General features: G+C 38.6%; 4 protein-coding genes across 5 annotated transcripts; 3 read left to right on the forward strand and 1 right to left on the reverse strand.

Moving 5' to 3' along the window:
• The first annotated feature begins 1,641 nt into the window (after window positions 1-1,641).
• LOC122037250 (pectinesterase-like) lies at window positions 1,642-14,066 on the forward strand. Its single transcript, XM_042596690.1, has 5 exons — window positions 1,642-1,804; window positions 1,861-1,998; window positions 10,261-10,527; window positions 12,666-13,112; window positions 13,375-14,066. Exons 1-5 carry the CDS (start codon window positions 1,642-1,644, stop codon window positions 14,064-14,066), a joined length of 1,707 nt encoding a protein of 568 aa, XP_042452624.1.
• Window positions 14,067-32,133: 18,067 nt separating this feature from the next.
• Window positions 32,134-39,190, forward strand: LOC122037263 (potassium transporter 8-like). The gene is made up of 9 exons (XM_042596705.1): window positions 32,134-33,000; window positions 33,145-33,649; window positions 33,751-33,804; window positions 34,850-35,110; window positions 35,180-35,232; window positions 36,671-36,794; window positions 36,882-37,136; window positions 37,756-38,162; window positions 38,285-39,190. Exons 1-9 carry the CDS (start codon window positions 32,962-32,964, stop codon window positions 38,909-38,911), a joined length of 2,325 nt encoding a protein of 774 aa, XP_042452639.1. The 5' UTR covers window positions 32,134-32,961; the 3' UTR covers window positions 38,912-39,190.
• Window positions 39,191-39,385: 195 nt separating this feature from the next.
• LOC122037274 (ubiquitin-conjugating enzyme E2 5-like) lies at window positions 39,386-43,749 on the reverse strand. 2 transcript variants are annotated; one of them, XM_042596720.1, is made up of 7 exons: window positions 43,617-43,749; window positions 41,925-41,984; window positions 41,000-41,079; window positions 40,347-40,461; window positions 40,029-40,084; window positions 39,651-39,779; window positions 39,386-39,555 (listed from the first exon to the last, which is right to left on the reverse strand). In XM_042596720.1, the coding sequence occupies exons 2-7, from the start codon at window positions 41,966-41,968 to the stop codon at window positions 39,428-39,430; spliced, it is 552 nt and encodes a 183-aa protein (XP_042452654.1). In that variant the 5' UTR covers window positions 41,969-41,984; window positions 43,617-43,749; the 3' UTR covers window positions 39,386-39,427. The 2 variants fall into 2 exon arrangements, with proteins under 2 accessions (XP_042452654.1, XP_042452656.1); XM_042596722.1 differs by having other exon boundaries at window positions 39,388-39,555; window positions 40,029-40,081.
• An 11,876-nt stretch (window positions 43,750-55,625) lies between these two features.
• On the forward strand, window positions 55,626-56,028 carry LOC122037279 (transcription factor bHLH146-like). The gene has a single exon (XM_042596733.1). It carries the CDS (start codon window positions 55,643-55,645, stop codon window positions 55,871-55,873), a length of 231 nt encoding a protein of 76 aa, XP_042452667.1. The 5' UTR covers window positions 55,626-55,642; the 3' UTR covers window positions 55,874-56,028.
• The last annotated feature ends 16,061 nt before the right edge of the window (window positions 56,029-72,089 follow it).

Consider the following 72,089-nt stretch of genomic DNA (forward strand, 5'->3'; position numbering starts at 1 on the left):
ATTGCCTGGAGCACCATACTAGCTATATATATCTCGGATCACCATGAAGCAAAGTCATTTTAATGCTTACAAAAGTTCTCTTTTAGTCTTTCATACTCTTTCTCCCTTAATATGATAAATAGGAGGTAGCCTTGTTAATAGGGCCCAGTGATTAGCCGCATAACAAACGTGGTAAGTCAAAGTCAAGAGACTGGCATCACTAGCACCTTCCAGTCATCCACCCGAGACACTGCATTCTTTTTTTTCCTCTCTCTCGATCGGCTCTACCAGTCGGACAAAATAGTAATAATAGTAAGGCAAACCCCCTTTCCGTCTTTGACCGAATTGCTCCCCTCTCTCCTGATCGGCTCTGCCTATCGGACAAAGTAGTAATAACAGTAAGGCGGGGCCCCTTTCCGACTCTGACCTGATTGCTCCGCTCTCTCTCGATCAGCTCTGCCGATCAAACAGAGTAGTAATAACAGTCAGGCTGACCCCCTTTCCGGCTCTAACTGGATTGCTCCCCTCTCTCCCGATCGGCTCTATCGATCGAACAAAATAGTAATAACATTAAGGCGGACCCCAATTCCGACTCTGACTTGATTGCTTCCCTCTCCCCTGATCGGCTCTGCCGATCAAACAAACTAGTAATAACAGTAAGGCATACCCCCTTTCCAAATTTGACAGGATTGTTCCCCTCTCTTTCGATCGGCTCTGTCGATCAGACAAATTAGTAATAACTTTTAGGTGAGCCCCCATTTCTGGCTCAAATCGGATTTGCTTCCCTCTCTCCCAATCAGCTTTGCTGATCAGACTATTTCGATCAGACCAAGTAGCGAGATTGTCCAACATGGTTTAGCTAGAATTAGTCACATGCATCTGATCCATAAATGATACCTTATGGCTATAGGAAGGCATGGGCCCCTTGTTAAAGGGGTTCATCTTCAAGTTCATTTTGCAAGGCAAGCTCGCCCAATAGGTTTTCTAAAGCGTAACGACCCTAGAACCCACTTTCCGCCATTAATATAGCACGTGGACTTGTCAAAGGAGGTATCTGTACACAAATACGTAGCTAGCATACGCAATACACTTGCACCATACCTAAGTGATTCATGTGACAGAATTGACAAATTGCAGGATAATGCCACATTCATGTGGAGATTACCAGAAGTATTATATAAAGGTGGTCATTCTCCGTTGGCAAAAGTACACACGCGCATATTCACCCACACAGTTTCTTCCACTTTACTACTTGTAATTCTTACACCATCATCACCTTCTGACTTGATCGTTGGAGTGTCCGCGTCATGGACTCCCTCCTGGCTCACATGTTGACGATTTCTTTCTCCCCATCACTGTTTATCATTTTGCAGGGAGTCGCTCGGATTCTATAGCAAGGTGTTCTTCAAGGTTCTCTGAGTCAGTCAACGTCCTCTCCTCGGCCTTCCATCATCTCCAGCTTCTAGATGAGATCAAATTTGACACCATTTGTGGGAAACTCTTAGATTGATCTGGAACGTGGAGATGGACGAAGCCGAAAAGATAACAGTTACCCTGTCCCAGGAACAACTCAACCTACTCATGACGACAAGAACACAAGCACTTATGCAAAAGCAATAAGAAACAAACTTGGTCTCTTCAAAGGCACCCATTGTACTAGCTATGACATCTAAAGAGCCACCTCTTGTTGAGCAAAGATCCAGGTCCAAGCCACCAATGGAATTCCCTCGGGTGTTCATACGAGGATCCCCTGAGGATTTCCTAGGAGCCGAGCAGCCCCAGGAATCTTCTACCAGTGATTCACCATCTCACAATCCAAAGCATGGTAAAGCCCCTACTACAAGTGCTTCGCACGATCAACTAGTTGCACCCTTCTCACAGGAAATTCTAGAAGACAAGCTGCCCAAGCGGTTTCTCCCTTGTCGATCGATGAGTATAAAGGTTCTATTGATCCTATGGAGCATCTCCACAAGTTCGAGAATGTCGCCCTGCTGCATCAATATACCGACGATGTTAAGTGTGAGTGTTCTTAACAATCCTCTTTAGCTCGGCACAAAGATGGTTAGACCAGCTCGATCACCACCTTCAAGGACTTTAAGAAGGCTTTCCTCCAACACGTTGCTAGTAGCCAAAGGTATCACAAGACTAACTTGATTTTATTTGCCCTCAAGCAGGGACTAAAAGAGTCTTTGAAAGCCTATATAAAAAGATTTGACTAAGTGCCCATGGATGTCCCCTCTGCCATATCTGAAATCTTGGTGAGAACCTTCTTAAAAGGATTGCTAGATAGAGATTTTTTCGCTCACTAGCAAGAAAACCTCCAAAAGACTTCAATAGCTAGTTGGGTTGGGCGGACAAATATATCAACGTAGAAGAAGCTCAGGCCGCTCGTAAGAAGGAAGAACCAAGCCCAGTCCCTATTTTACAATCCGACAAGAAGGTTCGGCCAGATCCCCTAATAAGCAACGAACATTGAGCTGCTCTTGTGCCACTGGTTCAAAAGCCACCGGCTCAATAAGGAATAGTTGTGCAACATGTGGAGGTAGCTCGTACCTCCTTTGCCGAGCCATGTCAGTGGATTTTGACTTTTTTCACTTACCACTAGACCAATCTATATAACACAAAGGACTTTTTGCTGCTGCCTCACACTGCAAACTCCAGCCATAACACAACAGAAAGAAAATAGCAAAGTCCTTTTTTGTTGTTCCCTCTCCGAGCAACAGCAGCTGTTGTGTCTTCCTTCGGCGGCAAACAGAGAAGTCTTCCTTCGCTGCTCTTCTCCTCTAGCAACATCCGCCTTCGAAGGGCCATTTTACTGATGATCCTCCTCAAGATGACTCAAAGCAGACATGGCTTAGAGAAGATGTTCACTTGTTCCTTCAGATTAGGAATTGTATTGATGTTGAGGTAATAGGTTTGATCAATCATTGTGAATTTGTTAAATAACTAATGGATTATGTGAAATTTATGTATTCTGAGAAAGGGAATCTCTCTTGCATGTATGAGGTTTGTAAAGCATTTTATCATGTGGAAAAATAAGATCAACCTCTCATCAATTATTTTATGGAATTCAAGATGATATATGAGAAGCTTAATATGCTTTTGCCTTTTAACCCTGATGTGAAGGTTCAATGGCGCCAACGAGAGCAAATTGCTTTTATGAGCTTCCTTGCTAGTCTATCTCCTGACTTTGAGTCTACTAAGTCACAAGTTCTCTCTAGTCCTAAGGTCTCTTCTTTACAAGATATATCTAGTCGTGTTCTTTTTACATAAAATACTACATCCGTTTCACTTAGTGGTGCTTTTGTGTGTCTCAATACTAAATATGAACCTAGAAGACCAACTAGTCATAGTGGAAACAACGTGGAAGGCCAACTAGTCATAGTGGAAACAAAGGAGGTTGCTCACAGGATTTTGAAATTCGAACACCAAATTCGAGTAGTATTATATGCAACTACTATCATAAGCCAAGACATATGTAGTTTGAATGTACCTAAAGACCGACATTAATCAATAGTTCACAATCCGATAGGGATACAGGACGTCAGTAGATGAAGCAACTAAAGTACTGCTCGACCCAGAAAGATGGAATACGTGAGGTAATAAGAAAAAGACCCAGATCAACTCAAAGATAATGAACACAATCGATTGTGGACTAACAAAGGAGAACTGAATCGTGTCAGCCCGTACGAGAATGCGAAGGAGCTGTGGGACAAGCTGGTCGAATTACATGAGGGCACGAGCGATTCAAAGGTAACCAAGAGGGACTTACTTTTAAATAATTTATTCAATATTAAAATGAAGAATGGAGAAATAGCTAATCAGCGACACACAAGAATCAAGGATATTCTCAACGGGCTCCACCTAATCGGTCACCAACTAGAGAATAGAAATGTAATCAGGTATGCCGTGAACTCGTTTCCTCGAAGAGTACTGTGGACATCTATAGTAGATGCCTATCAAGTTATGAGGAACTTAAATAAATTAAAATTAGATGAGCTATTTTGTGAACTTGAAATCCATGAACAAACTAACTCAAAGCAAGTCGAGAAAGGTAATGCACTTTTTCCAGGTTCCTCAAAAGAAGTCAAGAACAAGAACAAACTGGAGCCAGAATCTGAATCTGACTCAGAAGGCGACGAAGAAGAACAACAAGTGAACATTGTCAGAAAAATATTTACTAGAAGGAAGAACAACTTCACAAAGGACTTATAAAAGGTAATTAAATCAAACGACGTGAAGGCATAGATCACATGCTACGAGTGTAACAGGAAAGGACACCACAACCACAAGTGCCCAAAAATAAAAGAGGGCAATCCCAAGACAGCTAGAAGAAGGAAGGCACTCAAAGCGATTTGAGACGAGTCATCGTCCAAAGAATCAGACAATGATGAATCGAAGCATGGCAACTACCTCGCACTGATAGCATCCACCGGACCGAAATCAGAAAGTGAGGCGGATCAAAATGATGAGTCCGATTATGAATCAAGGCACGAGACCACACTCGTTTTCGAAGGTCCGAACGAGGCATCATCCATCTTAACTGCTAAATTCTTTAAAATAATTGCATGTCTTAGTAAAAAATTAATTAGATCTAAAAAATAAACTGAGACACTTCTCGAGGAAAATCAGCACCTCAAGGAATAAATTGATACTACTCAAATTGAAAATGAAAATCCAATAAAGCTATAAAACTTAAGGAGGAAAATACAATGTTAAAAGGTGAAATTGATAAACTTAAAAGATTGTTAGCAAACTTTACCACAAGATCAAAGAATTTAGATTTAATCCTTAAATCACAAAAAGTTGTATACAATAAGTCCAGGCTCGGATATAAGTCCAGCTCTACAAATAAAACTTTCATCTCATTAATAAGTCAAAGTTCAAAATAAACCAAAGCTTGGATACCGAAAGCTTTTCTAACCCAACAAGTATAACTAAATCAATTTATGTGCCTAAAAATAAAATTCATTACCTAAAACCAAATACATCTAAACCTACTAATTCAAACCGAAACCTAAAATTTAAAATGAAATCAAATAAATCAAACTCAAATAAAATAAACTAAATTTAAATCAAATAACTACAAATTCAACTTAAACACAAGTTATAATCCAGTTTATTACAACTATAAAACCAATCGACATAAACCTAAAACCTAAACTCAAAGTTCAATAATTTAGAGTGAGACTCTAAATTAGCTGGCACCTCTAAAATAATAATTTACCCGGCTGGGTAATTAGGACAAGATTAGAAAGAGACAAAAATTTAACTTAATGAATAGTACTAGAGAGGTTTTGGATAATAGTAGATTAGAAAAACTCTATCTATGCATGTCTAGGAAAATATTACTTTGATCTCGTACATTTGGCGTAGTGGAACTAACTAAAGGTACCCCTAACTAATCCTAACTAGTTAGACCAAAGTTTTATGTAAAGTTCAATGGGTAGGACTATTTGAAAATTTTTGAAGGCGTGGTTACTCTAATGATATCCAGGTGACTTACCACAGCTTATAAGTTTATCCAAAGAATGTCTGGTTATTGAACCCAAAGTTAAACTGGAATCTAACACAAGTTAAACTAAACCTTGAAATTCAACTTAACTCATCTCACAAAATCATAAGATCTTTTTGTCTGAAAACTTAGACTGAGTGAGATGAATAAGATTATTTTAAATTATAATTAATTCTAATTAATCAATCTAAATTTTAATAATTAAGTCCTTTAAAATTTATTAATTTAATTATAAGCATATTGTTTTTACCTGAAAACTAAGACCTTAGGTTAAGGAGAAGATATTTATTCAGATAATTTTAAAATTTTAGGAAACTTATTTACTTATGTTTTCTAAAAAAATTTCTCATTTATATAGTGTTGCAAAATTGTTTTAGCCTTAGTCTAGACCGAACCCAAAGAAAGCATGATCCTATAAATCTAGAGAACGAGTATCAACACACTAGGTATACCTTGATTGTGTATACAAAAGCATAGAATGTCATGAAATGCATAGGTCCTTTGCTTGGACTTCAGATGCTTGTATCAGTACATTAAAATAATTTTGGTTGAAAAATACAAGAGTACATTAATCAAGTTAAGTTGTCCTTTTTTTAGTAAATTTTTAACTAGACATTAATACTTAACTTGACTAACTAGATCAACACTGTGATTTCTGATAGTTTGTTAGTAACTAAATATTAGACATTTAAGGACCAATTTTAGATAAGTATTTTTAAACTAATTTTTTCTATTTTTCAACTTATTTAAATTTTTACTAATGAAAATTTAATTTTTTTAAACAGCCTAATTAAAATATTATAACTCAATTGAATTTTTAATAACTTAACTAATCCTTTAACAACTTAATTAAATAACTTAATTCTTTAAGTAAATCCTCAACAACTTGATTAAATTTTTAATAACTTAATTCAATTCTTAATACCTTAATTAAACTTATAATAACATAATTAAATTTTTAATTTTTGACAACTTAATTAAATTTTTAATTTTTAACAACTTAATTAAATTTTGATTTTAACAACCTAATTAAATTTTTAACTTGATTTTAACAATTTAATTAATTTTTTAATTTAATTGAACTTTCAACAACTTAATTAATTTTTTTCATAAATTTTTTATTCAACTTAATTAAAATTTTTTAACTTATTTTTTTTTTTCAAAGCCTTAATTTTTTTTGAACCCCCGGGTACCTTCACAGCGTCCAGGCGCCCTGCTCATAGTTTTTGTTAGGGGGCCTTGGTATAGGGGTCCGGGTGCCCGAACCTTGTCTGGGAGCCCCGCTCCGTCACAAGGACCAAGCGCCCAGACATAGTCTGAGCGGCCAGACCACGCCTATATAAGGGGGCCAGCGACACCCCTTTTCCTTGCCTCACTACATTTTGCAAAGAGTCTTCATTGAACTCTTCAAAGCAAAAGTGGAAAAATAAAATTTTGTACCCACAAAAATATTAAACTTTTATTCCTCCGATTTTTGAGCTGCATTGTTGAGGATCAACCGAGGTCATCATTTTATTATAAATATTCAGGATGCGTTAGTAATATTTGAAACTTAAATTTTATTTTTTTATTTATCTAAATTAGAATTTTATAAACCATTGTCAGTGAAATTATAAGTATGTGTTTTTCCCACCTCAAAACTCGCGTCATAAATTCATTCACAATGGTTTATAACCGTTGTCAATAAAATTATAACCGTTGTGTTAATCCTGCCTAAAAACTCCGTCGGAAATTGGGAGCGTCAAAACATGATAGCAAAAGTTTTTAGCCCCAATGCCCCTGTTCAGGAAAAGTAAAGCTTCCATCCTCCTCCGTCATGGCTAGATTCCTCCCCTTCTGTCTCGTTGTTGTGGCCAAAGGATGTCCACATATCTCCATAATGGCATGATATTGTCCACTTTAGGCCTATGCCCTCATGGCTTTGCTCTTGGGCTCTCCCCAAAAGGCCTCATGCCAATGAATAAATCCTACATCCTTTTAAACTCATGATGTTTACCAAATCTTTCTAATGAGAGACTTTGATTGAACCCCAACAATCCTCCCCTCAAACGAAGGACCACAATTACTCTCATGGTCTGGGCCTCCCCGCGAGCATCCAGTCACCTTGACCTGCTCCGGGCTTTCCCGTGAGTATCCGCATTCGGTCACCCTGACTTGCACTGGGCCTCCCCGCAAGCATCCACATCCAGTCAACCTGACCTGCTTTGGGCCTCTCCGTAAGCATCTGATCACCCCTGACCTACTTCAGGCCTCCCCACGAGCATCCGGTCACTCATGACTAGCTCCGGGCCTACCCTCAACTTCGTTCAAGGTTACCCCACATGGCATCTGGTCTGGACCATGACTCTGATACCATTTGTTGCGCAAAGAGGGGGCAATACCTCCCAACCTCTAACGTACGGAAGAAGTGGAAGAGAGAAAGAGATTGCATGGAGCAACAAGACAAAGATGCATAAAAGGAGAGCAAACACGAGGAAGGAGAATAAGAAGAGGAGGAAGAAGAAGAATTACCATGGTTTGGCGGCATGCCTACTCCATAAAAATGGCCGAAGCTTTATTAGAATTCTCTCTACACAAGAGAATCACATTACATGATTCTTATGATTATTGTTGAGCAATAGATTTACAATGATCTTTATAAATAATGCATAAATATCAGACTCGGTAAAGTCATAACAGAATTTTGTTATGAAAAATTGTAACAGAATTTTGTTATGAAAAATTGTAATAGAATTTTATTATATAAAATTGTAACAAAATTTTATTACGGAAAATCTTAATAGATTTTTCTTCCATAGCATTCATCGCTTTGGAGTTCATCCAAATATGAGCCACTCGTCAATAATCTCCACATTGGCGAATATTTACCCATTCGAAAAACACGAGTATCTGAATAAAGCTCCATCTGGATTCTTGGGTCTGAGCTTCCTTCCTCTAACATCTAGGATATGGATTAAGTTCAATCAATGCCTGAACTTCTCTGTGGTCACTAGCTTTGTTAGCATGTCTATAGTATTGTCTACAGTGTGAACCTTCTCAAGTCAAATTTCCCTGGAAGCAATCAACTCTCTGATCTTGTGAAACCTCACATCAATGTGCTTGGTTCTCACATGATAAACATGTTTCTTTGACAAATAGATATCACTCTTACTATGGCATAACAACTTGACTCCACTTTGCTGAACATCCAGTTCTTTGACCAACCCTGCAAGCCATAAAGTTTCCTTTGCTACTTCAGCTGCTGCCATGTACTCCGACTCCGTAGTAGACAATGCAACAATAGCTTGTATTAGAGATTTACAACAAATAGGTCCTCCTGCCACAATGAACACGTATCATGTAGTAGAGCTCCTGTTATCTAAATCTCTGATATAGTCCACATCTACATACCTAACAACTGAAGGATCTTCCAGTTATCTACTGAACATGATGCCATAATCAGTTGTATTTCTCAAGTATCTTAAAATCCACTTACACCCTGTAGCTTTCTCTCTTTCAGGAAGTTCTACTGCATCCCATGTTTGGTTCTTATGCAATGACTCCATCTTCACTATAAGAAATTTTGGATTTAACCACACCTAATAGACAACCGTTTTTCTAGAAACTGTTGTCTTTTTGTCATTTAACAACGGTTTTATTGAAAACCGTTGTTGTTCATCATAAATTTTTTAAAATGACAACGATTTTTAAAAAAATGTTGTCTAATGTATGTCAAAGACAACGATTTTTAAAAAATTATTGTCTAATGTATATCAAAGACAACGGTTTTAAAAAACTGTTGTCTTTTAGCGTTGCTTACATGATAATATACAACAGTTTTATTAAATTGTTGTCTATTGAATGTTGTTGAATCCCAAAAAAATAATAGTTTTTTTAACTTCACGAAAAAAAACTCATGAACAAAGAGTTTTTTTGTTCGCGTGAGGCTAGGTCACTGATAATGAGCATTTTTATTAGTTATTTTGGCTCTTAGACTTAGTATTTTTACCTTCTCATAAGCTTAATTTGGTGTTTATATTATATTTTGTGAGTAGGAATTCATTTTGGACTTAATTATAAATTTTCCATAAATTGTGGAATTTAATTGCATATTTTGATGTGGTTTTGTAGGAAATTCAAAGAGCCATGGATTAGGGTTGAACCGGATCAAATTTGGCTTGATTTGGAGGTCAAATGAGGAAAATCAAGTTAAATTAATGTGGACCGTTGATCAAGATTCAGTGAAATCCTGCCCCTTCATTCAGATCTAAGTGATCCAGCCTTTCATCATGATTTAAAGCGATCTAGACCGTTGATCTATAGCTTAAGGCATCCAAGGGTTCATTCAAGAAGTGGAGTTCCAATTCAAATCCAATCTAAAAGTCCACTCTTCAAACCCAATTTCAAAAGTCCAATTTCATCCTCTTAATGGATCCGGATCCCATTAACCCGAAATCTCAACTTCTCAACCCAATATCCAAAATCCAAAATCCAAAAGCCCACTTTTAATCCTAGGTTATTGGATTCGGATTCCTCCCCTTAACCCAAAACCCGAACCCATTAAGAAAACCCACCTTCCCTTTTCTTCCTCACGCACGGAACAGAACCCTGGAATCCCTCTTCTCGCACGATTCTCTTCCTCGCGCCAAGCTAGGGCAGAGGCGACAACTCCCCACACCGCGCCTCCTTCTTCTTTCTTCTCTCAAGCCGGCGGCTTCTCCTTTGCTTTCACTGCCGCCGGCCGACCAGCCAATACAGTCCACTCTTTTCTTCTTCTCATATTCCAGCGGCGAGCGGCAGCAACAACTCAGCAGGGGGCAGCAACCTTTGGCGACAGATCCGACCAACTCCACCTTGCCGGAGGGGTTCTCCGGCAAGAACCTTCACCTCCGGACGTTCTTCCTTCACTCCTGCCTTCTGGGGTTCAGGCGGCAGCAAGAAGAAGGCAGCAAACAGATTCATCTCCATTTCCGATCAGGTTCCAGCAGAGGGGTTCTCGCTGGAGGATTCGTTCATCATCCCCATTTGTGTCGAAGAGTGCAGCGACCAGCAGAGTGAGCTACTGTCCACCGGTTTTACTGATAAAAATTGGATGATTATATTTACTGATAATGAGGATGATACAACGACTATAACATGTTGTCTTTTGACTTAAAACATGATAGTGAAAAGCTGTTGTAAAAGGCTCCAAAAATCCGTTGTATATTGATGTGTTGAGAAAGATAGGGTTCTTAAAGATAACGGTTATAACTCATTGTCTTTTAACTTAAAATACAATGATGAAAAACCATTGTAAAAAGCCTCAAAAATTTGTTGTAAATAGAAGCGTTGAGAAAGATAGGGCTCTCAAAAGACAACGATTAAAAATCATTGTCTTTTTCTTAAAACGACAATGACTTTTTAACCGTTGTCTTTTAAGGGCCCTATCTTTCTCAACGCGTCGATTTACAATGGATTTTTTTTGAGGTCTTTTAACATAGTTTTTCACCGTTGGCTTTCAGAAGTTTTGTTGTAGTGTCAACCGGGTTAATTTGGATCATGTATATTTGATGTCTTGTGTCTGAGTGTGCAGGGACTTAGGAACACAAGAAGTCGAGCGGAATATGTAACGGACGAGAAGGATGACATGGAAGCGAGTCAACCGGCTTGATGCATCCGAGGGATGAGAAGCTAAAGAAGAGTAGACCGGTGGAGCAAGAAGAATGAGCGTTGCGATCTGAGAGACGAGATGCCGAGGAGAAGCCTACTTGAGGAAATGGCCGGAGTTGGGTTCAGGTAAGCTCAACTCTGGATGGTTGGAGAATCACCCCAGCAACCTGAGCAATAGCCGAACAAGTCAACTCTGTATTGACTTGTTCAGGTGCCTAGACCAAGTTTGGGTGCCCGAACCAGGTTGGTACCGAATAGGCACCTCTTCGTGAATGTTGCAGCGGGGATAGAGTTTGGGTCCACACCAACAACAGTCTAGGCACCCGCTGTTCCAAGCGCTCCGGTACCAATAAAGACATCTCATCGCATCGTTGAAGAGCCATTGTGAGCAAATAAAGTGCACCGCGATCCACACATGAACCACGCATCATAATCTATCTCATGACAACTTAAGGTACAAGCAAAACTACTAACAACAAGTGAACCAAGCTACCACGACCTGTTTCATAGGTATAGTCAGGATATGTAATTAGCTATCTAGTAGCTATCTAGTTATTGATTGTAGACGAACAACTCTACCATGACCTGTCTCGTGGGCAGTCAAGGTACACAAATAAACTACTAACTGCAAGCGAACCACACTACCATGATTTGTCTCATGGCAGTCGAGGTACATAAATAATGCAACAGGAACCAAGTAAAGTAGTAAACAATCACACCCAAGTGACCGGAGCAACAGTCGAACACGTAACATATATATATATATATATATATGTGTGTGTGTGTGTGTATGTATGTTGATGTACTTGTTTGAACTCCATGGACCGACCTCAAATTAAACGATCCATATATATAATGAGTCATCAATAGCATAACATATATAGGCCATGCAAGCTCAACCCCTATTAATAATTAACTAGATAAATTCATAATCAATCCTACCAAGTCAAATCAATCGGGCATGACCAAAGCCTAGTTAGGCCAAGTTGCTCATGCCAAGTCCGATAAGATGAGTGAGTCAAGCCTGATCAATTAAAATCTACAGAATAATAATCTTAATTAAGTCCGTACTGTTATTAGCACGATTTGTTCTGTATGATATAAGCACAAATAAATTCAACAAAATATATATATGTATGATACAAGGAATGAGATCATGTAAATATGACAATTAAATCAAATAAAATATCAATAATTTTTTTTATTGATTTGCACTTATCCAATCTAATAATTATATATTGATGATGCACAAACGAATTAACCTACCTTGTATAAATGAAGAGCATGTTATTAATGAAATTGACCGATAAGCACAAATAAATTATACAAGGAATGAGATCGTCTAAATATAAATATAAATATATATGACAATTAAATCAAATAAAATATCTATAAATTTGGTATATATAGATTTACACTGATCCAATTTCATAATATATAAACGAATTAAGAGCATGCATGCAGCCGTACGTTTAATATAATTAATTATTAATTCTTCTTCAAGTTTCTGCGAATTCTGCATCCATGGCGAATTTTTTGTTAGCTTTCCTCCTCCTCCTCCTGCTGCTACGGCTAGAACACTGCTACGGCGAGCCGATGGCGTCATATGAGCAGTCGTCGATGCTGATTTCCACCGGCGGGCAGCATAAACGGCACCGCCGTTTGGGGTTACTGTTCCCGGAGTGGGTGGCGGCGGCCGACCGGAAGCTGCTGGCGGATTCGGACGTGAATCCGGATCTCGTGGTGGCGCAGGATGGCTCCGGCGACTACAGATCCATTGTAGAAGCCGTGGCGGCTGTGCCCAAGGAGAGGGGAGGAAGCACGACGAGGTTTGTGATATACGTGAAGGCCGGCGTCTACAAAGAGTACGTGGAGATTCCTAGCTCGATGGAGAATTTAATGATGACCGGCGACGGGATAGATGCTACCGTGGTGACCGGGAACAGGAGCGTTAAAGATGGCTACCGGACCTTCCAAACGCCCACCTTCGGTTAGTTATGAATATATAAATAATCAATTGATTTAATTTACAATTAATTAATTAATATGCTGAGAATATATATTCTCATATTAATTAATATGTTTGTAGTTTTTTTACCAGCGAACTAGTTGAATTAATTGCAAAATTAAACAGTCGTACAAGAAATAGATGTTCACTTTGCTAGCTTCTAATTAATCCATCTATTTAATTAATATTTCTTCAAATTGGTCAGAATCCGTTTAATGTTTGTAATTCAATGTACATTGATCAGGCGTATCGGGCAACGGATTCATCGCCCGCGACATGACGTTCCAAAACACGGCCGGGCCGAAAAAGGAACAGGCGGTGGCGCTCCTATCCCAGTCCAACCTCTCCGTCTTCTACAGATGCAGCTTCAAGGGTTACCAGGACACCCTCTACGTCCACTCCCAAACACAGTTCTACCGAAACTGCGACGTCTACGGAACCATCGACTTCATCTTCGGCAACGCCACTGTTGTCTTCCAGAACTGCAACCTCTGCGTTAGGCGGCCAATGAGCGGCCAGAAGAACACAGTGACGGCTCAGGGCAGGAACAGCTCGGACGAGACCACCGGCATATCGATCCACAACTCCGTCGTGGCTGCAGCGTCTGACCTCGCGCCGGTGCAGGGGTTATTCAAGACGTACCTCGGCCGGCCGTGGGGGAACTATTCGAGGACGGTGGTGATGAAGACGGAGCTGGGGGACTTGATCGACCCAGCGGGGTGGTTGGAGTGGGACGACCGCCCCGCGCCGGACACATTGTACTATGGGGAGTTCATGAACACTGGCGCCGGCGCCGACACGAGTAGGAGGGTGACTTGGCCCGGTTATCACGTGATCAATAACTCGTCTGAAGCTGAAAAATTCACTGTCGGAAGCTTCTTGTCTGGTGACACGTGGATACCAGCCACCGACATTCCTTTCACGCCGGGCCTATAAATTAATTAAACATGGTGCTATATAAATAAAGGGCCAAATTGGAAAATTTAATAAATTGTGTTTCTAGGTAAAAAAAATTGCAAGTTACTTTGTTCTATCTTCGAGTCATCTTGCCGTATAATCATTGCGCAATCCATTATTGCAAACCCTCCATCTGATCACGTGGCTCCTAATTACTCGTCCGAATATGGCACGGTGTACCAGTTGAATATGATCTCCGATATCCAACAGATCTCCTGGTTCTTCAATCTCTAGCTTTTCTTGATCTTGTACGTTCTCTCTCTGCTTTAATTTGTTGCTTACATTGTCCTGGATCAGCATCAGCATGGGAACAAATTAAAGGACGTTGTGGACCTTACCTTCTCGATCGTTGCTGGTTCTTCCTCAAAGTGTTATAAAGCAACCACTGAACGTCGCCACCAACTCTCCCTTCTTCGCCGGACAAGATACAGGCATGCATTAGGATGAGTCAGAACGCTGTGACATGTCCCGGAGAAAGCCACGACTCGTAATTAAGCTTATTCTCCGGACGCAGTCCTTGACGGATTCGAGCATAACTCGATCTACCTGATGAATCATCGACCACCGTTTGTTCGAGCTAGGGAAATACTATATGTCAGTTATAAGTACTCTGGCTAGCACGATCGAGGTCGATGTCAGCAACGAAGTCCAAACTCCAACGTTCTTCTTCTTCAGGGGTAATGATAATGATTAAGCCTCAGAATTACACATTGTTCCTCACTTTGCACGTGCCGTTATATTGATTGAAGAGATCATAATCTGATGATTCGATGCAATCAATTTACATTTACATTTCTTTTTGATACCAGTGCTCGCTCTTTAATATATATAATTATCAATGGACGGGGAGACCTTGAATTCAAGTATGCCAAGATTCTGTCCCATTGAGCGATCGACCGGCAATCCAAGGGAAGAAGCGGCGGAGCTACAGTGACCTGAAGTCCTTCGAGGTGCAAGGATTAAAGGACTAATTGGGGTTTGTCTACAACATGGGGCCAGTCGGGTGGCATAAGTACTGGAAGCCTAGCGAATGCTATTCCGGGTCGGCATGAGAGATAAGAAGCTAAGCTAGTCTTATGACGGTGACTGAGAGTGCAGAAAAGGCCGAGTTACCAGGTCGTACCTCTCCGAAGCATGCAAAATGGTTCGAGGAGAAACCGAGTAGCTCATGCTCCGCCGAAGGTGTTGAAATTCTAAATGCATGAAAGAGGAATTAATTAAAGCGGTTAAAAATTTACAGCGATCTCCCGTAGATCCGCAATCGGTAGTGGCAAAAATTCGCTGTCGGAAGAGCGATCACAAGATCGGAAAACCCTCCGTAATTCCACAAACCAAATCCCACCGCCTTGGATATTCACCTCTTACTCTCGTCTCCAACGTAACACACCCTGATTCTCATCCTTGATCCTTGGACGCATCCCCTTTATATAGGGAAATAAACCTGGGGCATAATGGACCTTTTCCATTATGAGTAGTGGAGAACATGGGTCATGTTCTCATATCTCCACTCTCCCCATTTCCAACATCTCCCACTCGTCCAAGGTAAGTCACTAAAACTAGTTCATTCAGGTAAGTCAGAAAGACTTAATGAGTCACATAGACTATTAGAGAGTTTGGTCACATAGACCATATGAGAACATCCAATCCATACTTAGAGAAAATGGTTGGTGCGATAGCAAGCACACTGAGCGATAGTTGCTAAGAAGATTGTTACACCTTGACTTAGTCGCTCGTTGAGCAATCAATGCTAATAAAGTTGTTACACTTTGCTTAGCTGCTCAAATAAATTAGAGACACACTCTTCATGGCACTTAGCCACTTTCCTGGTGGCACATAGCCTTTATCCAGGATCCATCCAATCTTCAAGTGACACACAGCCATTATCTTGAAGATATCCATGTCTTGCTATTTACCCAGATTAAATAATTTTCATTTACATCGATATGAACATCTCTAATCCCTTATAATGACCATTATGTCATGAGCATGTTTCATATCTTATATTCACATTCATTTCCGTATATAACAAAAATGGGTCGACCAGTGAATAACAACAAAAGATGTAAATATATTTACTCTTCCTTTTTAGCTAGAATCAATTCATTTTAATTAGTCGCTTTCCTAGTTATGCTCCATAGACCGAATCATCCATAGCCATAGGATACATGCTAAAGTAGCATACACTGATTAAAACTTCGAGTAAACAGCTAAATAGTCACTAAGGCAAAAAATTGAGATTAACATATAATTTCAAAGGTCTCACATAGTAGAGAAACAGGGAGTCTTTCTCCTACTACCTTTATTGTCGCAATAGCACATGTAGTATGAATCACATGCTACGATGTTATTCTCTTTATTAAAAAGAGTGCATGTTGTCTTCAAATTTTAACATCGTACAGATTTTGATCTAGACATACTTAACGTCTAATCCTGAATTCAACATATGAATTCAAATCTGGCCTTCAACAGGTTCAGTAAATGATGAGTTCATTTACTTAGATCATTATTTACACATAAATGATCTCATCTTGACACAATTATCAAGGCGACCTCAACTTATGAATCTGTCTCTAATTTCATAATTTCAGCTACGTAAGCTGTTTCATAAGTAACGGTCTTACCCCTATTTGTACTTAACAAACAGAGATGATTGTTCATGTGAGTGGACTAATCTCCACCTGCCAACATGCTCACCGAGATCTTATATGAATGTAACAAATACAACATATACACTGAATAAATTATGACAAATTACACAATCATAACACAAAGTCTGATTGTTATTTCAATATTGTTACATTCTACGAAGTCTCATAGACTTTACATGTTCTTTAAATGACTCTTTAGTCATTGGCTTAGTAAAAGGATTTGCAAGCATAACACGTGTAGGGACATACTCAAGGATGACTTTTCTCTTAGCCACAATATCCCTTACAAAATTATATTTAATTTCTATACGCTTGCCTTTGCTATGATATTTGGGATTCTTGGAAAAAGCTATTGCAGCTTGACTGTCACAGTAGACAGTTACTGGACTCCCACTATCCTCAACAATTTTCAGATGCTTCAGAAACCTCCTCAACCAGACTGCTTCTAGCACAGTTGCTGAACATGCCACATATTCAGCTTCCATAGTCGACAAAGCTACACAAGCTTATTTCTTGCTATTCCAGGAGATGGCGCCGCCATTTAGCAAGAATGCATAGCCTGATGTGAATTTTCTATCATCCAGGTCTCCATCCCAATCTGCATCTGAATAACCTTTCAGACTCATATATGATCCTTGAAAATATAGACAATAATCTATTATCGCCTTCAGATATCTGAATATCCTTTTTATTGCCTTCCAGTGTCTCGGTCCTGGGTTTGACTGGAAGCGACTGACCAATCCCACAACATAGCTGATATCGAGACGTGTACACAACATAGTGTACATCAAACTACCAATAGCACTGGCATATGGTTTTTTTATTCATCTCAGCTATTTCCTCTGGAGTTTTAAGACACATACTCTTGCTCAACACAGTACCTTTCACAATAGGTGTATGTTCTATGTTGCAATTAGACATACTGAAATGATGTAACATCTTATTTATATAAGACTCTTGTGACAACCCCAAAAGTCTTTTAGAACGATCTCTTATGATCTTCACCCCTAAGATGTATTCAGCTTCTCCCATATCTGTTGTATCAAATTGTGATGACAGTCACTCCTTGACTTCATTCACATATCCTATGTCATTTCCAGCTATCAGCATATCATCAACATATAATGATAAAATGACATACTTTTCTTTTTCCCTTTTCAGGAAGACACAATGATCCTCATTGATCATCTCAAAACCATAAGATAAAACGACTTCGTTAAATCTTATGTTCCATTGTCTTGACGCTTGCTTTAGCCCATATATAGACTTTCTAAGTCTACATACTTTCTGCTCTTGGCCTTCAGCAATGAAACCTTTTGGTTGAACCATATAGATTTATTCGTCAAGATCACCATTAAGGAAAGCGGTTTTTACATTCATTTGATGTAATTCCAAGTCATAATGTGCCACAAAGGCCAAAATAACTCTTATTGATACAAATTTCACTACAGGAGAAAATGTCTCTTCAAAGTCAATACCCTCCATTTGAGTATATCCTTTTGCAACTAAACGAGCTTTGTATCTATTAATTGATCCATCTGCTTTCCTCTTTACTTTGAGAATCCAGTTATTCTCAATAGCCCTTCGGCCCTGAGAAAGATCGACTAAGTCCCAAACATGATTTTGAATCATGGACTCCATCTCTTCAACCATTGCAGCTTTCCATTTTTCTCTAACTCTACATCCCAATGCTTCCTCAATGGATTGAGGTTCGTCGTCATCAATTGGAAGTGTAACCAATGCCTCATTCTCAATATCAAACCTCTTCTTAGGTTTAATCTTATGAACACTTCTCCGTAAGTAGGGCTGTTGAGAAGTCAACTTATGACTCGGCATATCACTCCCACTCGGTTGATTAGACTCAGATATCCCTTTTGACACCTCTCTTGCTGATAATATCTCATCATCCTTAAATAGAGGAACATTTTTATCAACATCACCTCTAATTGGGAACTCTGTTTCGAGAAAAGTCGCATCTCTCGAGTTTATTTCGGAGATGGTTCCATCTAGTTGCTCAACTATGAAAACATAACCTTTGGAGGTCTCATGATATCTTATAAAGATACATTTCTTACCTCTAGACCCTAGTTTTCCATACTTGTGAGAACTATCATGAACATAAGCAGCTGACCCCCAGGGTTTCAAATTACTGAAATCTGGTTTTCTGCTTGCCCAACGTTCATATGGGGTAGATGGAACTGACTTTAAAGGCACTTTGTTAAGTATATAGGCTGCAGTTAATAATGCATCTCCCCAATAGGAGATTGGCAAATTAGTTTGCGCCATCATAGACCAAACCATTTCATGAAGAGTCCTATTTCTTCTTTCAGCTACCCCATTTTGCTGTGGAGTTCCAAGGATTGTCAACTGTCTAATAATCCCTCTATCATTACATATTGTCTTGAATATATCAGACAAATACTCCCCTCCACGGTCAGTGCGTAAAGCCTTAACTTTACATTCCGTTTGATTCTCAACTTCGTTCATATAACGAATGAAGCAATTTAATGCTTCAGATTTGTGAGAAATCAAATACACATGACCGAACCTAGAGAAATCATCAATAAATGTAATGAAATAGGAAGCTCCATGTCTAGCCTTCACATTCATTGGACCACAAATGTCCGAATGAATTAACTGCAATGTTGATTCAGATCTTATAGCCTTACCAAATGGTTTCCTAGTTGCTTTTCCAACAAGACAATGCTCACATATAAACAATTGAATCTTAGCTCGAGTGCCCAATAGACCCTCTCTAGCTAACCGATTCATACATTCTTGTCCTATGTGTCCTAATCTAGCATGCCAAACTCATCAGTTATATCTGCATCACTAGTTAAAGCAATGTTTGAAAAACAACCATCAATAGCATAATTGACATCTGGTTCTACATCAAGAACCATAAAACCATTTGTTAAAAAACCATATCCGATTGACACTGAGTCAATCTTAAGTTCAACAACCCGACTGTAAAAATTAATACAATACCCTAAATCAAGAAGACACGTAACAGAAACAAGATTCCGTCGAATTTCAGGAGCATACAGGACATCATGTAGAAACAAAACTCTACCACCACGGAGGTTGAGTTTGCAAGTGCCGACTCCTTTGACTTCAACTCTTGCATTGTTTCCCACATAGATCCACTTGTTGCCAGCTGGTACCCGACGGTACTCAACAAATGTAACTCGTTCCCGAGCTACATGGTTGGTTGCTCCCAAATCTATAATCCAAAAAGGATAAGAATCAGCTAACAACACTAAACTAGCAACAAAATGCTCTTGAAAAGAAGACACACTTGGATTTACCTTTTTCGGCTCAGTGCACTCCCGAGCAAAGTGACCCTTTTTTCCACAGTTAAAACAAGTCAACTTATTTTTAGGTTTCTTTCTAGTCTTCTTGACTATCTTCTTGATTGGGCCATGTCCCACACCAGCAGCTTCCTGCTTCTTTCCCTTCCTTTTCTTGAACCATTTCTTTTTCTTGGATCCATATGATCCAGCAGAACCTACAGCCACATAGGCTTATCCAGAAATCCTTGCGGATTCAACTCTTTCCACCTCCAATTCTACATGGCGTGAGACGTCAATGAAAGTTTTGATACTCTCACTGTGAGTTAGGGTCTGCTTCATGGTCTCCCAAGAATCTGGAAGTGAACGAATAACTTCTTGAACCTGTTGTTCATCAGTCAACTCATGACCAGCAGTTTTAAGCTCCCGAATCATGTTCGACATCTCCCTGAGGTGTTGAACCATTGACACATTCGGACGCTTTTTGTAGCTGTCAAATTTAATTGTCAGCTGTCGAAGCTTGCTCAGACTTACTCCACTGTATTTTTCTTTAAGGGCTACCCAGACTGCATGAGCCGTAAGATATGACTCATACTCAAAAGCTAGGTCGTCTACCATCGAACTAATCAATATACCCTTTGTAGTGGAGTCCTTTTTCTTCCATGCCTTATAGGCATCAAGATCTCATCTGTGTTGTACAGTGGGACCATCTACAAGTACTTCTATAACCTGATTTACAGCCTCTAGAACTTCTTGTTCCTCAAGTACATATTGTATCCTAAGGTGCCAGATCTTGTAGTTATCCCCATTAAGTTTTTCACCTTTGTTGAGTTCAGCTATTATGTTTTTGGTTGACATAATCTATCATAAATAAACAAATTATTTAGTATTCAGTGTATATCATATGTATGCAATTTATGATTGACTTAATATTACTTTGAGTTGGTTTACAAAATCAAGTGACAACTATGTTTTCACTCATCATCCGTATGACCAATCAAATTAATATTAATCAATTCTATTACATACATCCCAACAAATGAACTAATCATTTATAATATCATGAATTCATTAATTAAATGAACTAATCATTTAATATATCAAGTTTTTTTAATTAAATGAACTAATCATTTAAAGCGACTTGAGACGAGTCATCTTCCAAAGAATCGGACAATGACGAATCAAAGCATGACAACTACCTCGCACTGATAGCATCAACCGGACCGAAATCAGAAAGTAAGGCGGATCAAAACGACGAGTCTGAATATGAATCAAGCCATGAGTCCACACTCATTTTTCAAAGGTTCGAACGAGGTATCATCCATCTTAACTGATAAATTCTTTAAAATAATTGTATGGCTTAATAAAAAATTAATTAGATCTAAAAAATAAACTGAAACACTTCTTGAGGAAAATCAGCACCTCAAAGAACAAATTAATACTACTCAAATTGAAAATGAAAATCCAATCAAGCTATAAAACTTATGGAGGAAAATACAATGTTAAAAGGTGAAATTGATAAACTTAAAGGATTGTTAGAAAACTTCACCATAAGATCAAAGAATTTAGACTTAATCCTTAAATCATAAAAAGTTGTATACAATAAGTCCAGGCTCGGATATAAGTCCAGTTCTACAAATAAAACTTTCATCTCATTAATAAGTTAAAATTCAAAACAAATCGAAGCTTGGATTCCGAAAGCTTATCTAACCTAGCAAGTAGAATTAAATCAATTTTATGTGCCTAAAAATAAAATTCATTACCTAAAACCAAATACATATAAACCTACTAATTCAAACCCAAACCTAAATGTAAAATGAAATCAAATAAATCAAACTCAAATTGAAAACTAAATTTAAATCAAATAACTACAAATTCAACTTAAACACAAGTTACAAACAAGTTTATTACAACTATAAAACCAATCGGCATAAACCTAAAACCTAAACTCAAAGTTCAATAATTTAGGGCGGGACTCTAAATTAGCTAGCACTTCCAAATAATAATTTACCCGACTGGGTAATTAGGACTAGATTAGAAAGAGACAAAAATTTAACTTAATGAAAAGTACTAGAGAAGTTTTGGATGATAGTAGATTAGAGAAACTCTATCTATGCATGTCTAGAAAAATATGACTTCGACCTTGTACATTTGGCTTGGTGGAACTAACTAAAGGTATCCCATACTAATCCCAACTGGTTAGACCAAAGTTTTATATTAAGTTCAGTGAATACTACTATTTTGAAAATTTTGAAGGCGTGATTACTCTAATGATGTCTAGGTGACTCATTACAGCTTATAAGTTTATCCAAATAATGTCTAGTTATTGAACCCAAAGCTAAACTTGAATATAACACAAGTTAAACTAAATACTGAAATTCAACTTAACTCATCTCATAAAATCATAAGATCCCATTATCTTAAAACTAAGACTGAGTGAGATAAATAAAATTAAAATAAATTAAATCAAAATAAATAAATTAAATTAAATTATAATTAATTCTAATTAATTAATCTAAAATTTAATAATTAAGTCCTTTAAAATTTATTAATTTAATTATAAGCATATTGTTTTTACCTGAAAACTAAGACATTAGGTTAAGGGGAGGATATTTATTCAAATAATTTTTAAATTCTAGGAAACTTATTTACTTATGTTTTGTAAAAAATTTCTCATTTATATAGTGTTGCAAAATTATTTTAGCCTTAGTCTAGATCTAATCCATAGAAAGCATGATCCTATAGATCTAGAGAACGAGTATCTCATAAACACACTAGGTATACCTCGATTGTGTATTCAAAAGCATAGAATGGCGTGAAATGCATAGGTTTTTTGCCTGGACTTCAGATGCTTATATCAGTACATCAAAATAAGTCTGGGCGAAAAATATAATAGTACATCAATCAAGTTAAGTAGCCCTTTTTTAGTAAATTTCTAACTGGACATTAATACTTAACTTGACTAACTAGGTCAACACTGTTATTTCTGATAGTTAGTTAGTAACTAAATGTTAGACATTTAATTACCAATTTTAGATAAGTATTTTTAAACTAATTTTTTCTATTTTCAACTTATTTAAATTTTTGCTAATGTAAATTTAATTTTTTTTAAACAACCTAATTAAAATCTTATAACTCAATTGAATTTTCAATAACTTAACTAATCCTTTAACAACTTATACACTCGGTCGGACAAAGTCCGTTTGAGCATAAAGGCACTTAGCCTTATACAACTGTTAGGACATTCCTGGCCGAGTTAAGGCCGAGAGAGCACCAATGTTCTTATATACGCTCGGCCGAACAAAGCCCGACCAAGCGTAAAGGCACTTAGCCTTATACAGCTTTTAGTGCATTCCTGATCGAGTTAAGGCTGAGCGAGCACCAATGTGTTCATATATGCTCGTCCAGACAAAGCCCTACTGAGCGTTAAGGCACATAGCCTTATACAACTTTTAGTACATTCCCGGCCGAATTAAGGCCGAGCAAGCACCAATGTGCTCATATACGCTCGTCCGGACAAAACCCAACCTAGCGTAAAGGCACTTAGCATTATACAACTTTTACTACATTCCCGACCGAGTTAAGGCCAAGCTGTTGGTACAATATCCCTCAGGTCAAGGTTGACCTGGTTGACCAAGATTTAGTCTTGGTTTGGGTTTCGATGTTTGACAATACAAGACTTCGATGATATGGACAAGTGCAGGTGCAGTTGTTCATTTGGGGAGATTGTTTGGTGTAATTTCCCTCTGATCAGGGTCTGATCAGGTTGGTTGAAGAAGAGTCTAGATAGGTCAAGGTTGACCAGATACTTGACTGGGAAGTCCTAAATGGGATGTTAGGCAGAAGGAAAGACCTAGTGAGTGAAGCTAGGCAGAAGGAAAATCCTGGTGAGTGAAGTCAGGTGAAAGACCCAGTGAGTGAAGCTAGGCAGAGAGAAAATCCTGGTGAGTGAAGTCAGGTGAAAGACCTAGTGAATGAAGCTAGGCAGTTGAAAATCCTGGTGAGTGAAGCCAGGTGAAAGTCCTAGTGAGTGAAGCTAGGCAGTTTGAAAGTCCTGGTAAGTGAAGCCAGGCAAGGGAAAATCCAGATGGATCAAGGTTGATCGGACATCTAATGTTGGGAAGTCCAAGTAGGTCAAAGGATTGACTAGATACTTGACACGAGGAAATCTAGATGGGACCAGACATTTGGTGAAAATCCAAGTAGGTCAAGGGAGTGACCGGATACTTGGCAATGATGAGGAAAAGTCTAAGTGGGTCAAAGGGATTGACCGGACACTTGGTGAGGGAGTCCTAGCAGGTCAAGGGTGACCGGATGCTAGGCATGATGAACCAATAGGTTATGGATTGATCGAATGTTGGTTTGGGGGCTTGGGACTTGGTTTTGAGCAAAAACCAATGTCTGGATCGATCAGCCGATCGATTGGGAAGGTCCTTGCGACAAGCCTCGAGTGGGCAAGTCGCAGAGCGCACAGAACATCTCTGGATCGATTGGTGGATCGATCCAAAGGCCCCAATCGATCAGTGGATCGATTGGGGGTGGCGCGTTTTTACGCGATAAAGGATGGATCAATCAGTCGATCGATCCAGGCATTTCCCGCAGAGCACGTACAGAGGCACTCTAGATCGATCAGCTGATCGATCCAAAGCCTCCTCGATCGATTGGGAGCAATCCAATCGATCGGGATTCGACCGTTGGCATCGTATTTAGCTGTAGGCGTTCGATTCCTTCGGTAGAACTCTCGGCCATTTCTCCCGATCTTCACCAGGGATCACAGAGCTTCTCCACAGGGTTTTCACCGCCAGTTCTTGAAGCTCTTAGAGGTTTTTCCAAGTCAAGAGGCGGATCTACAGCAAGAGGAAGAAAGCTAGGGTTAGGGTTTTCTATACTCATTGTAAGCTTTTGCTTGTATTTGTGTATCCTTTCCCTTTCTTCTTGTAATGTGAACTTGTAGGGCTTCTCCGCCTTCGGTAGTTACCGAAAAAGAGTGTTTATTAGTGGAGATGTGTGTGAGTGTGGGGATCCTTGGACTAGTCACCTCCTTTGGAGGTGGATATCAAGTAAATCTACTTGTTAGCGTTGTGTGTGTTGTTTCTTGTATATTTCCGCTGCACATCTTTGAAGAAACAAGCAACGCCGACCACGAGCACGCGAAGAGCTATTCACCCCCCCCTCTAGCTACATTTCGGTCCCAACACAAGCGAGCACCAATGTGCTTATATAGACTCGGTCGGACAAAGCCCGACCGAGCGTAAAGGCACTTAGCATTATACAACTTTTAGTACATTTCCGGCCGAGTTAAGGCCAAGCGAGCACCAATGTGCTCATATACACTCATCCGGATAAAGTCCGACTGAGCGTAAAGGCACTTAGTCTTATACAACTTTTAGTACATTTCCGACCGAGAGAAGGCTGAGTGAGCATCAATGTGCTCATATATGCTCAGCCAGGCAAAGCCCAGTCAAGTATAAAGGCACTTTACCTTACAAAGCTTTTAGTATATTACTGGCCGAGTGAAGGTCGAGCGAGCACCGATGTACTGACATACGCTCGGTCGAACAAAGCCCGATTAAACATAATGGTGCTCAGCCTTATAGAGCTTATAGTACATTTCCTGTCGAAACATGCCTAACAAAAGGTACTCTTAATATATATGTGATCGACTTGAATGACCAGTCGAGACACATTTAACAAAGGGTATTCTTATTATATATGCGGTCGGCTTAAATGACCGGCAAGAACATGTTTAACAGAGGATATTCTCATATGCGATCGACTAAATGAGCGGTCGAGACATGCTCTACAGAAGTACATAAGTACGACAGCCTGACAAATTTGGCAAGAAATATCTTCTAGAAGCTTATTCACTTATAGTGACGTATTCCTATACATACTTCATCAGGAATATAAGTCACAAACGACAAAATAGGTACATCTGGGCAAAAAAGATTTTTTAAAGGATTATTGTACGAAGCCTAGAAGATGACATCATCTTCTAACAAACTCTAATAAACCAGGGACCACCTTATGACTACAGAGGTTATATGAGATATCATAAAAAAGGGAATCCTCTCCATTGGCAAGGAAGTAAGTTCTAGCATCCAAATTCTGTTTCTAAGTACTTCCATTACCGTACTTCTTCTTTTTCCACCTTCGAGAGAGGAACTGACTTAAGCATCGGAGAGCCTAGCCGGGGATCCCCACTCCGGTCTTAGGTCACTGATGCTTTGTTGGCTCTTCTCACTGTGCGCAGGATCATTGAGGACTTCTTCCGGATCTTCAAGAGGTCGTCTCCATCAAAGATCACCATTCATCGGGGCCAGCACACCACCTCGATCATCAGGGTAGTGGAATATTCCCCGATGAATAACCATTATTTTCTGATAGATCGTAGCAATTCTCTGATACTGCATGTCGTCTCCTGGAAGGAATCCGATTGGCTTGTTAGGGCCGATCGAATTTATACTAGGACCAGTGCCCATGAGAAGTGGGGAGCTAAGCCCCGTAAGTTTGATCGGTGTTGGGTTGACTGGATGTATGCTGAGAGCTTTACCCATGAGAAGTGGGGAGCTGAGCCTCAAAAGTCCGACCGACTCTGAGGTCAACTGGGTGTGTGCTGGCAGCCTTGTCCATGAATAATGGGGAGCCGAACCCCGTTGAAAATGATCTGTTCTATCACATACACTTTGATTTTGAATATCCAGAACATACACTTTGATTTTGAATATCCAGAACATACACTTTGATTTTGAATATCACTTTATCTTGACTTTGATTATCGTATCGTCTTGACTACGTTTTCTTTGGTCACTCACCATTCATTGTTTCAAAGGAAATTTAAGGTGGATGAATTCAAATGTTGTTGGATGTCAAGAACTACAAGGATCGATAGACGTACTAACTTTAACTCGCCCCTGTACGCTGGCTTATCCCACACCTAGCTAGGTTGGACTAATCAATCCAACCTGCATGCCCTTACTAATAACAGATCTGCCTAACTTGCCAAGCTTATCCAGACTAACCCACTCGGATGCTCAACCTAATTAACTTGACCGAATGCTCGACTCGACTAGTTCAATTGGCCCACCTAAATCAATTGTCCTACTTGTTTGACCAACTCACTCGATTCAATCGGATAAATTGAATAGACCAATTGGCCTTTCAAGTACTTGACTCCTCAATTATAGTAATACAGCATATTCTCTATGGAAAAAATCATGAGATTAATTTAATTGACTATCAAACGGCTAGAACATTACTGGTATAATCAAGAGTTAATACCTATTGTTTAATCAAGAATTTAATTTATCCCAATGTGAACATTGTTTAAAAAAAAATAGATCCGTTATCTTAACGGCCCTAATATCGGTCCAAAAATAGTGTTTAAAGAACTGACAAAATCGGGCCTTGGCCCAATTGTTCCAGCCCGCCATCAGCTTGGAAAGGCCAGGCGAGGAATCGCACGGACCACAAGCTGACGCAACTCTACCCAGCAATCAAACTAGCTAGCCATGAAATGATCATATAAATTAAGTGGTAGTTAAGGTGCGAGATTAATGATAGTTTATAAAGAACTAAATTATATTATATAAGAAAAACATTAATATATTTTAAAAATAGATTGTCTTCATAAACAAATTGATACGTGTGAATATATTTATATATTTTATATTTTTAATTAATAGTATTTTAGAAAGGATCTATCAAATAATTAAAACATGTTATTGGGTAATGTTTAAAGTTAGGGTAGCCTTCAATTATAGTCTTGCTCCTACTATTATCCGGTAAGCAAGTCTATAATGAAGGATTTTTGGAGGTTGATCGTTTAAAGAAAAATTAGCTTCATATGATCACCCTCAATAATTTCACATAATAAGATTATATATATATTCCAAACCTTAAAACTATTAATTTCTGAAAGTGGTGAGCTAGTGATGCTGTTGTGCTGTTAATTTGATGAAGACTTCATCTTATCTGCAAGGAGTGTTAGTGCCCGGTTAGAGAGATGGGTCGGGGTCCTCGGCGTTGACCCTCTGACGTTCAAGTCAGTAATCAATTTGAGAGAAGTAGTAGAATTAAACTATAGCAAATTAAAAGCATGCGTAAATATGAAGCATCACATACCTACGCCATTATATAGAGACCCCTTTTATAGTGCTAATGTTGTGTTATGCATACATCTTAAAGTATTAGCATGTTTCCCAAATCTTTTCTAAGAAAAGATAGATCATAAAGTGTCTTTGACATCTTTCCTTAAACGAAGGCCCAAATCTCTATGATTCGACAGGCTAAAAGCTTCTAAAGGATGATTTAAGGCGATATATTTTTTGCCCTTTTGATATAAATTTTTAAAAGAGTATGATATGACATGTATTTGAGTTCTACTATAAGCCGACCGGCCACCACCTGGTTGGGATATCGCCAGCTCAACCTTACAGAATGCAGTAGACAACTCGTTTTTCGTTTGGCTCTTCATTTTGTCGAGGATGCGTAGTATGTCTGATCAACCCTTAGGTCCGATCAGATAAGACGGTGGGCCGGCAAAATTAGTACTTAGCTTCAACCCTCATTTGCAAGTTGTGACGGATGACTCTCTAGAGGTCCGGTCAACACTTCACGTCAGACCGTTCGGACCAACATAATTTGGTTAGCGATTTTAGGTCTGTCCATCCAACATAATTTGGTTAGCGATTTTAGGTCTGTCCATCCACATGACTTTGACCGCTTGATTTTGACTTCCACCGTCATTGATCCTCCTTATTTTAACCCACTTTTTGAGAGTTATTTTTATCACCGTATGAATATATATTGAATATATGTAGAGCAGGAAGGAGGCTTAATGTTACTGCAAACTTAACGTGATTTTTGTGTGAAAGGAAAGTGCATATATACCAGAAGTGACCAACAAGGTGGTGGATGAGTGAATGCTACATGAAACTAATTACAAAGATGGAGTTGAAGGTCCCCATCAAATTGCTCATGCTCCACAGGAGGAGGAAGCTAGCCCTCCTAGCTCCGATCCTCAAGAGTGCATGCATATGGACAAGCTAAGAATGCATGCATGGGCCACCTTCCTTTCTACGTGAGAGTGGCACAATTAATGATATGCACGGAGAGAACTTCCAGGAAGCTTCAACTTCTTCAGGAGTTTTCTCTCATCTGTTTTATTTGTTAGTTCTCACCTCTCAAATTCTCAGCCAATCATGATGATGTACAGTGTCATAAATTTAAGTTTCTGGTACATACAAATCCAAACGGGGACCCTTTGTAGACCTCATGCAATTAAAGTGACTTGAAAGCCAACTGCTATTTGGTCTTCTTAAGTCCAGTCCAGCTAGCTATACCACTGTACTGAACTGATGCATGCATAGGCCTTAAACATGTGCTAATTATGATGCGATCTAACTCAAACCTTAACCTTAATTTAGTGGAGGGCTATTGGCTAGTTACCTTTTTACCTACAATTAATTAATTAAATGGAAACTGAGTTGCCAAACCTAATTTGCATCTTGTGGGTGTCCTCCATCATCTCAGATTGGGTGGGGCCACTGATGTTACAGAGTCCTAATTGGGGCATGTAAGCTCCCTTGTACTCTTGGGGAAAGACTGGCAAGTGCAAGAGCCACACAAGGACATGAGGAAAGACAAAGTTTGCATGGTGAGGTCAGCTTAGCATTTGGCAGGACAAGGAAGGGCCACCAGATGGGCAAGTTCACCTAAAAGACACAAGGATGATGATGTTGAGATCCTTCAAGTTTGGATCGGATATATACTACTGAAAGTGTGTGAGTGGGATGGGAAAGGGATAGCCATTCATGGCTTCGGCTTTTGCAGACATGAGTTCACTGTGTAGTTGATGGACGTGTGGATCGATGTATATCTGATGGCACAGCAGCAGGATCCTTCAAAAATTAGGTAGAAAGCGTTAGCAAATTAAGTCTTAAAAGGGTTGGCCACAAGCAGCATACTTTGAGTCATAGAACAGAATATGGTGGTGTGTATGTTAGATGAGATGTCGATCAACACTTGCAAAACAAGCGATCGAGAAATTAAGAATAGACCACAAACTTATAAAAGTGTGTGGAGAAGCTAAGTCAGAGTTGAATTTGTGAATTTGGTTTAACTAATGCAAAAACTCGCTTTCCTTTCAGTTCAGATTCTTATTCAAATACGGAATTATATATTTAGAACTGGTCAAATCTAATCTAGAATTTACAATCTACTATACATTTAAGACTAATATGTTCAGTTGACTGTAATCAAGGGCGTATATGATTGAAAACATTAATTAGATTAAGCAGAACTGTGATGCAGATAACCACATAGGATCAATGTCCTTCATGCATGCCACAGGGTATATCACAAAGTCCTTGTTTGGTCCTTTTGTGTACAAAAGACAACTGCCGATGCCTTTGATTAACAAACTTTCAGAGAGGATGAACAGTTCAAGATATATATATTCAAAACTTTCGCAAAAGTTATTGATGTTGTTCCATAGTCGAGGTGACGGAAGTTGGGGATGTTGCGCTCCGGTTGAGCGTACGTTGACTCCTCGAGACCCTGCAACCACTGCAGCGTCAGTGCCGAACCAGGGAAAAGGTCTCCGGTGATAACCCTCTGACGTTTAAGTCAGTCACCGACAATGTGTGGAAGCAGAGCAAAGTAGAGAATAGTAGCAACAGTGGATTATCACATATAACGCATACCTTCGTCGAAACTTGAACCCCCCTTTATATAGAACTCTTGTAGTGCGTGTGCACGCTTCCCAAGGTGTGCACGTTTCTTGAAACTTTTCCTGAAAAGATGTATCAGTAAAGTGTCTCTGACACAATACCTTAACGAGCGGAGCATATCTCTGAAGTGACGATGGAAGTTTCAGTCGTATGATCTTCTATCTGAATCAGTCGTCGACCATGCCGCCTGTCAGCGGCGTATGCTCTAAAAAAGATGATATCCAACTAGCGGTGTCTTTTACCGGTCTGAGCGGGATAGCCGTTCGGCTTAGTTTCTTACTTTCTGCTCGGGCAAGTGTATTATCTGGCCGAGCGGGGCCAACGCTCGACCGATGCTCCCCGTGGAAAAGCGAGAAAGTCACTCGGCCACCCTTCTGTTTCTATGTAGCTCGGTTGTAATTCCGCTCCGTTCTTATAGCTCCATATGAGACCGAGTGGGGAAGTCGCTCGGCGTGCCCTTGTAAATATCTTTTTGAGCGTCGAAAGCTCGACACTCCGTTGAGTTGTTATGACGTCGGATCGGGTCTTTATTATCCCGCTTGGGCGAGCGTGCTACCTGATCGGTCAGTGGTATGAGGGCATTTGACCATCTTAACTCTGACCTCTATCCTAATATTGACCTTCACCATGGCATATCAAGATATTTTAGGTTGTAGTCAAGCCCTATGCATTCAAAGATAATATGAGCAAGAGTAGACTATTATATGAACAGCACTAGTAGCAGTCTCTTTTGACCAAGTGCTTATCCTTTTAGTCCAATTTGATTTAGATGGTGGATTTGTTAGAGCAAAGATCACTCTACATTGAAACATGTATCTGGTTCCAAGAATTCCAAGTGATCCAGCTCCACAAAGCACATATAAGATAAGCGTACTGCATAATTACTGCAAAATACTGGATACTCGCAATGAAAGAAAAGTGCGTGCAGCAGCTTAATTGCTTCATGTCAAAGTTCATTAAAAAAAGAAGTTGAATTAAATAAAAAATTATGATAAAAAAATCAAGAAATATTTACTAGGTCTTTGGCAGTCGACATCAAAGAAAGAAAAATTCGAGAGGCAGGTGGAAAAGACAATTGTATATTTAAGGCCATCCTTTTCGACATCATTCTCACTAGCAACAGATGGTTATTTTACTGGAGGAATTTGGTATATTATATTAAACATCAAAGTATTCCCTAGGCCAAATTATAGTTTCATTGAAAAGATTCAACTTGTTTAATATATCCGAACCAATCAAAGTCATAGGTCTAGGAGCATAGGTTTGGTTACTTGGGAGTGTATCTCACTTTTGTTTCCCATAGTTTGAGTGCACTTGCTAATCCCAACTTTAAAATAATGGCAAAGTGATAACCACGAACTACTCAACAACTGTAGAGAATAAGGTGCAACAGAACGGAGCTAGTCAAATGGAAGGCAAAATGATAATATTTCTGAGGAGGTGTATCTCTGTTGCTATTTTGATGATGATCATGTTTAATTTTGATGAAATGTTTAGATTTTGACACACGAATCATTAAATTCACATTTATAGTGCAGTCGAATCTTAAAAGCTTTCCAAATCCAGCTTAATCTTTGGATTTCCCTTTGCACTTGAGAGCATCTGACTTTCCATCGTTTGCAATCTGTGGATGCCCTGCGGTTAGCGCAGTTTGTTTTGATCTCATGGAATGATGGAAAGATACGCTTGCCTAGATATCCACCACGATCAAGGTCGTCAGTTTGTTAATCCATCCTCCTCAACACAGAAATTTAGTTCCATCCTTACGGAGATTAACAATAGGCGATTGAGTATGGGAATCGAAAGGCATTAATGGCAGTGGTTGTTCAGATAAAAAACGAATGCAAGTGTCATCCATCCAGAGATTTTCTCCGTCTCGAACGTCAAGATCCCTTTGATAAGTCAATTCCCACTTGCGCTAAAAGGAGCACCAAGTTATCAACTCCTTTTCCGTAAACAATCGCCACGGCCTGTAACTTTTCCCCATCCGCTGCTTTTTAAGCTTAGTGCCTGCTCTGTGTCGCCTGGTGAAAGCATCAATTACCACCTAGCCATCCACCACCTCTGCCTGCGTCTGCGCTGCTGAGATTTTACAAGTTCCCATAAATTCAAGAAGGAAGGTTCCTTCTTTATCGAATATGACAAAATGTTGGGGAATCCTTGCCGCTGAAGAGGAGTGAGGAGAGGCGAGGCGGGAGCAGAAATGGATCTTGAGAGCGGACACTGTCCGAGAACTTTCAAGGTGAGTCGATGCCCAAAGCTTGATATTTTCCTAAGAATCGGTGAAAAATGATTTTTTTTTTTTTCACTTCTTCATGTAAAGTTTGGATTTTGATGTGCTTCGAGCTCAAAGCATGGGGAACCCTGTTTTGCTGTTGGATTGCAGAAACAATCTTGGAGGTCGGTTCTGATGCTGACCTACCAGAGCTTGGGGGTAGTTTACGGGGACCTTAGCACATCGCCTCTTTACGTTTACAAGAGCACCTTCGCCGATGACATCGAGCACACGGAGAGCAACGACGAGATCTATGGCGTCCTCTCCTTCGTTTTCTGGACACTCACCCTTATCCCCCTCCTCAAGTACGTCTTCATAGTGCTTCGCGCGGATGACAATGGCGAAGGTGGCACATTTGCGCTCTACTCTCTCCTCTGCCGCCAAGGAACCATTGGCCTCTCGCCCAGTCACCAGCTCGCTGACCAGGAGCTGTCCACTTACAAGAAAAATGATGACACCGTCTCTAGCATTGCGGCCTCGGGTAGTGTCACTTCTGCCTCAATTATAAGAAGATTACTAGAGAAGCATCAGGCCTTGCAGGTTGCGCTGCTAATTCTTGCGATGATCGGGACTTCCATGGTCATTGGGGATGGAATCCTCACCCCTGCGATCTCTGGTTGTAACTTTGCTCCCTGTTTCTGCAATCTGAGGCATAAACAGGCTTAGCCATAAAGTTATTTCCTTCTTTGATCTGATATTGTCTTTTGATGTTGACAGTTTTCTCGGCAGTCTCGGGGCTTGAGCTTTCTATGTCCAAGGAACATCACAAATGTAAGGAGCTGTTCTCGTAGCTACTGTTTGAAGCATAGATTGTGCATACTAACTATACGTAGTTATATAAAGTCCACTGCCATTGATTCTGTTTTGAAAAAGATGTATCCGACCGCAACCATGGTTTCATCTCACCAAATCTGATCATGCTTCAATGTGTTTTTTTTTCTGTGGATTAAAGGCTTACATATATATATATTTTAAAAAATCTTATTATATTTTAACTAAGAAACAATCAGTCTTAGCTTGACTCCCACCATGATAGGAGGGAGGCTTACAGTAAAAAGTTATTAAATGTTACCAACCAGTTCTGTTTGAGCATGGATGAAGTTTTTTGAGCTTACTTGACAAGTTGCTAAATTTTTTGTTTGTACACCATTAGACTAATGATGTTAACTTGTTTGATATGTTAAGCTCATTTAGTGATGTTATCTGACCTTTAGAGTGACATATGTCAAAATCGCAAGTGCTGAATGTCTATCATCTCTGATTTTCTTGATTCTTCAGATGAGATCTTGGCTAACTTACTATTCCAGATATCATTTTTATGCATGATGTCTCGTTGATGCTTCAACACATGGCAGATAGTTCTACTCGTCTGAGCAATGCTGACAAACATTGGGCAGATATGTGTGTCCTAGTGTTGTATCAAGTTCTGGCGCTATGACTGTATAAACTCTCATGGTAACATAATTATTAGCTAGGAGAAATAGAAGATTTCCACTTTATGTCAAATGGGGGACAGGATTTTTCACAATTCTCCAAAACAGAATTGGAAGTTTTGTTTTTATTTTATTTTGTTTTTTTGTTTTAATTTAAGCTTGGTCTTTTATCCTCATCTACCAGGTTGACTACAGATGTTCAAGTTTCATTCTTGATTTTACTACTGGCTATTTATGAACTGTTTCTTGGATGCAATCTAATATTGATTTCTTTCACTGAATTTATGAACTCTGCTATGCATGGAAACATTGCCACTATTTTATCTTCTTGCTCGTGGAGACAGTTTTCCCTATTTTCACCATCGTTAGTTGTCTATTTTCAGATGTTGAGGTACCAATTGCATGTCTCATTTTAATCTGCTTGTTTGCGGTGCAACATCATGGTACTCACCGACTGGGATTCCTTTTTGCTCCAATTATTCTTATTTGGCTATTATGCATAAGTGTAATTGGGGTGTACAACATTTTCTACTGGAATCCACACGTATATCGTGCCCTTTCTCCGTATTATATGTATAACTTTCTGAAGAAGACTCAGAGAGGAGGGTGGATGTCACTTGGTGGAATTTTGTTATGCATAACAGGTTTGTCTAATTAGCTCATCATGTCGGCGTTTTCCTATTATCTCAATCTCATACTTAGTTTTCTTGTAGGCTCTGAAGCTATGTATGCTGATCTGGGGCATTTCTCCCAGTTGTCAATAAAGGTATGCTAAATTATTTAGAATTTAAGATAATTCTGCAAATTGATCATGATAAACTAAATCCTCCATCCCACTAAGTAGATTCCCTTTTTTAGTGCCAATCTTTTCTTGATGATGGAGATATCTTTAGTTTTCAGCTTAACTTCCTAGTTAATTCTGTGTCAAGGATTTTGGTTCACTAAGGTGCTCATCTAGTGCCAAGGATGATGGGGGATTGGTCACTTTGATGTCATATAGAAACTAATGTGGAAATTATAAAGGTTGTATTCCCATGGTAGCTCTTTTAAACCTTGTTTTGTGCAGTGCCTACGATTTGGCCCCTAGCATTCTCAGTTAGGCCCCTAGCACTTTTAGTGTCTCTTGGCTTGTAGAACTCAGCTGCCTTGTAATTCATGAGGAGATGTTATAATTAGCCTGATGGAGTCATTCATCTTGAGTTGTAGGTATCATTTGCATGTTTCTAAATCTCATTCCAAGCTTAGTTGGCTGTAGAACATATCATTCCACCTAGGGACTGAAATCAAAGCTAAGTTGACATGAAGAAAATTTCCACTTTTACATATCACTGGTAACCGACCATGAATCATCAATATCTATTACACATGCTTTCGATTCAGCCCATATCAAATGAAACTGATGGCACGATGGATGAACGAGAAGGGCAAAGCAAATCTAAGGAGGAGGATGTAGCTTGATATGTGGGAATTTGTGAGAAATGGTCTGAGGTGGGACTCGAAAATGTACTTGTAGTGAAGTTTATGGTGTGGTGAATGACCGAGCTGTAGATCATTAGAAGGGATTAGCAACAATTGTCGAGTTGATGATAACATAGAAAAGAGCAATAATAGTCCAATGAGCATCTATTAATTGACGCATAATATACCTATGCTATATAATTTGGTTCATCTTGATTTTGGCTAAATCTTAATCCGAGATTCAGCCTACTTCTCGGACAATCTTTGCTCCACCCATAAGTGATTTAATTAGGCGTTAATGAAGCCAGTTAGGCTCAAATGTGACTTTAAATTGATTCAATTAGACAGTTTTTTTTTTTTGCCGAGTGTCAACATGTATTCGCAATGAAATGATATCATTCTGGCTGATACTGAGACCAATTTTTTTTTTTTTAAATCTTGATCATATGCAACTGGAGAAGGTTTTATTTCCTTTTAAATGCCAAATAAATCTCCATGGCAAATTTTCTCAAAATTTCAGCTAAAACAATGCAATCTGTTTATTGCCTTCTCATTTTCTCCTAGTTAGGTGATACAAAATTCTTTAAGATGTCAAACTGTAGAGCCTACTTCTATCGAGCATTGTGCAGCTTGCGCTCAGTATAACACCGGAGCATAGACTTCGGGTTTATGAGGGGAAAAAAATTTCACATATGATTTTTTTTTGGAAATTGTAATTACTCCCTAATGAAGCATTGACTGTGCAGATTGCATTTACTTTTGTGGTCTACCCATCCTTGCTGCTTGCTTACATGGGGCAAGCTGCGTACCTCTCTCAGCATCACATTGTTCGAACCGATTATCAAATTGGTTTCTATGTTTCTGTCCCAGGTATTTTTCTCATTTAGGCCTAAACTCTTTCTGGATCGATAAGCTTAGTAATGCAGGCTCTTCACCATGAAAATTTTCATTTATTAGAGAATATAAGGTGGCCAATCATGGGAATTGCTGTTCTTGCGGCCGTGGTCGGAAGCCAAGCAGTCATTACAGGTACTTTTTCCATCATCAAGCAGTGCTCTGCTTTGGGATGTTTTCCAAGGGTAAAGATAGTACATACATCTTCGAGAACTCGTGGTCAGATATACATACCAGAGATCAACTGGATTTTGATGATACTTTGCTTAGCTGTTACTGTTGGTTTTCGTGACACAAAGCGCCTCGGCAATGCATCAGGTATGACATTCATAAGCTTGACTTTCATACCCCTTGCTTCAATTTTCCTTGGCATACCTCTCGTGTTAGGTTTGGTGACTTACCATAAAGGTTGGATTCTGTTAAACTTTGGCTGAATGAGTTGATTTAGAATAGTTAGTTGAGATGCTAACTTTGCATGTTACTGGACTAACAAAGCAATTAGTCTTATCTTTTGTACTCTCATGTTGTTGCATCCTTATAGGAATCACATATGAGGATAATGAAATTAATCATAGGAGGATTGTGAAGATTTCCATGTGAACTATCGCCAACAACAATATGCACTGAAAAGCTATTGACTGATACATCCAATTGCTTGAAAAATTAAGTCGGTCCTTCGCGTTTATTTGGACTTGAATTGGATAATCTTTGATTGAAATTGGCACGGGTCAGATTAGACTCACCTGGTTCGAAAGCTTGTTGTTCTCGTGTTGAGGATCCATTTAGTTTCTTCTGCTATTTACTTTTAGCATTTTCTTGTAGTGCTTTTCGGGTTCTTGAAATTTATAACCGGACCATTTTCTTCAGAGATGGATGGTTGCTGCACTGTTAGCACTAAATAACAGGATCACATGTTTCTGGCTTCATATTTGTGCAGGGTTAGCAGTCATTACTGTTATGCTGGTCACCACTTGCTTGATGTCTCTAGTAATGGTCCTCTGTTGGAACAAGAGCATTATTCTCGCGGTATGCTTTGTTGTTTTCTTCGGTTCCATTGAAGCACTCTTCTTCTCAGCCAGTCTAATTAAGTTCCTTGAAGGAGCTTGGGTTCCCAGTGCACTGTCTTTTATGTTTATTGCTATCATGTTCATCTGGCATTACGGCACGATTAAGAAATATGAGTTTGACCTTGAAAACAAAGTCTCGCTCAATTGGCTCCTAAGCATAGGTCCGAACCTTGGCTTTGTACGCGTTCGAGGCATTGGTGTGATCGACACTGAGCTTGTATCAGGCATTCCTGCAATATTCTCCCATTTCATCACCAACTTGCCTGCATTCCATCAGGTATTACTCAAAACTCCCTCATGGATTTTACTAATCAGATAGTGTTTGTTTCAATATATAAGCTCATTTTGCAACTATGTCACAAAAGATTCAAGTTTCATCTTAAATTTTCTTTGCGTCAGGTTGTCGTATTCCTCTGTATTAAGTCGGTGCCAGTGCCATACGTCCAACCTGAGGAACGCTTCCTTGTTGGTCGTGTTGGCCTCAAAGAATACAGGTTATATAGGGTTATTGTCCGGTATGGGTACCATGACATTCAAAAGGATGATTCAGAGTTTGAAAGGGATCTGGTTTGTAGCATTGCGGAGTTCATCCGTTCAGAAGGATCGAAACCTGTCAGTTTGAGTGAAGAAACTGAGAACGGCGATGAGAAAATGACCATGGTCAGCATAGATTCAAGGATCCGAAAAGAGAAAGTTGAATTAGAAGATGCACCAGGCCCATCAAGAGAAATACTCGTGCAGGTTCGAGTGCCCAAAAAGCAAGTAAGATTCGCATTGCCCGAGAGTCTGCTAAAAAGAGAAGCGAACAAGGAAGAGTTGTTGGAACTAATGGAGGCTAGAGAAGCAGGAATGGCATTCATTCTCGGGCACGAGTACATGAGGGCTAAGAGTGGATCGAGCCTCGTTAAGCGACTGGTGATTGATCTGGGTTATGAGTTCCTTAGAAGGAACTCTAGGGGCCGGACCTATGCATTTAACATCCCTCATGCTTCGACACTCGAGGTTGCAATGCTGTATCACATTTGAACTCCAGGCAACAGACAGATGTGTTAGATTTTGTCATGTGAAATGTAAATGGTGAGGTTGTGATGAAGTCAGTCAGTAGGAGGTTCTCTTTTGCCTCAGCTATACTTGTACATATGAGCTGGTCTGTTTTGATGTGGCTGCTTATGGCTAAATAGATTATAATACAGCACATGGTATACCATTGTATAGGATGCCCTCTTTGTTCAGTCAATTCTTATTGGAACATGTATTGTTAATGGATTTAGATAGATCAAAAAGGCTATGCTGTGGAATTCAATACTCCTTTGCTTTTCGTTTGCTCACACTGTAACTCACTTTGATGCATCACTAACTATAACTCACTTTGCACAGTGATGAACGATTCGCTGTGTCAGTATAGTTAGCTTGTTTTGAAAAAAAAACAGCAATAAAATAAACAAATGGAATCTATCAAGAACTGGAACATTTCAATGTTAAAGTGTAAGGAAAAAGTGTATCATCACTAGCTGATCCATTTCAAGTCCAAAGAGTTTTGCTTCAGGGATCTGCATCTCCGGCAATGCCATCGGTGTCTGATCCTGTGTTGCACTCATCCTCGCTGATGTCTTCGTCGCTTCCATCTGAAATATTTTCCATTTTGCTCTTTGCATACCGCTCACAGTACTCTGCTAATATATATTTGAATGTTAACGGGAAAACACTAAATAAAGCTTTCTATACGCATGCATTTCATCCACAAGACATGCAGCAACTTTTTTACCTTTTACTTTCTTTTCATATTGAATTTTGTCCTTCAGCAACAGGGAAGCGGCATCGCCATTTAATGGATCTAAAGGGTTTGGATACAGCAACAGCTGGGGAAGAAAGACTTCAAAGATATTCAGCAAATCTGCAGTCATTCAGACAAATAAGAAATTGAATTCTCCTCGACCTAGAATCAAATGTAACCGAGCTGATTTTCTGTTTGTTTCTGAATCGAATCTAATTTTCAGTTCCACAATGTTTTTGATTTTAGTCCCAACAGCACTTACGATTGAATTTTATGTGAGTGGTCATAGGAGCGAGCTGAAATGAATCTCCCAATCTAAGCCATATATGTCAGTAAACACTTTAATGCATATAATTTCATAATCCTTACCGAACATTGGACTCCAAGACTGGTTGATTACGTCCAAACATATCGAGCCAGACCTGCTGGATAGAAGATGCTATAATCAAGAGAAGACACACACAGAAGATGCTATATTTTTGTCTCTTCCTAAAAACATCGCTGATAAGATGAATTACTATGAAGTTATCTTGTTGACTATATTTTCATAAGCATCAATGTCTATAGCTATCAGATTCCAGATGGTTGAAGATCTAGTACTATAATCAAGGTCCTCTAGTGAAAAAAAGTAAATTGTGAAGATGCTGCCAACATACATTAGTTTCAAGGAAAAGAGAACAGTCTCACAATTCATCAACGTTGGGATGGAATATTTTGTTCAGGAAGCCAATTGAAGGAGACTTGTATGGATAAGCATCTGGTAGCTCAACACGGACTTTCCACACGCCACCTTCATAAGGACCTGTAAGAACAAAAGTTAAATCAGAACTACTTTGATCGTGGTAATGCTTAAGTAGAGCCTCGACTAACTAACTAAAAGCTACAGAACTTGTTGAAATTGTAACTTCAAGCGTAAACCAGTTCCTTTGCCATATGAGAAAGCATAAAATAAAAGGAATGCTAATAAGAATAATGTCTAACCTGAGATAATCTAGAGTCATAATGATCCGCTAATTGATTTGGCAAATTAATAATTACTTGCAAATGTACTCTTTAGGACCACACAAGGATGCTAAGATGCATTATGAATGATGAGTTATGGATTTGTAAGAAAATAGGTACTGAATGAAGTCTATAATTAAAAACTACTAACTGAAATTTTTTGATCTTATCAACCAACAGGATCAGAAGAAGTTAAACAAAAAGGTTGCATTAGAATTGATTTTTGAAATGATGGATTAAGAAACTGATGTGGCCAGCTTAAACCTGAATTGACACATAACCATAGTGCTGACATTACAATTCAACAGAGACATCATGTAAAGGGAAAAAGCTCGTACTTTCTTTGGGGCCATGAAATTCCACATTAAATTCAGCAAGACCATCGTTGATGGTCTCTACTGAGTAATCACTCATTATCCTACAAAGAGGGGAAAGAGAAAACTAGTCAGGAGATGAAGCATAGGGATGGATCAATCCACTCGTGCTGATATCAGTGCAGGTGATGTTCTAAAAGAAAACACAAAAAACGAGTCTTGAGAAAATTCACATAATGTTGAATCTATATAACCATAATCTGTATGAATGTTATGAAGGATAATAGACATGGTCTCAGATGCAAAAAAATAGTCAATGCAAAGAAATTATAAACATGAGCATTTGATCGAAATATACAAGAATAATGCAATGAAATACCATTTAGAATGCCCATTTTGGGAAAAATCATCCTCAATAACCGTAATTGTACCCAAAGGAATTATCACATTATGATGTTAGTTAATCCATATTGTGGATGATAGTCATAGACTTATGGTTATATATACTCAATAGCACGCAAATATACAATATAAATAGAGTTTCACATGTAATCACTAAGTAAAAATGTACACAAAGTAAATATATGCCAGATCCCACAACAGATGATGTGAGGTGCTCTCAATCATGAAGCTCAAATGATACCCTGAAGAGTCATTTATAACCAGTGTATCAACCTAGCACCAACCAACCTATGCAAGAAAATGTTATAGCAATGCCAGCTTATGGAAGAGATTGCTTTTGCAAAAGTAAAATAATTTTTCAAAATCACGAGCATGGAGCATCTGCTGATTATCAAACTCATGATAAAGCCACAGGGGTTTGAAGTCATAAGAATTCATGAGGGATAAAAAAAATACAGTTTACTCTGCTGGCTTTTTATCACAGGGGTTTCCATTCATGTATAAATGAAGGAAATTTCAGCCAAATATATGGAAAAGAAGAACTTACAACTTCATTACATCCATATCTCTCCTCTTACTTGGCGAAGACATCTTGATTCCAACTTAGCTGTGAATTAAAATTGCAGCATGTTAATTGTTAGCTTCCCCCCAGTGTTATAGCAGGAAAATCTCCAGAAGTATATTATCATTTTATAATATAAAATATATAATAAAAACAGAGAATAACTAAATTTAACAATAAACTTTCAATAGGATAACTATACAAGCTCATGCGCTATAAATTTAGGAGGGCATATTGGAATTTTAAGCACACACAAAATCTTGCTCATTGGACTAAGGCAAGAGAGCGGCAGTGCCTATAGAAACTCAAGGGGACAATCCAATTGCCCTTCCTTGTTGGGTTGCAGTCACAAATGGTGCATACGGAAATAGTAGCTACTTAACAATGGTAAAACACCCCCTCCAACTCAATAGTGTTCCTAGTAGGTGGATTTGATGTAATGAAGGCCTATACCATGGAACCTTTCGCCATCCTTGTAATCATAGTAATTAAAGGGTTGGTTTGTGGAATGCTCAATTGGTTTCCTCCAATAGCCACAATCTTTTCACTAGTGGGAGAGGTATCCTCCAAAACACCAAAATGTCATCATATGGTCTCAATCAAGAACCTTGAGAAATTGAATATAGACCCGAAAAATTAAAAAAAAAAAAACAAGGTAAACATGCTGCAACCCTATTCCTACCATAGGTCACATATTGCCCATATTTTGGGATGCAGGGTTAAATTTGTGACCAAAAAAGAATAAATTGTGTCCACATTCTTGGATGGGTGCACTTCTTATGAATGAAAAGAATTGAAACATTTTCTTTAACGGGCAGGAAACTGCTGAAAAAAGTCTTTTTACTGAGAGTTAGTATCTGGTCCACCAACCAAAAATTTGGTTTTCACTAAACCTTATCACTTGAACCCCCGCTAAGCATCAATATATTTTCCATGCTCACTGTTACACTTGTGAATTGTAAATAACTTTTTTTAAAACTATCTAGCTGCACATAAATACATATTAACTCTTCATATAAAAAAACTTACTTTGAGTACAAATAATTTAGTTGAAATGAATTCTCATTTTAGCCCAATTGGCACTGACATAACATAATGATGAAAATTACAATTTCAATCAAATCTTCAGTTAAGTTTTCTGTTTATGCATGAATACACTTCTAGCATATGTGTTTTTTAGTCTTTGGGTCCGAGTAATTCCTAATTAAATCCAAAATGTTCCCCACACTTGCAAAAGAAAAATGCTTGAGGGGTTTACTCTAATTGAATTGCAATAGAAGTATAGAACAGAAAAACATACTGATCCTACAATCAAATGCAATCATTGGATTTTACTTAATCTTCCAAATGCGAAGTCAAACCAAAGTTATGCTTGCAAGCTAGTTAGCTGCCCTAAGAAAACGATATCTCAGTCCTTCCCGACATTATTATTTAAAAGTTTTGCTACTCCTTGGAATAAAACGCAAACACAAGAATGGTATCACTATCATCCACAAATTAAAGTCAAATAAGAGTCATCAACCAAATGCAAAAATCTTCCCTAGGTGTAGTTGGATCCTTTGTGCTCCTTCAATAAAAGATATATCATAATTAAACACAACAAAAACAAAAAAAAAACAAACTTTTGGTGCAAGAGCCATAAAAAATATGATTTTGTTCTAATTAAGAATGTCTTACATGGTGAAGCCAATGACTACTAGGCCTGTTCCGGCAAGCTTGCTTCCTATTTGCAAACTTAATGAGCAGAGGAAATAGAGAGGAAGATCGGAAAGTAAGAGCGAAGAGGAGAGAAGGATTGAAGCCGATGATGAACAAGGAGCAGGGGAACGAGAGAGCGAGCGAGAGAGAGGGAGAGAAGCGCGCCTTGTGTCGAGGAAACGGAAAGGGCTGTCGGGTTTCTCGGCTCGTGGATCGGGCTCGTGTCGGCCTACTTCAATCGGATCAAATCTACCCTGCGTGGATCCGCAATCTTGGATCCGGTAATATCGACACCTCCTTCCAGGCCCAAACTAGGGCTCGGTGCCTTCCTCCTCCTACTCCTCTTCCTTCTTTCTCTTTCAAACATTTATTGGTGTGCATTGCAATGTTACCTATACACTATAAAAAAAATAAAAAAAAATTTCTGATCCTATCTTAAATCGGAAGAGATGGTGCATTAGATAGGTAGTTCTGTTGTTGACCATGAGACGACTTTGAATTAGAAGGGGATGTCATCGAGCGATCCTTTCTATACACATCACAAAAAGAGCAAACGGAAATGTTAGAACAAGAACTAGAGAGAAGGTTCCGGCGCAAGTAAACTGACGTTCAAGTTAAAATCATAGTAAAATGGAGAAGCTAGAAGATGAATAGTAGAGCAGTAGTGTTGATGCGTGTGTGCACACGCACGTGATCATACTTGGCTAACGGAGAGGATCTCTTTTTATACCGTCTCTCATAACCTCTGCAATAATGAGACGTCAGATATTGTTTGGTGTTAGAATATGTCAAGTAAAGAAGGATGCAATGTCATTCTCAGAGGAAGGTTTTGCATGTATATGTCAAGGTAACGGAATATTTCTTGACGGGTAATCATTATTCTCTGAAAAGTTGTTACAATTATTTGATATTGCTATTTCCTGGAGGAAATCCAATCGATTCTGTGGCCGACTAACTGTATGCTAGGAGCCTCGCCAATGAGAAGGAAGCTGAGAACCAGGGAAGACCAACCGGCTCTATAGTTGGTCCGTTGTATGCCGGAAGCTAAGCCCAGAAGGGGGAGCTGAGCTTTGAAGGTCCTACTGACTTTATGATCGGCCGACTGTATGCTGGGAGTTGAGCCCATGAAGTGGGGAGTTGAGCACTGAAGGTTCGACTAGTGCTCGGGCTAACCAACACTGGGGTAGATCGGTTGTATGCTGGAAGCTGAGCCTATGAAGTTGAGAGATGATCCCCACAAGTCTGACCGACTCTATGGTCGATCAACTGTATGTTAGGAGACTTGTACATGAGAAGTGAGGAGCCGAGATCCGAAGGTCCAATTAGTATTGGGGCCGACCTACTGTATGCTGAGAGTCTTGCCCGTGAAAAGTAGGAAGCTGAGTCCATGAAGTGTACGACTGACTGTGTACACTCTTACTTTAACTATCATCTCATCTTAATTTTAACTATCATATCATCTTAATTATCAACCCGACCTTACTTTTAGGATCAATCCCAACACACCGTATCACATTCAATTTCTCTTTTATGAGCAAATTTTTTTTTTCTAACTCTTGCAATATAATTATCTAAAACCTCAATAATGCTCTTTGTTGACACATCTGCATGTTCGATCTTGGTTACAGCTTTGTTGTAATGTTATTTTAGCAACATTTTTTTTTTTATGTATTTTTTTTTACCAATGCACCGACAGTTCTACTGACTCTGCATGAGCACTCCACGAGAAGCTCATAGAACGTGGGTAAGCAAACAAAGCTAGGGAGCTTCCACATGCATGCCATGCATACTTGCTCATCAAAATGCCCTCCATCTTAAGGGTGGTGTCCCTATCAACTCTGGTTGTCAGGACAAACACTCACATGAGCTCTCTCCTCTCCCATTCATGCATGGACGCTTAATTACCTGTCCCTCCTAAACCACAATCAACTTAACCCGCAAGCTAGGGCTCCTAAGAGCACATGCACCTTCAAACTCTTGTGCCCCATGAACAGCCTATACCCATATGGGGCATAATTGTAGGTCATGCCCACTCATGATTGAGCACTGCACAACCAAAAATCTATCTATATATCTAAATATTATTTATATTTCCTAACAGTTAGTTGCATTTCAATATCAGGTTTAATTTGTTTAGAATAATTATTAATCCATAAATGTACTATATTTTAAATGTCTCCATTTAATAACCATATGTATAGCATGTGGTGGGGGGACTATGAATTAATTAATTGTTTAAAAAAACTATGAATAGTAGTTTTTATTGGAGATCATTGTGAGATAGAAATATATATATAGGCGTGATATTTGTATAAATTGGTTATTTCTTTGATCAATAAGGTAATATATATATATATATATATATATATATAAAAGTATTGTATTTTCAAGGTTTGTGGATGATACGGTGATAAGGAGGGGCCCATCCTGCAAGGATTAGTTGCCACGATGAAGATCAAAGTTAAGACAGTCAACGTTCAGGTATCATATGGTCAAATGGATGATAATCGTATTGGCCGATCGGGCGATCAAGCCCCCTACCGGGAGGAGAAGGTTCCAGTCCAACTCTACCTTTGACTCGGGGAGGTGTGTCAAACAACTGACGCTCAATGGGATGTTGTTGGACATCAAAAGAAGGAGGAGACGATATGCAGAATCCTGGCTAAGCAGCTATCCCGCTCGGCCTGATAACATAACTCGACACAGGCGCAACGGAGTTCCGACCGAGCGAACGCGGCATGCACAACGAAGTTCTGGCCGAGCGGCTAATTAACCCGCTCGGCCTAGTAACGGACTCACTGTTATCTCTTGACATCCTTTTGGGAGTTAGTGCAGCTGACACCAAACATAGTCGACAAGAAGATCATACGACGGAAGCTTCCACTGTCACATCAGAGATATGCTCGGCTTGTTAAGGTATTGTGACAGAGACACTTTACTGATAAGTCTTTTCAAGGAAAATTTCAAGAAGCGTGCTCACCTGGAGAAGCGTGCACGTACGCTACAGGAACTCTATATAAAGGGGAGGTCCAAAGATCGACGGAAGTACGCGATATACACTATTTACGCTACAATGCTTATTCTTGTTGCTCTGTCTTCTACATCATCGCGCGCCGGTAATTGACTTGAACGTCGGAGGGCCAACGCCGGGGATCCCTTTCCTGGCTCGGCATTGACGTCATCTGTTTTGCAGGGCGAAACAGAGTCTACGGGTGATCAGCGGGACCTTCACACCCTTAGCTTTCCATCTCATCGACTTTAGAACAGGATAAGTAAATATAGTTGGTAAATTCCTTAGTGTTTGCCCAGCTTAAGCTCTATTTAGGAATTAATCTTAAATTTATAACTTCATGTTAACATTTATAGATTCACAATATTGATCGAGTTCTTAATTGCCTTTAATTTACTGTTCTTCAAGTTGTTATTGTGAACATTAATGTCTTGAAAATCAGAGTGGATCGGCCGTTCAACCAGTTCGATCAAAAACCTAAGGCAAATCAGTGTGATTTTACTCGAAAACCAAATTTAATAGAAACCAGCAAAAATTGGTACCGATAGAATTGGAAACCAATAAATTTTGATTTACTTGGATTTATAGTTTCTTTTATAATTGGTCATTATGTAGAAATGTTATTAGAAGTAATTTATTTATAGTTTTTTTCATAATTTAATTGTTTTTTCTTAATTTACCTGTTTTACATACGCAGATTGCATAATTAATCTATACAAATAGGAAATGCAAGATTTTAAAGTTTTTTAATCCTAATTAACAACTATTAGTTTTAGTCTCTATGTATGTAGACTGATATGGATATGAAGCTGGCCCCCCAAAAGCGGATCAAAACAATGAAGATAGGCTGACGTGACGGTCAGAGTCAAATGGTCAAAATCATAGGGTTGGGTGGACAACAAAACAACGAACTGCGGATGGCCGAGCGAGCCTCTAGGGCCGGTCGTGTGGACCGTCTGAGCAGCCACCCTCCACACTCGCAATTGAGGTCCAGAGTCACATAGTAAGATGACTGGCCCATCACCCTGGCCGATTGGACCTTACGTCCGATAGGACATTATGTGCCTCTCCGATAATAATAATGTCAAATGAAGAATAGACCGATAGCTCCATTCAACATGGCCGAACTGGTGGCATTCCGCTGAGTGGTATCTACCTGGCCTATAGCGGGGCACACATACATATCTTGCCATACTTTTACAAATTTGTACCGTCGACAACAGAGAATGTCTAGCAAGCAAACAATATTTTAGAACTTTTTAGTTTGCCACGTCAGAGATTTACGTGTTCGTTTAAGGAATGGTGTCAACGACACTTTTTGATTTGTCTTTTCCTAAAATACTTTGAAAAACGTGCACCTATTTTGGGATGCGTGCATAAGCATTACAGTGGCGCTGTAAAAGGGGGTCTCCATCCATAGACAGAGATATGCGATATTTTATTATTCTATACGCTCTTGGCTACAGTTTACTTATTGTTCTTCCTCTCATATACGAATTATTGACTTGAGTATCGGAGGGCTAACGCTGGGACTCTTCCCTGACCCGACACTAACACTCTTGGTTTATAGGTGTCGAGAATATAGATTATTTAGGAAAGCTCTGAGGTGTAAATTATGCTAGCTAGCTGTCTTGATTATTTTTAGCAAGCTTTAATTAGCTTTAATTAGCATTAATTAGCTTTAATTATTCTTAATTGCTGTAAATCATTGAGCTGTAATTATGTTGTAAATTATTATAAATACAATCTCAATAGGAGAGATCATTATGCCCTCAAGTCATCTCTTTCAAGTTGGTATCAGAGCCATCCTTCCTTGTCCAGAAATCTCTTAAGCCAAAGTCATGTCTGAACACTCCAGCGAATCCACCACCATTCCTCAGTCCTCCTCACATCCCGCCCAGATAACCACCATCAAGCTGAACGGCGACAACTTCTTACGATGGTCGCAATCAGTGAAGATGTATATTCGGGGCCGAGGAATGATGGGCTATTTAACGGGTGAAAAGAAAACTCCATCGAAAAAAAGACCCAATGTATGCTACATGGGATGCCGAAAATTCCATGGTAATGACATGGCTCGTAAATTCCATGGAAGAGGAGATTGGCGCAAATTATATGTGTTTCCTTACGGCATATGAATTATGGGAAAACATAAATCAGATGTACTCGGATTTGGGGAATCAGTCCCAAATCTTTGAGTTGACTCTCAAACTTGGTGAATTGCGGCAAGGAGAAGAATCGGCCACCAAGTATTTCAACTCCTTGAAGAGGATCTGGCAGGACCTTGATCTTTTTGATGCATATGAGTAGAAGAATGCTGAAGATGGACAGTACCACAAGAAAACAGTGGAAGACAGTCGTATCTTCAAATTTTTGGCTGGCCTCAATGTTGAGTTCGATGAGGTAAGAGGAAGAATCATTGGTAGGAGACCACTACCATCCCTCGGTGAAGTCTTCTCCGAAGTTAGAAGGGAGGAGAGCCGAAGGAATGTTATGCTTGGCAAAAAAGGACCTACGACTATCATTGAAGGTTTAGCCCTTATCTCTACAGGCTCAAACATACGCAGAGGCACTGCCAATCTACGTAAACCAGAAGAAAAGTCAGTTCTGTGGTGCGACTTTTGCAATAAGCCACGTCACACATGAGAAACCTGCTAGAAAATTCATGGCAAACCTGCCAACTTTAAAAGCAAATCAGGTGAGAAAAATGGACGTATCTTTCCCACTGCGAATGAGGCAATGACTACTGCCAGCACCATCACAAAAGAGCATCTGGAGCAACTTCTAGCACTGTTAACTTCAAACCCATCATCCAGTACTCCTAATGTTTCTGTGGCGCATACAGGTAACGAAATAATTGCCTTTCCATGTGGTTTCGGAATTTCTGCTCCATGGATAATTGATTCTGGAGCATCTGATCATATGACCAATTCCTTGAAATTGTTAAAATTATACTCACCCTGTCCTGAAAATAAAAAGGTTAAGATTGCAGATGGAAGTTTTTCACCTATTGCCGGAAAAGGTTCAGTCCAAATTTCTGAGAATATAGATCTTAAGTCTGTTCTCTATGTACCTAAACTTACATGCAATCTTCTTTCAGTCAGTAAATTATCCAAAGACTTTAACTGTCGTGTAGTTTTTTGTGACTCTCATTGTATCTTTCAGGACCGGAGCTCGGGGAAGACGATTGACAGTGCTAAAATGGTGAATGGTCTTTACTACTTTGAGGACATTTTACCTAGTAAGGAAATTGTGCAAGGACTTAGTAGTATTAGTTCTCTTTCTGTTTATGATCAAATAATGGTTTGGCATTGTCGTTTAGGTCACCCTAGTTTTTCATATATGAAACATTTATTCCCTGATTTGTTTAAAAATATGAACCCCTTAGATTTTCAATGCGAAAGTTGTATTTTTGCAAAAAGTCCTCGTAAAACATATGTCTCTAGACCTTACCTTGAATCAAAACCTTTTTACTTATTCCACAGTGATGTGTGGGGACCCTCAAAGGTAACTACATCATCCGGACAAAAATGGTTTGTAAGCTTTACCGATGACCATACTCGACTCTATTGGGTATTTTTGATGAGAAACAAGAATGAGGTTGAGAAAATTTTTAAAGAATTTTACAATTTGATTGAAAATCAATTTCAAACAAAAATAAGTATTTTGAGAACAGATAATGGTACAGAATATTTCAATCAATCTGTAGAAATTTTTTTGAGAACAAAAGGCATCTTACATCAATCAACCTGTCCTGATACTCCAGAACAAAATGGAGTCTCTGAAAGAAAAAATAGGCACTTAATTGAAGTTGCTAGGGTCATAATGTTTTACATGAATATTCCAAAATACTCGTGGGGAGATGCAATTCTAACAACAACTTATTTAATTAATAGGATGTCTACTAGAGTTTTAAACTACATCACGCCGTTGCAATGTCTGAAAAAATACTTCCCTGAATCTCGCATCAATTCTGATTTACCCCTTAAAGTATTTGGTTGCACCGCTTATGTACACATACCTAAGAGATCACGGTCAAAATTAGATCCTAGGGCAGAAAAATGTGTTTTTATAGGCTATGCTGCAAATCGGAAAGGCTACATTTTTTTGTCCTCTAAAAAAACGGTTCTTTGTAACAATGGATGCCACTTTCATGGAAACCAAATCATATTTTACTAAAAATTTGATTCAGGGGGAGAATCTAAGGGAACCAAATTTTTGGGAGATAACTAGAACTCTTCCAAATTTGGTTATTGACCAACCTCAAAAATCTCAAAATGAAAATAATGGGGAGTCCGAACCCATAATTGTCAACCATGAAATTGGTCTATCAGAAAAGGAAATACTTCGAATGGAAAAAAACTAAAATATCCTTGAACCTTTGGTTTATTCTAGGAGAAATGTCCTTGGAAGAAGTAGAGATGAATTAACCATTCCAGCACAAGCCTCATTGGAAGATTGGAAGCCCCGGGCGAAGGAACACTGAATACTCCAGGTACCTCTTTTTCCCCTAACTCACATGAAAACTCCACTTTACCTATTATTCTAATTGAGTCTACTAGTCCAACCTCAATTGTTCCGCAAGAAAATGACCCTGACAACCTTGACCTCCCCATTGCTTTTCGAAATGGTACCCGAACCTGTACCAAACATCCCATTGCCAGATACATAACCCATGACCATTTATCCGAATCACATAAGGCATTTACTATTAATATTTCAAAACTTGTTGTACCTAGAAACATTCAGGAAGCACTGGAGGACAAGGATTGGAGATTAGCAGTGTTTGAAGAAATGAATGCTTTACAGAAAAATGGTACTTGGGAAATTGTTGAAGCACCTAAGGATCAAAAGATAGTAGGGTGCAGATGGCTCTTCACTATAAAGAGTAAACCAGATGGGAGTGTAGAGAGATATAAGGCAAGGCTTGTAGCAAAAGGCTTTACGCAGACATATGGAATAGATTACCAGGAAACATTTGCTTCTGTCGCAAAAATTAACTCAATTCGAGTTCTTCTGTCACTTGCAGTCAATCTCAAATGGCCCTTATATCAGCTGGATGTTAAAAATACCTTCCTAAATGGAGATCTAGATGAAGAAATACTTATGAGTCTCCCTCCAGGTTTTGAAAGAAAGTTCGGAGTCGGAAAGATGTGTAAACTGAAGAAGGCCTTGTATGGTCTAAAGCAATCCCCAAGGGCATGGTTTGAACGGTTTGGCAAAGCTGTGAAGCGACTTGGTTATGTTCAAAGTCAAGCTGATCACACCATGTTTTACAAACATTCAAAGGAAGGTAAAACAGCTGTGCTTATTGTATATGTTGATGATATTATCCTAACAGGGAGTGACTACAAGGAACTTGAAGAACTTAAAGGAAAGCTTGCAAAAGAATTTGAAATCAAGGACTTGGGAGTGTTAAAATACTTTCTTGGCATGGAGTTTGCAAGGTCCAAAGAAGGTATTTTTGTCAACCAACGAAAATATGTCCTTGACTTGCTGACCGAAACTGGTATGCTGGGATGTAAGCCAGCTGAGACGCCTATGGAGCCTTACGTCAAACTACAACCAGCAGCGACAGAATCAGTAAAGGAAAGGGAGCGCTATCAAAGACTTGTCGGGAGACTGATTTATCTATCACACACTCGGCCTGATATAGCATTTCCAGTAAGTGTAGTTAGCCAATTCATGCACTCGCCTGGGTCTGAACACTTCGATGCTGTGTATCGGATCCTAAGGTATCTAAAGAGAACACCCGGTAAAGGACTTCTGTTTAAAACCCGGGGGCATCTACAAGTTGAAGCTTACACTGACGCTGACTGGGCAGGAAGTCTAACTGATAGAAGGTCTACTTTGGGATATTGCTCGTTTGTGGGTGGTAATTTGGTCACTTGGCGTAGCAAGAAACAAAATGTGGTAGCTCGAAGCAGCGCAGAGGCTGAGTTTAGAGCCTTAGCTCATGGAATATGTGAAGTTTTGTGGATCAAGAGACTATGATTGGAATTGAAGATATCAGAGTTGGCGCCAATAAAGATGCACTGTGACAACAGCGCAGCAATTTCAATTGCACATAATCCAGTACTTCATGATCGCACAAAGCATGTGGAAGTCGACAAGCACTTCATCAAAGAAAAAATAGACAATCATGTGATTAGTGTGGACTATATTCCCACCATTGAACATGTTGCTGATCTACTTACAAAAGGGCTACACAAGAGACAGTTTGAGTGTTTAGTAAGTAAGCTGGGTATGGAAGATATCTTTAAACCAGCTTGAGGGGGAGTGTCGAGAATATAGATTATTTAGGAAAGCTCTGAGGTGTAAATTATGCTAGCTAGTTGTCTTGATTATTTTTAGCAAGCTTTAATTAGCTTTAATTATTCTTAATTGCTGTAAATCATTGAACTATAATTATGTTGTAAATTATTATAAATACAATCTCAATAGGAGAGATCATTATGCCCTCAAGTCATCTCTTTCAAGTGTAAGACAGCTGGAGTCTTCTTCCAATCAACCGCAGAACCATATGCCTAGTCAACTGTCTTCTCAACTTTCGGACAGAATTATGAACATATATAACTATTTTTAATTTGAAGCTGTCTACATTTTAACATAATTTATTATATACAATATTCAAATAGGTTTGATTATATCTACATTTTATGTATTCTAAAATAAATAATCTATGATATTTTACAACATCCATAAATTTATAAAATATAATTTTACAAGTTAAATTACATCCATCCATACCTTTAATTATTTTTGTGTGAATCGATTCATGAACATTGGCGATACAATTTGAGTTAGATTAATTGATCTCCTAAATTATACATTTGGAGTTGCTAAATACAAATATACAAAAGGAAAAAAAAAATAAACACCTTACACACGACAGAGTAAAATATGAATTACCAAGATCACTTTCATGCACGAATGCCATCATCTCAATACGGCGCAGGAGATTTACGTGTAATTTTATTCACCAAAAACAAAACAAAACAAAACAAAACAAAAGGAAACATCAAATAATCTCGATACTATTACTGTATTACACATGCACGGATCATTATGAAGACCACAAGCATATAGTTAACAGCTTTAAATATTAGCCCATCGGCAATGGTACTGATCCATTACTTCAGCAACCAACCACTAGACAAGAACTAAACAAAGCGTAGCCGGTACTCTTTTGTCTCTCTATTAAGTTTCATAATAAAGCGTGCTGGTAGTAGTTAAACTTTAAGTTAATTATTCTCATCAATATAATCACTTTGCCATTAAATAAACAGGCAGCCAGATATGACTAGCTAGCTTAAGCTTCATCAACCATACATGAAATTAGCATGCATGTGCGGCATACACTAATGAATATGAGCATGTATGTACTCGATCATGCCTTGGGACTTTGAATTAATATAATGACCTGTCCATGCCATTTGCAAAGAAGAAATATCCACTGCCTAGCTGCAATATCTATATCAATTACAGTCACTGGCTGCTAGCTTGGCACTTATTGGGCATTGTTCCAACCCCAAGGCACATATATACGCATGCATGTGCTTGCATGTGCATCCGTCCCGTTTTAAGTAACCCTAACAGCGAAGACTACACCACATCCTCGTGGCGATGGGGCTAGCTCCTCTATCATTGCCAACATCGAGCCAAGCGTGCCTAGCTCTTTTGTTTACTTGCTAATGCATCCATCTGCACTACGTGCCTCCCGAGCTACTTCCCCATCCCACCACTATCCATGTTCCATGTTCCATGTTCCGGCTCCTGGTCCCAATCCAATTGCACACAGCTGAATTCCACGTACGCATGCATGCTTACCTTCTGTTGCACTTCAACCTTGAATTAATTAATTATTAATTAATCGATCGGTGTCTCGGTTCGGCGGACTCGGCCGGTTGGTTAGAACCTGAACAACGTACGGTTTTATATTATACTATAGATATATATATACACAGAGAGGGAGGGAGGGAGGGAGGGAGAGATCTTCGTGGATTACGATGAAAGCAGTTAGATGCACAGTGAGCATAAATAGTAATTAAATATCGAGCTAGATGGAGATCGCGTCGTGGGACCCGCGTGGCGTGGCATTGCAGAGCTGTCAGACACGAGTGCCAAGAATGAGGCGCCACATGCTTGTGTTCCCGCTACACGGCAAGACCGCCGCTGCGGCGATTCCTGAAATCCCCACCCCACCTTCCGCCGGGGTCCATCCAGTTGGCTCACATGCCGGCCCTTTTAATTTTTCCTCGTCCTTTTCACACTCTTGTTCTCTCTAGGGATGACAATAAATCAGGTTTGGATCATATTCTATATCTTTCATCTTTATATTCATTGAATATAGGATCTCGTATACTCATACTTTTAATGATCGAATATCTTTTATAGTTATAATTTTTCTTCTTTTTATCCAACTATTATCATTCAACAAAAATATATTAAAATCAACAACCTATTATATATATATATAATTTAAAAAATAAATTAAACATCTTATATAGTCTCCTCCTAATATCAACAAAAATAGTAAGTTGATTTTGAAAAAAAAAATTCTTTAATATATGTATATATATTATTTAATCGGGTATTCGGATAGGGTATCAGGTATTGATAGTCCCTCCATACCCTCCTCCATTCGGGTCGGATGTCGAATCCTCCATCGGATTCGGATGAAATTATCATCCCTAGTTCTCTCGATCTCTCGAGACGATCTAGTAATTAACACATGAAATATTATCATCACGAAGTCTGGAATTCAAATTTCGATAATGTTGAGATAAATATCTCTTTTATATGTTAGTTCTTATTTAAAAGATTAATAGCCGTCCATGATTTACTTTCTCCGTGTTTACTCTAAGATAAATTGAGGGAGACATCAAACGTATTTATTTTTTTGCCACTATCTCTCTCTTTCATCTATAAATCCTCCATCTCTCCCCATGCCCACAATCCTCCTCCTTCTTCTTCCTTATATCGTCAGTAGCTAATGGAGGAAAAGAAGGGAGAACTGCGTGTCGTAAAGAGGGCGCAGAGAGAAGGGCAGCGGCGGACGGCAGCGGTGAGGAGGAAGGTGAGGAGGCTGCGGAGGCTGGTGCCGGGAGGGAGGGAGTTGCAGCCGGAGCAGCTGTTCTTGCAGACCGCGGAGTACATATACAGGTTGAGGTTGCAAGTGCATGTCCTCAGAGCTATCTCCGATCTGTACCCGCCGTCGCCGTGATTGATTGAGTATTATTGATCTCCAGTTCGTGTAATTGCTTCAGTATAGAAATTAAATATGATAGATCTATATGCTGGATACGTTTCTGCTAGCTCTATGCTCCTAGTTGAAAATTTTAGTTAAGAATTGAATGTTTCAGTCGGTCTTGCTTGTTCTGGTTGGGTTTAGATCGATCTTCCTTTTTTTTTTTTTTTTTTTTTTTCCTTTGTAAGTTTTCAGTTTATCAATCGATTGATTTGTGCATGACTCTAGACAATGAATTGGCTCATGCATGTGAGATAAAATTGATATATAGATGTTTAGATCTGTTGTGCTGGGCTAATATGAGTTTTTTTTTTCATTGTTAAGATTTTTTTTTTCTCTCTTCAAACAGATTAGAGATCATGTGTTGTTGTTTTGATTGGGGAAATCATGTGGAAGGCCATAATTTAGTTACATATTGAAATTTGTTAATTTGTCCTACCTCAGAAAAAAAAAGAGGTTTATGAGTTTATGGAGAGGTTTTTTTTTGTAGGTTTGATATAAGACTATTATATTTTAAAGAAGAGTTCAAGACTATTGTTTAAACATTTTTTTTAATCCTCCTTTTATTTACATTCATGTTTTTTTTAAAAAATTATTATTCTTTTTATTTTCCAAACTGAACCTTTACAGCCTTAGTGTTACAAATTTTTTTAGGATAAGACTTTGTTCTACTTTACCTTAATTTTTTCTGTTAAAAAGTTAATTTGTAAATTATATAATGAAACAAATTAAGATAAGTGTAAATATTTTTCATAAAGAACAATAATATCTATAGGTCAATTAAACAATTAATATTACAGCTATAAAAATCATATCCTCTTTTATATATATTATACTTTATGCAAATATATTATGATAAACTTAGCCAACTTTGGATGATCGATCTGATCCGGCCCTATAAAATTAAGAAGGGCTAGCGATGGGCAATCAAGAAACTCATCATCTTTTGTTACGCACACCACTTGGAGAAAATTCTTATAAATTTTTCATAGTTATGGATCGAACCGTAAGTATTTGGATGACAATTTGAATACCATGTCACTGCATCATAGCCCCCGAAGTATTTCTTAATTTATTTTGATGATCGATAAAAAAATTTTATAAGGTCGGACTCATCAGGGTTAGCTAGATTTATTATTATTTTTCTATGCAAATATAAGACATAGCCGAGATATTTAGACGTTTGAATTTTAAAATTATATATTATTTTATATTTGGATATTTTACTAAAATATATCTTTTACAATATTAAAATAACTTAGGAACATAAAATTACAGTCATATTATCTTAAAAATAAATTAATAAAATAATGAAATATGATGAGTGTAATATCAAAAGTGCACCCAACTATCATTTTTTACTTAAAAAGTCGTGCTCAAGAATATTTATTGTCTTATAGAATAGCTTGTGGTTATATTTTTATCAAAATAGAATTATTTGAACATAAGAAAATACAACTATTTTACTTAAAGAGTATTTGGTAGTTTGTCTATTCTATGTGAAGTTTTTAGGCACAAATTAATTCTATTTGAGCATGATTTGTAATTAATTTGCACTTGCTTTTGTGTCAATCTAAAACTAAAAAAAAAAATTGATTGTTGTAAGTTTTTAGGCATTCTGAATAGAATATTGAGTTTTCATGCCCTAAAGAATGTATTTCGATGGAAATTACATAACAAAACTTATGTTAATAATCAAGGTCTTAATTAGTAAAAAAAATAATTATAAATATACATTTTAAAAATTATTATTTATAAAAGGCATGTTTTGATAATCTTCCATTTTTTCATATATCTTCTTTTATCTTTCACATCCAAATTTTCAATTAGTTGCATAAGATTAAAAATGCTACTACAATTTCCTATAATTGGAGATTCATAATACATATTATATATTATAGCTTAAACAACTTGTGATTCCACACTTCTCTTTATACTAAAGAAACATCATCTCTAATTTATCTTTAGAGTAAAGGAACATCACCTCAAATGCTATACTTAGAGCACACGTATATGTTTCTTAGTTGTTTCCTAACCATGGACTAATGTTACTTTTTCCAAAAGTTTTCTTTATGTTTAGCATGATGAGCACAACAAAGCATAATTGATATGTGCAATCAATGTAATGCTGATACTTGTCATTTTTTAAAAATACATATAGGATTTATTTATTTATATTTAAAGTAAGCTTTCTTTTTATTCTTAATAGAAGGCATTTTGGGGAAAATCACTTTGATGCACAAATGAACATAAACTATTTTCCATCTTCCAAAAAGATAGCTTATGAGTGACCATCAACCATCTTCACTAGTTGATCGATGATTGTAAACCCTCGATGATTGTAAACCCTCTTCATGTACTAATCTATATCATCTCATTTACTATTCATACCTTGCAATGACCATAGGGTAGATCCTTACACATCTACCATTTTTGCATGACATAGAAATAGAATGGAAGGGAAGGGAAGGGAAGGGAGGGAATGGAAAGAGATAAGCTAAACTATTGATGGATTAATACATTGAAAATTTAATCATGAACGCAACTTCAATTAATTGAATGTATTTTTAAAATAAAAAAAGGCTTGATAAGCTAAAAGGAACTTAACCATTCATAATAAAAATTATTAAAGTCAATCCGATCACTCCTAGGATGGTCAATGTTAACTTAGTTTATCATTTTTTTAATTAAAGTCAATCCAACTTAATAAAGGAAACTAAATGGATAGCCCAATTAAAAGCCCAAGAGACTAAACATTATTTGGAACTCAATCAATGTTTTTCTTCCCTTTTCATTTCTTATTTTCAAAGGTAGAGATGGATGCTCCAACGTAGCTACAATGAGCCTGAACAGAGAAGTGATACTTTAGCTAGCAAAAGAATATGAGAATAGTGTGCTCATTAGATTGTGAATCAGATCAATTTATAAAACATCATCTCCTTAGTTCAAGTCCTAGCATTACAACAAAAATATTAAAAGACAATACACAAAGACAATTATTTTAAAATAAACTATTGTGAATTTGATAAAAGACAACAGTTTTTGATAAAACCGTTGTCTTTGAGCTCTCATAATTTATAAAAGACAACAATTTTATGAAAATTATTGTCGTTGAGTGTTTTTTTTTAAAATTAACAATGCATTTTACAATGGTTATTTAAAACCGTTGTCTTTAAACACTTTTTAAGGGTTACGACAATAGTTTTGTAAACAATTATATTTTTATATTGTTTTATATAGTCAAAAACAACGGTTTTAATAAACCGTTGTCTTTGACTTTATTCTTTAGCCGTTTTTCCCCTTGGCAGTATTTATTGTAGTAGTGTTTTTACTTTCTCTCACTGAAAAATTTTTAGCGCCATGTTTCCTTCTTAGCCTTCCTGAACCCTAAGCCGTTTTTCTTTCCTTTTCCTCATACGATCTCTTCACGCTGCGAACCCCTCTCCAGCAAACCCTAAGCATCTTAGCGAACCCCTCTCAATGAACCTCTCCTCCAAACTCCTCTCAGCCTAAGTCCTCTCGCTGAGCATCTCCAATGAACCCCTTCTCCACGAACCTCTCCTCCGAACTCCTCTCACCCTAACCCTTTCCCGCTGAACATCTCCGCCAAACCACCCATCTTTGTTCCCTTTTCAAAGCGAGATAAATCCACAGTTATATTGATATACCTCTTCAAGCTCAACGTAAGGGTTTTTCACTACCTTGGCTTCTGCCATGTTGCCGCACCCCTTACTCGTTGGCTTCCAGCGATGGTGCCTAGCGAGCGACATCGTTAGGGCAGAGGAGAAGGCCAAGAACGTTGCCTTTCCGTCCTTTCCGGTGTCTGGAAAAGACCGTGGAGATTATGAGGTCGCAAAGTTCTATCTTGTTCTATGTTGTGTTATTCCCCTTTTCTTTTACTCTGTCCTGGGTTGAACTAATGAAGAAGAAGAAGAAAAAAAAAGACGTGTAGACTTCTAAGGCATTGTCAAACATGCAAGAATGTGAACCTATAGCTACTGAAATTCGAGATGTATCTAATGATGAAGTGGATTGAACTAGCTAAGCTCATTTCGAGATGAATCTTTAAATGAATTAGTAAGTATACTCTGGGCATCCTATTAGTTCTTAAGCAGGTTTCCGATAGCACTAGATATATAGCAAAGCATATTAATACAAAGACACGCAGTAGCACGGTTGGTCCTATTAGCCAGCCGAGATATACTCAGCAGACAACCATCCGAAAAAATTATAACAAATCATCAGAACTTGTAGGGGAATATTTCTTCGGAGACTTCTTCGAAGGTTATTACGCCTTTCATAGGCCAACTAAGCATGACATCATGTTATTCTAACCGACTCAGTAAGGGCACGAAACAAAGGAGGTACATCTATGGGTAGACGAAAGATTCATCAAAGAATGATGACACGATGCCCAGGTTGTACTCTTTCCTCACCTAACAAACTCTAACAAACTGGGATCACTTCACAATCACTGAGATTATGTAAGATCGTATAAAAAGAGAATCATATCCGTTGGCAAGATACACAAGACTCTGCATCTGCACTCTAGTTTCTCGCAAGCACTTCCACTATTGTTTGTCATCCACTTACCAGAAAGGATACTAACTTGAGCGTCGGATGTCATGGCTCGGGGGAGTCCCTGTTAGAGGAAATTTCAGTAGCATCTCCCCTGTACCGGTGACAATATGAAATATTACTACAAAGCTCTCAGGGTCACACAAACCTCGGCCAACACGACCGGAACAATAACAATAAAAATAACTAACAATCCACGCAGTTTATATTAACTCAGTCTCTAGCTGACACAACCACACAGTTTATTTAAATAAAACCTACTCCACTAATAAAACGAAAAACTTAAACCCACAATAAAAATCCAACGCACCGAAAAACTAAGGCAGTAGACCAAAACTCGAGAAAAATCCACGAGTATAGTTATACATCGCAAATATATAAAAATATAACAAGGAAACCACAAGTCCAAAAGTATAAAACCGCCGCGACTCAGGTGGGGACTAGTGACTGGAGCCTCCTGACAGCTTCAACCTGAAATGGTAATAATCAACGGGGTGAGTACAACGCTCAGCGGATACCAAGCTGACATGCATAGTAAGAAATAATCAATAGTAACAATTATGCATACAGTCTCCTGAAATAATAATGGAAAATGCAAACTAAAAGGAAGGGGAGAAGCTGTACTCACCAGGACCTCCTATCAGGATAATAAGGTCGTCAGACCGAAAATATCATATCTCATGTATGCATGTCAATCATATGCATTTACCAAATATGTAGCAAACAAAGTGCAGCAAACACAAGGAATAAATGCAATCATGCATATGATGCAAATGACATGTCCTAGTCACCCCTGACGCAGTCAACCATCTCACACATGATGGTGAGACCGAGTGGGCAGGGTTGCGACAACTGTGCACTCTGGCATCACTGATCCTGATGAGTGACAGAGTGGATAGGATACTGTCAGAGTACACCTATCCTCCTACCTCAAATCATAAGTGGGGGTGCTCAATGCTCTCATCTCCCTCAGACAATCCAGAGGAGGGATCCCTGTCCTGCTACCACGCTGCGTCACGCTACCCATAAGTGGACCAGCGGAGCATCGACAAAGCAATCTGCTGCAACACACCCTGCCTGAATAAAAATCACTAACCCATGAGTGGTTGTGTGTGCAGATCCATGTAACTGGCGATGTGCTCAACAATAATGGAGTCGACAATCGCGCAACATGTAATCATGCGAGATGGTACATGACACTAAGTATAAAAATCCTGACCATATCTACCTCCATAAAACATGTACCAAAAATAAATAGCTCAAATAAAAACATCTAGGTACACGTATCAGATATGGTAATTGTCTAGTCTGATATATCATAAGGCATGGTATGCCACTACCTCTATGAGCATAAATAATCAAGAGAGTAATAGATGCAAAAAAGGTAATAAATAAGCATGCTGAAGAAATCAAGCAATGACATACCGATGCAGATATAACATAATTATTACTACTCATTAAAATCCACTATGCATATCACATGACAATATCTAAAAGATAAGTCAAGGTACCCGCCTAAAAAATAGCGCGTGCCAAAAGAAATCCCACGTAAGGCTATCCGCCTCAAATCAAAGTCCTGTATCACAATGTTTAGTTTAGCTAATTTTGTCATGCATCAATTAGCTAAACTAAATCCTAATCAAATTAAGAAATTCCAAATTAGATCCACCTAATTAATTTCTATAATTAATTATCCATCATTTTAACCCTAATTATCATGAAACAGCAACTAGAACCTATCATCCCTAAACTTTCTAACTTACATTCCAGGGGTAAGCTACAATAAAGATTAAATTCTCTACACTTTACCTCAACTCCAACCACCACTATTGACTCACGGCAGGAAATCGCAGCTGTTGAGAGTACCAGCCGAAAGCACTTGCTGTCGTTCCAAACCAAATAACCAAAGTTAACATCAAATATAGATCGTCAATCCGGAAGTACACCCGGTAAATTGATTACCTCAAATCTGTTCGTCGGAACCCTAGATTAGCACTATCGCAGAGAGCTTACGTGGCTGAATCATGTAGAGGAAGGAGATGTGTAGGTGAATACGAGCCCTAGGTCGAACCTCCACTGCTTGTGCGACAATCTACAAGGATCGGGAGGAAGGAGGCATCGGAAAGGGGCGTCGACGGCTATGGATCCAATCTAGGGCACGACGGGCACGCCGGAGAGATCTGGTGGTCGGCACTGCTCCGTTCGACGGCGGCGGATAGGGTATATCTCTCTACCCTTGGCCGAAGATCATCCTGTACAGAGGTAGCGCCTCCGATTGGAAGGACCAGAAAGGGGTCGGCAGGGACACAGAGGGAAGAAGGGAGAGCGACAGTGGCGTCGGGTGTTGCGCGACGAAAAGAGGAGGAGAAGGGCTTGAGGCTTACCTCGGCCGATGGCTTTGTTCGCGAGGGAGGTGAGGCGTCGCGCGGAGTTGGGTTGGCGGTGCGTCGATTGGGGAAGAAGAAGAGGCTTGGGAGAGGCGGCGACGGCGAGCTCGAGAGAGGGAATAAGGAGAGGAAGAGGGGATCGGGCGGTGAGGATGGGGTTCGGTGATGGGAGAAGAAAAAGAATAGGAAAAGGAAAAAGGAAAAAAAAAATTCCTCGTTTAAATGGATAGCTTAAACAGGCTTTCCCGTGATCCAATAATTATCCCCCTTAAACTCGTCATACGAGCTCTGAAAAATTTCTAAAAATTGCTGAAAATTCCCTTCGGGTTATATTGAGGTGCCGTATTTTACATCTAAGGGCCTAGCTAGGGATCTCCATCCCAGTATTAGGTCACTAACGCTTTGTTGGATCGTCTACCTGTGTGCAAGATCATTGAGGAGTTTTCTCCGGATCTCGAGAAGTCTTCTATCCTTCAACCAGCTATCTATCAGAGCTAGTGTGCCCTCTCGTAGCTTTCAGACAGGATCACCTGGAATCACCATAGATTACGACCAAATATTAAAAAGTCATCTCTAGTTAGTGACGGATTATTAAAATTCCGTCGCTAATGTCAACTAACACCGTTTACATATATAACGATGGTTATAATATTCTGTCTCTAAATTTAGAGGCAGAATTTATATTCCGTAGTTAATTAGCGACGAAAGTTAAAATTCCGTCTCTAAATACAGGTAGCGACAGAACATGTATCGACGCGATTTTTCTATCGCTAAGCTCGTTTAGTGACAGAATAGCGAATAGCGATGGGAAATTCTATCTCTAACACTGTATTTTTTTTTGTAGTGTGAGTTCATCATTAATAGTTTTAAAAAGTAGGTTGATTACTTCAATGGAAGCTTCTAAATTTTCTCAATACATCCCCATTGACTTAGGAATCTCCATGTTCTCTTCATTTATACAAGGTTCGTTTGTGATCAATATATTATTAGATTGGATAAGTGTAAACCTATAAAAGTTTATAGATATTTTATTTGATTTAATTGTCATATTTAGATGATCTCATTCCTTGTAAATAGTTGAATTTATTTGTGCTTATCTCGTATGGAACAAATTAATCGTGCTCACCTTCATTATTAAACTGTACTGACTTCATATAATTCTGTAGATCTGTTGTAATCTATATCTATCTATCTATCTATCTATCTATCTATATTTGGTCTAATTAATATCATTGTTCATACAGGCATGATGAATCGATATTCCAGAGAACTGGTTCATACAACTATTGAATTTTGTCATCGATGAACTATTATTTTCCTTTATTGTATTAATATCATTGTTGCTAGACTACACAATGAGGAAGCTGGATAGACAAAAATATTTTAGTCTTACAGAGGCTTCCTTTTTAATTGGGCACTGAGTAGTTCCAACCACATCAGCTTATAGTCTCCTACTCCATAGGACATACATAATTCTTCTGATTTGATGTATTAAGGCCACTTTGGTGCCCTTCAATCACTTCAATTGCAGGGACAAGCCTTCAGCTGGTACTGCGTCGACATAGATTCTTCACATCTCTAATTTGGTGCTTGGAGAGTCACCGCTATTAGCAATGTTCTTGTAGTTCGCTAACACCATAGGATCAACTTGGTTTCCAGTTGAAAGATTGATATCAGGTGACAAAGAGATCCTCAACGCATTAGCACTCTCGAGTTTCTTGGAAGTGGAATAGAGCAAGATCTCATTCATCCTGTAAAGTAGTCGCTAATCAGTAAGCTATCAAAATTTGTACAAAAATGTTGGCACAAGATTGCTTGATCCAATTTATCCTACTTATCAAAATGTTACAAGTCCATTCTTAGAGTGTAAACAATGTTACAATTTATCCTACCTTTCCTTCTGCTTTTCAAGGAATCACGCCAATGATGCTTTCCGAGCTTGAGGTACCACTAGAGACATATTTCCAATCTAATTTGTCACTTAAAAACCATTAACAAACTAATGAAGTACAAGCTTAGGGTTTGTAATTTGGGTTTTAGTCTTTAGCGTTTAGGGTTAGGTTATAGTATTCAAACTAAAATAAATTATAAAAAAACAAACAAATAAATAAATAAATAAATTTGCACATGGTGCTTGCAAGGTGTGCACCATTGGATGTGTAGGCTAGCAAATCTCTCTCTTTTTTTTTTTTTTTTTTTTTACTTTTATCATCCAATTTACTTCTTGCTTCGTTAGGCACATGAACGTGAGCTATACTCCCAAAAACTCTTAGATGAGAAATCTCATACTTTCTTTCTCTCCATTCTTCTTGTAGTGTCTTTCCCCACACACTCCTTATTGATGATCGGTTGGACAAATATCTGCACATGCAACTATTTTTGCCCATAGTTCCTTTGGTTCCCTCTTGATTTTGAGAATGCTCCTTGCTATGTTAAGAATAGTTTGATTCTTTCTTTCCGCCACTCTATGTTGTTGAGGTGATCTTGGAGCTATCAGAGGTTGCTGTATTTTGTTGGCTTCACAGAATTCTTGAAATTTTTTTGAGATAAATTCTCCTCCTCAATCAGATCACATAGCTTTGATGTTGAGACTGTTATCCTTTTCTACATTAGCTTTAAATTTTTTGAATATGCCAAAGACCTCTGTTTTTTTGCTTCAAGAAATACACCTGAGTTTTCTAAGAAAATTTATCTATGAAAAGAATGAAATAATTTCTCTTACCAAGTGAACTTAGTTTTATCGGACCACAAACATTTGTGTGTATAAGTTCAAGCGACTTTTGGGTTCTTGAACTTGACTCCTTTGGAAAACCTTTTCTAAATTGCTTCCCACGTAAATATGTTTCACATAATTGATCAGGATGTTTGATGCAAGGTAGTTCTCTCATCATCTCCTTATTTGAAAGTAATTCTAGTCCTCCGAAATTGAGATTCCTAAATCGAAGATGTCTTAGAGTGATGTCTTTATAACAAGCTTTGAGACAATTGACAACATCATTTTGAATATTAAGCAAGAACATTCTATTTCTTGACATAACCACCTTAGCAATTAAGCAACCAATATCATTTTTCAAGATGAGCATACTATCTTTTAGATGAATATTATATTATTTTTCCAAAAATTGTCCTAAGTTTAAGATGTTGCTCTTCATATTTGACACATAGAAAACATTCGAGATAAATTTATATTTTCCATTCTTCAAAAGGATGAGAATGTTACCTTTGCCTTTCACCTCAATTTTGATTTATCTCCGAAGGATACATTATCACAAACTGATTCATTAAGCTCTACGAACATGTTTCTTTTTCCATACATATGATTGCTTGCACCAGTAACGAGATACCACATTATATCTTCGCCTCTTTCATTATCTTTATACGATAGTAGTAGGGTGTCATCTTCTTCTCTTCCATATAGTTTATTTTTTCATATACTTTATTCTTAGGTGATTTGCATTCTTTAGCATAATGCCCAAACTTGTTACAATTATAGTACTTAACTTGAGATTTGTCATGCCTCGAGTTTGTGTGTCCTCTTCCACGTCCTCTTGTTGAATTTTCTTCTCTTTCATTGTTGTTATTGAAACCTCATCCTTACTCATTAGAACGGCCTCGTCCATATCCACGACCTCTTCCACGTTGACTTCTGTTATTATTGAAGCTTTCATCTTTGTTTGTCAGTTGAAGAGTCGTCTTTAGGAGTTGTTGAGTAATTTCTTCATTTATCTTCTTCTTTTCTTCATAGGCTTATAATGAACCCAAAAGTTGCTCTATCGTCATGGCATGTAGATCCTTGGTCTCTTCGATGATAGTTGTAATACTATTAAATTTTGAATCCAATGATCAAAGAATTTTCTCAATAATATTTACTTCTTCTAGCTTCTCGTCATTTCTCTTTAGTTGATTGGAAATGGTAGAGACTCTAGAAAAATAATTAGATAACTTACATTCTTTCATACGAAGAGCATCAAATTGACTTTTTAATATTTGAAGTCATACCCTTTTTACTTTTCTTTTCCTTGATGTGAGACTTGGAGTTTTCTCTATGGTTGCTTGGCTTAAGTAGCACTTGAGTTTTTCTCAAAACCATCCTCATCTAAAGCTTGATAAATGAGGAAGAGAGCCTTCTTGTCTCTCTTTCTTAAATCCTTTAGAATGTCTTTTTCAGTCGGAGATAGCATCGAGTAATCATGCGGTTCAACGTATCCTTTCTCCATAACCTCCCATACATCATGAGCTCCAAGAAGTGCCTTCATCTCGATACTCCAATTATCATAATTAATCGCAATAGTGCCAAAACTTGAAGGGAATCATATGTCTATTAGCCATAGCTCTGATACCACTTTATTGAAGAAAAAAGAATTGTGGGAGAAGAAATGCACTCTACGTGGAAGAGGAGAATAAAAAACTGAAACGTGAACTCAACTTTCGTTAAAATGTTAACATATTTATAGGCTTATTGAATAACCATTACTCTCAAATACATTGAATCTAGACCCTTTTTCATTTGTCATCTCATCATATTCTATCTCTATCTTGTCACGAACTCTCACTCTTATCAAGAATTATCACCTCAACATGTTCTATCTCTATCTTATCACGAACTCTCATTTTTATCAAGAATTATTACCTCATCATATTCTATCTCTATCCACAATTAAGTTTAATTTCCAACACTAGATTTTATTTTGTAACCAAGACAACATTTCAAGTAAAACAAAGGTTTCAAGATAAGTTCAAGTTCTCTAGCTTAATGTTCCCTCTTCCACAAAGTACTTTTCATTCCAATAGCAACAACACAAACATCGATCAGTTATTAGCCATGAACTACTCACTGTTCTATTCTTGATCTCCATTAATTAAGAAGAAGAAGAAGATGAAGGAGTTCCGGTATTGGGTGCTTGACATCAGGAGTGTGCCCACGTGAGAAGAGGGCTTTTGTGTTGGCGCCAGGTTGAAGGTTAGGTATGATGGTAGATGCTTGAGAAGATGAGGTGCGCTGAGGGACGACCGCAGTGGGGAGTAGGTTATCGTCAGCCCTTGGGAGTGGAGGAGATGGATCGCGAAGGAGGAAGAGGAATTGCTGCATTGATGTGTCGGGGGATGTCACGTTGAGTGACCCCCTTCTTGTTCATCCGCGTGAGAAAAGGGATGGAAGGGTTTTTCTTCCTTCGATCTGAGCCACCAAGGGGGCAGGGAAGGCGAAGACCAAGGACTCAAAGTATGAGAAGGAGGGGGAAGAGGCAAGATCAATGGGGAGGAATCCATCCATGACGTACGGAGGAGGATGGAAGCTTTACTTTTCTTGAATAGGGGCATCAGGGATAAAAACTTTTGCAGTCATGTTTTTGACACTCCCAAATTTCGGTCGAGTTTTTAGGCAAGATTAACACAACGGTTATAATTTCATTGACAATGATTATAAACCGTTGTGAATCAATTTCTGACGCGAGTTTTAAGATGGGAAAAACACATCACTTAGAATTTCATTGATAACGATTTATAACCATTGTCCCAACCGTTGTAAAGAAAAAAATAATTCACATAAAGATAACAGTTTTGGAAAATCATTGTAAATGCATTGTTATTTTAAAAAACTATTATGTTAAACGCCAATGAATAGTGTCAAACCGTTGTCTTTTGTGATAACTGTTGCATCAAAAATAGCGATAAACCTTTGTCTCTTTCCAATTTTACAACGATTTTTTTCTAAAATCGTTGTCTTTGTAGTGTTATCTTTTAGCAGTTTTGTTTTCATGTGATTACATTAACACTAAGTGTTGGATCGAGAAGCGCTAGAGGAGGGGGGGGGGTGAATAGCGCTCGTGGCTATTTCGTACGATTTAGAAACAAAGTTGGAATACGCAGCGGAAAAATAAAAGTAAACACACACGTAAACACAGGTTGTTTACTTGGTTCGGAGCCTGTGGCGACTCCTACTCCAAGGCCCACGCTCGTTGAGCGTTTACGGTGGACAACACTTATAATATCAAAAAGATGTTACAATTTAAGTACAATAAATAGAAATTAAATATACCAACGACACTAGAAAATAGCAAATTCAGAGCTTCGGGTCGTCGGGATGTTGTTGCAGCACTTCAGGATGGACTCGTTAGTAGCTGGATGCAGAAGGATTGCTTTTTCGAAGATGTACTAGACTGCTGCTCGAGACCTCCTTTTATTCATCGCTGAAGGTGCCTTAAAGCCTATCCGAGGCGCCTCCAACCAGCCGAGTCAGCTGTGTGGATCAGCACTGATCTGGTCGCACCTCATCCAAGGCACCTTCAAGCCACTCCAAGGTGCCTCTAAGCCGCGGTCCAAGGCGCCTTCAATCCCCATGAAGGCGCCTCCAGCTCCTCTGCACAGCTGGCTTCAGCTTGCACCCGAGGCGCCTCCAAGTTCCATGGAGGCGCCTCGGACATTGTTCATCCGAGGCTTAACTTGTTCCTTTTGTACCTACAAGATATGTTAGTCCCAAAACAACACCGTACCCTGTAAGACAAAGTTAGAACAGATATAAACATGATAAATTAAGTGGTTGACAGTCATAGGACTGTCCGGGTCTGACTTCGGATTTTCGACCGGAAACCCTAGGTCGACCCGACGCCTACTGTTCCCTCTACGGGGAACGCGTCCTCACCTACTCCCCTTAGGAAAGATTATCTGGTGCCAGTCCAGTCCTCCAGACTGACTGGACTTTCTGCCTAGAGTTACCACCTCCTAGGACCTAGGGTTACCACCCCCTAAGGTTTTTCTCCACCTAGGGTTACCACCCCCTAGGACCTAGGGTTACTGCGCCCTAGGGTTTTCCTCCACCTAGGGTTTACCACCCCCTAGGACCTAAGGTTACCACCCCTTAGGATTTTCCTTCACCTAGGGTTACCACCCCTAATACCTAAGGTTACCGCCCCTTAGGTTTTTCCACCTGTCTAACCGCAGTTAGGACTTTCCTGAAACCTCATTTAAGCACATTAGATAACAAGAAATCTTAACTTTAAATCTCTTTGTCATTATCAAAACTTAGGTTCGATAGTCGGATACTTCCCACAATCTCCCCCTTTTTGATTATGACAATAAAAATTCAAAGTTAAGTAAAACAAGATGCACAAATAAACATAAGCAAGCTATAAACAATTTAAGTGCAAGCATGATTTAAGCTAAAACATAGTGTATAAGGCTCCCCCTTAATGAGAGCTCTATTTTTCTTATCACTTAATTTGAATTAGTATTTTGAATTTGTCCTACTCTCTCCCTTTGCCATATATCAAAAAACCTTTGTAGGAAGACAGAGATGAGATGAAAGATCTAAGTTTTTAAAACCAATAAATTACGTTTTCAACCAAAAAGTTTTACTTTAAAACAATATTTCTTGTAGGTTTTACTTTAAAATTACTTTAGTTTTGAAGAACTCTTTTTACTTAGCCAAAATTTGTGCAAAGTTAGGTTAAATTTTGAAAAATTGAAACAAACAATTTTTGAAAGGCAAGTTTCGAAAATAGTAGGCTAAGTTTTGCAATTAAAAAAGATTTTGAAAGACTTTGTTGAAAAAATATTTCGTTAAATTCTTAAAGCCTTTTAAAAGCCATTAATTTCGAACAACTTTTTTTAAAATAATTTTAAAAACTTCTAAAAAGTTGGGTTAACTTGAGACCTTAATTGTTGAAATAAAATTCAAAAAGTCTTTTGATATGACTTAGTTAATTTTGAAGACGGCTATAGAAGTAAAAAATTTAAAATTTTTAAGAATTTGAAAATCCTTAAAGGCAACGGAGGAGTAATAAGCTTAAAACCCTAATGTCCAAGCATGAGTTGAGTTGAATATATTATAAATTAATCAATTTTCTTTAGCAAGGTATCAGAGCCCTAAGGTGCAAGCTGAGTCAATTTGAAATTTTAATATCCTTAACTAACTATCTAACCTTTAGCTACTGGCTGAATACCTAGAGGGCAACAGTTTTTACTTGGTTAGTCAAGTTAAGTTAGTAATCCAGTTAGATTTGACTAGCGCTGGATCATTTAACTTGATTAATGTAAAGTTAGTTTTTAACGCTCAGACGTACTTGATGCACAGAGATAAGCATTCTAGAGTTCAGGCTGTACCGTATGCATCTCACGTTGTTCTAAGTTTCTTTCAAACACAAACAAGTTATGCCTAGTGTGTTTGTGAGATGCTCTGGTTGAAACTAGGGGAACATGATATCTAAGGGGAAGATCCTAGGCTAAGTCCAAATTTTGAAAAACTAAAAGGATTGGGATTTTGAAAACATTATTTTTCCTAGAATTTTGAAAGATAATTTTAAGATGAAGCAATTTTGAAGATCAACAATTTTTTTTTTTTAAAATTAGATGTAAGAAATTGGTTTGAAAGTCAAGATCTATTCTACCCAAACATTCTTATGTGTGCAGAATTAAGCAAATAAAAGAACATAAAAAACTGGTAAGCAGAAATAGGCAGAGTAACTGAATACTAAGCACAAGTACAACTAGACTAGGAAATGAAAGTGTCTGTGTTCAAAATCCAAGGTACAATGCATGAAATGATAGCGTCAAAGAGTAGGATCATCAGCTGGAGGGTCGTCAGCTGGAGGTGGTGCAAGGGGCTACTCGGGTGCAGGTTGTCCCTGCCGACGTATCTCATCCCGGAGAGAGGCAAATCTGGCAGCTATCTCAGATCGGAGGGATCGGAGGGAGCGATGGCTATCTAGAACAACCTGTCTCATCTGAATGGACTGAACCTCGAGACGAACGAGTCTGTCCTCGACGGAGAGTGGTGCCGAAGTCGAAGGCCCGGCTAAAGTGGAAGGCTCGGCGGAGGTGGAAGGTAATGGATCTCCAAAAAACTCCTCGGCTAAGAAGTCGGGCCACTCCTCTCCCTCGCCCGGGACAATGTCGGGAGGTGCATCCTTGGCCTCTGGATCAATCAGAGCAACGACTGGCTATGGTCGACCCCTCCAGGCTAGACTCCCCTTATCGGTGATGTGAACACAGGCTAATCTAAGATTGCGCTGCCCAAACTCGTCATATAGGGTAAGAGGGATCACTATCCCTCTGGTCGTGTCTATCCTAAGGGTCGAAAAGATGTAGGTCAAAACATGACAGTAGGGCATATGGACTACATGGGATGTGACTGTACTAGATGCATAAATAATGTTCTGGAACATATGTAATGCTATGTCTATGTCTAAATAATGACTCAAGGCATACAAAAGGAATGATGAATGCCATGG

This window comes from Zingiber officinale, unplaced genomic scaffold (assembly GCF_018446385.1).
Source record: "Zingiber officinale cultivar Zhangliang unplaced genomic scaffold, Zo_v1.1 ctg249, whole genome shotgun sequence".
Lineage (NCBI taxonomy): Eukaryota > Viridiplantae > Streptophyta > Magnoliopsida > Zingiberales > Zingiberaceae > Zingiber > Zingiber officinale.

Coding starts and splice junctions, on each gene's coding strand:
- LOC122037263 (XM_042596705.1), top strand. CDS start 32,962: ATGGATCTTGAGAGCGGACACTGTCCGAGAACTTTCAAG. Junction 33,001..33,144: donor ACTGTCCGAGAACTTTCAAG/GTGAGTCGATGC, acceptor GTTGGATTGCAG/AAACAATCTTGGAGGTCGGT. Junction 38,163..38,284: donor ACTTGCCTGCATTCCATCAG/GTATTACTCAAA, acceptor TCTTTGCGTCAG/GTTGTCGTATTCCTCTGTAT.
- LOC122037274 (XM_042596720.1), bottom strand. CDS start 41,968: ATGTCTTCGCCAAGTAAGAGGAGAGATATGGATGTAATGAAGTT. Junction 41,080..41,924: donor GATATGGATGTAATGAAGTT/GTAAGTTCTTCT, acceptor CCCTCTTTGTAG/GATAATGAGTGATTACTCAG. Junction 39,556..39,650: donor ATATGAAAAGAAAGTAAAAG/GTAAAAAAGTTG, acceptor ATATATTAGCAG/AGTACTGTGAGCGGTATGCA.
- LOC122037250 (XM_042596690.1), top strand. CDS start 1,642: ATGACATCTAAAGAGCCACCTCTTGTTGAGCAAAGATCCAGGTCCAAG. Junction 1,999..10,260: donor ATATACCGACGATGTTAAGT/GTGAGTGTTCTT, acceptor CTCATATTCCAG/CGGCGAGCGGCAGCAACAAC. Junction 13,113..13,374: donor CTTCCAAACGCCCACCTTCG/GTTAGTTATGAA, acceptor TACATTGATCAG/GCGTATCGGGCAACGGATTC.
- LOC122037279 (XM_042596733.1), top strand. CDS start 55,643: ATGGAGGAAAAGAAGGGAGAACTGCGTGTCGTAAAGAGGGCGCAGAGA.